The 72089-nt window shown below is 37.1% G+C and overlaps 3 protein-coding genes across 5 annotated transcripts in view; 1 reads left to right on the forward strand and 2 right to left on the reverse strand.

The window, feature by feature from the left end:
• Positions 1-8461: 8461 nt before the first annotated feature.
• Positions 8462-20499, reverse strand: LOC106154271 (short transient receptor potential channel 7). 3 transcript variants are annotated; one of them, XR_015331611.1, is made up of 14 exons: positions 20414-20499; positions 17381-18446; positions 16497-16981; positions 15588-15749; positions 15093-15284; positions 14417-14603; positions 13056-13259; positions 12585-12722; positions 11801-11945; positions 10830-11025; positions 10093-10251; positions 9512-9660; positions 9083-9181; positions 8462-8685 (listed from the first exon to the last, which is right to left on the reverse strand). XR_015331611.1 is itself a non-coding variant. In XM_086998509.1 (13 exons), the coding sequence occupies exons 2-12, from the start codon at positions 18435-18437 to the stop codon at positions 9544-9546; spliced, it is 3042 nt and encodes a 1013-aa protein (XP_086854635.1). In that variant the 5' UTR covers positions 18438-18446; positions 20414-20499; the 3' UTR covers positions 8462-8685; positions 9512-9543. The 3 variants fall into 3 exon arrangements, 2 of the variants coding, with proteins under 2 accessions (XP_086854635.1, XP_013384065.2); XM_086998509.1 differs by lacking the exon at positions 9083-9181; XM_013528611.2 differs by having other exon boundaries at positions 8462-9181.
• Positions 20500-29932: 9433 nt separating this feature from the next.
• LOC106154877 (uncharacterized) lies at positions 29933-42449 on the forward strand. The gene is made up of 4 exons (XM_086998668.1): positions 29933-30071; positions 37839-39170; positions 39626-39787; positions 41625-42449. The coding sequence occupies exons 2-4, from the start codon at positions 37839-37841 to the stop codon at positions 41820-41822; spliced, it is 1692 nt and encodes a 563-aa protein (XP_086854794.1). The 5' UTR covers positions 29933-30071; the 3' UTR covers positions 41823-42449.
• Positions 42450-59535: 17086 nt separating this feature from the next.
• LOC147759171 (short transient receptor potential channel 7-like) overlaps positions 59536-72089 on the reverse strand; it is a 15336-nt gene continuing 2782 nt past the window's right edge. The window contains exons 2-13 of the mRNA XM_086998451.1: positions 66820-67808; positions 65853-66337; positions 65248-65409; positions 64467-64658; positions 63787-63973; positions 63274-63477; positions 62913-63050; positions 62331-62475; positions 61776-61971; positions 61380-61538; positions 60712-60859; positions 59536-60067 (exon numbers count right to left, since the gene is read on the reverse strand). Coding sequence (XP_086854577.1) covers positions 60048-60067; positions 60712-60859; positions 61380-61538; positions 61776-61971; positions 62331-62475; positions 62913-63050; positions 63274-63477; positions 63787-63973; positions 64467-64658; positions 65248-65409; positions 65853-66337; positions 66820-67798 — 3015 coding nt within the window. The 5' untranslated portion in view covers positions 67799-67808 and the 3' untranslated portion in view covers positions 59536-60047. The remainder of the gene's footprint in view (positions 60068-60711; positions 60860-61379; positions 61539-61775; positions 61972-62330; positions 62476-62912; positions 63051-63273; positions 63478-63786; positions 63974-64466; positions 64659-65247; positions 65410-65852; positions 66338-66819; positions 67809-72089) is intronic.

The raw sequence follows: 72089 nt of genomic DNA on the forward strand, positions 1-72089 counted from the left end.
AGGTATCGAATATCGAAGGGCACCTGTGTGAGTCTGTTCCTCATGAAAGGCAAAGTATCAAGACGCTGAAGATTTTGCAATAATCCAGGTTCGACATCGCGTATCCAATTCATGTACAGAGCAAGGTGGGACAAATGGACCAATCCTCTCACCTGTGACGGAACGTTTTCGAGGAAAGTGCCGGACAATGAGAGCGATCTTAGGTCTTTCAAGTCAGCCAACGCTGTCGTATTTTCAAGTTTAACTCCGGACATATAAAGCATCAGGATAACACTTTTGTTAACAAATGTTGGAATTGTCCGTAGATCTTTGCAATTAGTCTGGTATCCCAGTATCCCATCTAGTTTGGCGCTGAGACAAGAACAGGGTGGCAGACAAGGATCTTGCACCAGGGTCACTGCTACCATCACATGGACGGCTAAACACAATACAGCACCCTTTAGAACGCCCTGTCCTGTGAGCAGCATGACGGAAACAGCCTATCGGGTGAACTTGTTGCTCAATTGTTTTTCAGATTAACGACTTAAATCCTGTCTGATTAAAGCGTTCATGTATGATAATGGATTATGGCGATCTACTCTTCTAAAGGACCAGTTTGTTTCGTTGATAAAGAACTGTCTGTTTCTAGCGATCTGCTATGTTTCTAACTGAAGCTGTTTGTCACAGATTCATGTGGTTCTACAGCATAAAGGAAATAAAAAATTAAATTCCAAATAAGAGCTCATTCCCACTAAAACTATAGTTCTTCATAGCTAGGTCCATTTCTGCAGGTTTTTCGTTGAATGCAATCACATTAACTGATTGACAGATTGACAAGACTCCACCTGATATTGAGTAGAATGATAAAAAAGCTGGTGATTACACAAGTAAATTGGGAACAAGAGGGGCGTGTTATAATCTCCAATCTGATTGTACAATTCGGCAAGAGTCCCCGCAATTTGGATCGATCTCCGTAAAACGGTGCTTTTAATGGGAAAATCCCTGCAAGGCCACATAAAGAATCTGTGTCCGTCAAATTACGAATATTTTTTGTATCCAAGAAAAATAAGAGAACATGCAAACTTAACCCCTGCTTAAAATTATGTTAAATCCACCCAAGATGTCACGTCGGCACTCAGTACATCCTATTGCAATGGTGCCTCTGTTACTGCTTGGAATATACCAGCTTTGGCAATCCGATCGGTAACACTTATGTTATTATTTAATGTAACACGAACAAGACGAATTACATGTAACAATGGCATTAATTATTTCACGGAAATCACGAATCGGATGCCATAAATAACAAAACGTTGTAGTGTTGGGTTGTGTTTGATATCGTCTGTCATTTCCTTCAAAAGACAGTCATAATGGCTTAACATTAGTGTTAATTGAAACTTTAAAAGCATTTCTTACATTTAGCACGGTGGGTAATGCCTCAATTGCATCTGAATCTTCTATAATAATTACCTGCCAAAAAAAGAATACACATTTCAAGGTATAACTGACAAATTTAGCAATGCTTTGATAAATGACATAAAAAATGTGGAATTATGCAAAGTCTTCTGAGCTTTTTTTATGGAATTTCAAAGACGTAAAAATATATATAAACGTATCAATATCTATTATTATTTTCGTTCAGTCTGATTTAGTCTAATCGTAGTTGTTCCGTGTTGTGCAGAGTATTGATTTTGGCATGCATGCCGAGCGAGGACGTGTTCTTCGGTCAAATATGTGCTAATGTTCAACGAATAAAGCCATCGGAATAGTAAAGTCTGGGTCGGGGAGAAGTAAGTTAATTATCTTATTTATAAATGACAGCCAATTAGAACCGTCGATATTTTAAAACTTAACGTATTAGTAAGACAAATTATAAATACTATATCTTTCATGCAACACAAAGGAATTACACAATATACAAAAAGATCGGGCATTATCGTATTACATAGAGCGTAGTGATATACCAAATGAAATAATGATAATTTTTTTATTCCTACTTTATGAAGTTGTCCATTTTGAATAGTTTTAAGTGTTTTCAAATGATAACAGGAACATCAGATATGATCCACCCAATAGTTTTGAAAAAAAAAGATCACTTCTTATCTTCATGAAATGTAATAGCCTTTTTCATTTTGCGGTGAAAAAAAAAAAAAAAAAAACACGGCGCAGCTACCGTGGTAAGATCAAAGTCTGGTTAAATTGGAGTTTCGCGTGTACTGGGATGACTGTACGCTCGTAAAGGTGTAGTACTAGTTCCTCAACCAACGTCGATCCACCAGCGAGTGAGTAAAACTTGTACAATTGTTCATATTGATTAAGTACCGAACACGGAAAAGCAGTTACAAGAAAAAAGATTAATAAAATGATGTAATCTGACAAACAAACATGGTAAAAAATTAACATCTTTTTATTCAGTTTAAAACAAAATATAAATATATGTACATGTTGTATAAAATATGTCGATATCCATCCGTACAAAGGGCAGAATTAAGTCTTTGAATCCACTGTGAGACCAGGATTGTGGTCGCTTAGAGATCAAATTGCTGTCCACTCCCACAAGTGTGACGGTAGCACTGCAATGGATACCTGATCAAAATCTAATTTAAGTTTCAAAATGTTCATCATGTAAAAATTTCTTCAAAAACCTAAATAACAGTTCCACATTCAATGGTTGTGATTTTGTTTTTTTTTGTTTTTTCATCTATATATGAAAAGCAGATATTTACTGGAACCAATGCTATGAATACACTAAAATACTGCAGCCAATAAAGTAAAACCATAAAAGCATGCTAACAATAGGAACGTGTGCTATCGACAAATAATATACAATGGTATCGCTACATAAACAACTAAAATTTCCACTCACGAAACGATAAAAATGAATTAAAATTACGTTATCTAAACCAAACTGAACGATAATCTACAAATAATAATCCACAGATTCGTGAGGAATCTCAACTATCACAACCTACAGATGTGTGAGGAATCTCACCTATCACAACCCACAGACATGTGAGGAATCTTACATATCACAACCCACAGATGTGTGAGGAATCTCACCTATAACAACCCACAGACATGTGAGGAATCTTACATATAACAACCCACAGATGTGTGAGGAATCTCACCTATAACAACCCACAGATGTGTGAGGAATTTCACCTATAACAACCCACAGATGTGTGAGGAATCTCACATATCACAACCCACAGATGTGTGAGGAATCTTACCTATCACAACCCACAGATGTGTGACGAATCTCACCTATCACAACCCACAGATGTGTGAGGAATCTCACATATCACAACCCTAAGATGTGTGAGGATCTCACCTATAACAACCCACAGATGTGTGAGGAATCTTACATATCACAACCCACAGATGTGTGAGGAATCTCACCTATAACAACCCACAGATGTGTGAGGAATCTTACATATCACAACCCACTGATGTGTTGGGAATCACACCTATCACAACCCACTGATGTATGAAGAATCTCACTATATATATATATATATATATATATATATATATATATATATATATATATATATATATATATATATATATATATTGTAATAGTAGTGCCTGTAACAATGTGATCTTCACAGATAAATACAGATTCCTACTTCACCCATATGATGGCTGTCTGCGAATGGGTCGCCTTACTGGAAAATAGAAGTTACAAGAAATTGATTGTACAAGAAACCGAGGTCGCTGGAGGCGGATCTGTTCATGTTTGGGGCGCTATTTGTTCCATCGGTTTCAGCCAAATGGTCACTGTATATGAAAATGTCAACGTCGTGGGGCACAGGGATATCTTTCAAAATAATTTTATCCAATATGCATGCGCGATATTGGCATGGCCTTAGCATGACAGTGCTGCCCGCCGCACTGTTGACTTGGTTAGGGTTTAATAAACAAAAACAACACCTGGTACTGTTACTGTTACTGTTAAAAAAGTACTCTTTTGGGGGTCATGAAAAGAAAAAAATAAATAGATTAACGCTTTTATCACATTTGCATTGTTTGTTTCTCCTTGACTTTACCAATCCTCCAGCTTCACATATTTAACGGTAAAATCAGTATTAATTTGATAATATCAACAATAATGAAAGAAACAGGGCGATATGCACCCCAAAATTTCCGTGCACCAACCATTTTGGGCAACAGTGTATTAGACGTCTCCACAAATCGTTAAGGTATGCTGATATGTCAAATTTACATCAATGTTCATTTTGAAATTCGACAGTAATTACACGTTTTCAGCCTCGATACTTCTCGGATCATGACACAGGACCTAATACAACACTAACCCTCTGCTAAGGCCATGGACTAATTATGTGAATTTTTCTTCGGTGCGAACAGCAGAGAATCGTGTCATAAATAAGCCAGTGTCTAAGATCTGTGAAAATCTAATAAAAAATCAATCTGCGACCCTGGTAAGGTAATGGCAGCTGAGAGGACTTGAACTTTTAAAAGGCAAATTTACATTTAGACAAGTCATTTAAATATAACGCCACGGGTCGTGGTTACATAAAGGTGCATGTACACAATCCCCCAACCCAACCCCATCCGTAGCTAACACCTTTGTTAGTATAGCTGTCCATAGATTTTGCTCGTCGCATTATAAGCACCACTGTCACGAATATTAGAATATGATACTCGCGTATAATTTGTAAATTTCACCAGACATGGACGCTTCGGGTATCAAAACTATGATTGATTCACAGTATAGATAAGATGCACATATTATATAACAAACAAGCACGATAAAAGACAATAATAAAGGATTTCTGTGCGCCTTTTCATTGTAAATAATTCCATCCATCAGTCGTACAGGTATACAGTAGCAATCAATTTGATAAGGCAGGGGCTTTTTCTGAAACAAATGTTCATTTTGCTTAGACAGATTTTTGATTGAGAGTGGACATTAGCCAGCCAAAAAGGGCAAATCTTACTAACCCCACCCTTACAACTCCAAACTACATGCAGTTGTTTAACTTGAGCAAATGAATACAAAGAATATAATATGTACAATGTACAGTATGTCTTTGTAGACTGCCGTTAATGAAATCATGAACAAAACAAAAAGACGGGTGATCTGAAAGGCTTACATACATGTAAATATTTTAGCTGCCCGACGAGTCTTGTATCGTTGACCCATGAAAACGAACAGGCAGCGTATGCATATCAAATGATGATAAGGATATACTATATTGTCAACACAAGCAGGACTCAAATAAAATCATCAATTGTACAATAAATGTCTTCTTCATTATCTCCGTCATCATATATTGTATCATATATTGTATCATAAGTGCCAGGATTATCGTCATTGATACTGGGAATCGGAGGTTGAATATCGTTTGCTTTACTGATACTGGGGACCGGGTGTGGAATACTGTTTGGTACCGTTGAAGATTTTTGAGATCGGTCCTGTCTTCTCTTGCAAACGAACAACAGCGTTACTCCCGCCACTACGGGGATCAACACAGCTAAAAACACCCCAACTACCACGACTGTTGGCATACCGTTTTCTCTGTCTGTTTTCTTGATAATATTATGGATGTTTCCACACGTTCCTTCCTCTTTATACGCCAAGTGTTTCAAAAATGACGCGTTGCAACGACAGTCCAAGTTATCACCGGGTCCAAAGTTTAGATACAATGTATTTTTAGAGTTAACACTGATCTGAAATAGTGGACATTTATCTAAAGATTCTGAATCCTGACGACTGAGATCTGACAAATCAAGCTGTGCTAACAGTGACATATCTGGCGGTATGCTTATCAATATGTTCCCAGACAAAAACAGCTTTTCAAGATTTTTTAGACTGCGGAAAAGAGAAAAGTTAAGAAGACGGATGAAGTTATTTCTTAAAAACAGATTTTGCAAGTCTCTTAAATACTTTATTCCAGGTGGAACCTCTGTAAGTAAGTTGTCATCCATATTAAGATCCCGTAAAACGGTGAGTTTCTGAAAGACTTGCGGATCTACTGCTTTGATCGAGTTGCCGGTCAAGTATAAACGCTGAAGACTAGTAAGGTATCGAATATCAAAGGGCACCTGTGTGAGTTTGTTCCTCATGAAAGACAAAGAATTAAGACGCTGAAGATTTTGCAATAATCCAGGTTCTACATCGCGTATCCAATTCATGGAGAGAGAAAGGTAGAAAATATGAACCAGTCCTCTCAACTGTGGCGGCACGTTTTCGAGGAAAGTGCCGTACAATGAGAGCGATCTTAAGTCTTTCAAGTCAGCCAACGCTGTCGTGTTTTCAAGTTTAACTCCGGACATAGAGAGCATCAGGATAACACTTTTGTTATCAAATATTGGGATTGTCTGTAGATTTTTGCAAACAGTCTGGATTCCCAGTATCCCATCTAGTTTGGTGCTATGGCAAGAACAGGGTGGCAAGCAAGGATCTTGAACCAAGGTCATTGCTACCATCACATGGACGGCTAAACACAATACAGCACCCTTTAGAACGCCCTGTCCTGTGAGCAGCATGACGGAAACAGCCTATCGGGTGAACTTGTTGCTCAATTGTTTTTCAGATTAACGACTTAAATCCTGTCTGATTAAAGCGTTCATGTATGATAATGGATTAGGGCGATCTACTCTTCTGAAGGACCGATTTGTTTCGTTGATAAAGAACTGTCTGTTTCTAGCGATCTGTTATGTTTCTAACTAAAGCTGTTAGTCACAGATTCATGCTACACTACAGCATTGAGGAAATGGTAGATTAAATTCCAAATAAGGGCTCATTGCCGATGAAACTATTGTTCTTCATAGCTAGATCCATTTCTGCAGGGTTTGCCGCTGAATGCAATCACATTAACTGATTGACAGATTGACAAGCCTCCACTGGCCTTGAGTAGAATGATAAAAAAGTTGGTGATTACACATGTAAATTAGGAACAAGAGGGGCGTGATATAATCTCCAATCTGATTGCGTAATTCAGCAAGAGTCCCCGAAATTTGAATCGATCTCCGTAAAACGGTGTTTTTAATGGGAATGAATCCTAAGACCACGAGCACATGTTGTGTCCATCAAATTAAGGTTATTTTTGTATCTAAAAAATACTTTAACAAACATAACTCCTGCATTAAAATTATGTTTAATCCACCCCCAATGTCATGTCGGCACGCAGTAGATTCTATTGCAATGGTGCTTCTGTTACTGCGTCCTACATACCAGCTTTGGCAATCTGATCGGTAATACTTATGTTATTATTTAATGTAACACGAACAAGATGAAGTACATTTAACATTGACATTAATTATTTCACGGAAATCACGAATCGGATGCCATAAATCACAACACGTTATAGTGTTGGGTTGCCTTTGATGTCTTCTGTCATTTCCTTCAAAAGACAGTCATAATGGCTCAGGGATTAACATTAGTGTTAATTGAGACTTTAAAAGCATTTCATACTTTCGGTAAGGTGTGTAATGCTTCAGTTGCACCTGAATCTTCTATAATAATCACCTGACGAAAAAGAATACACATTTCAAGGGCTAACTGAGAAATTTGGAAATGCTTTGATGAATGACATGCAATAATGTAAAATTATGCAAAGTCCTCTGAACTTTTTTATGGAATTTCAAAGACGTAAAAGATATATAGACGTATCAATATCCATTATTATCATCGTTCAGTCTGCTTTAGTCTAATCGATGTTCCGTGTTGTGCGTGTGTATTGATTTCGGCAGGCCTGCCTCGGAGGGGGGGGGGGTTCTTCGGTCAGGAATGTGCTAATGTTCAACGAATAGAACCATCGGGATTTGTATATATATGTAACATTTTTTTAAATTTGAGCCTTTTTTAAATAAACCTTCTGACCAAGAACCTACGATATACCGCCACTCACCCGTGCCAGATAAAGTGTGGGTCGGGGAAAAGTAAGTTAATTCTCTTATTTAGAAATGACATCCAATTAGAACTGTTCAGATTTTAAAACTTAACGTTTTTGTTGTAAGAGAGATTATAAATGCTATTGTTCGACATAAGAAATTGCCTATTGTAAATGTCTACCATGCAAAGGAATTACACAATATTTATATAAAAAATCTAATGATTTTTTTTTTCAATCTTACTTTGTAAAGCTGTTCATTTTGAATAGTTTTTAGTGTTTTCACATATCAGATATCATCTGCCCACTTGTTATTGAAACAGATGGCCACTTCTCATCTTTATGAAACGTAAAAGCCTTTTGCATTTTTCCCGTCAGAGATCTTTCACTATATTTCACTATTCCTTCAGTAAGCGCGTTCTAATGAGAACCATATGCGGTGAAAAAAGTGTTAGTTCCTCAACCAACGTTGATCCACCAGTGATTGAGTAAAATTGCACAACTGTTCATATTTTAATATTAAAATTAATTAATGTTCATATTTTTAATTAAAGTTAAGTACAGGAAAGGCAGTTACAGAATAAAACAGCAATAAAATGGTGTTTACTAACAAACAAACAGGGTAAAAAATTAACATTTTTTATTCAGTTTAAAACAAAATATAAATCAATGTATATGTTGTATAAAATTTGTCAATCCCCATCCGTACAACGGGCCGAATTATGTCATTTGAAGCCCTTGTGGGATTGTGGTCACTTAGAGATCAAATTGCTGTCCACTCCCACAAGTGTAACGGTATCACTGCGTTGGACACCTGATTAAAAGTAACATATGGTGCACCTGAAATCTAAAAAGTATAGGCATACAGTTTCAAAATGTTCATCATGTAGAAACTTTCTTCAAAAACTTAAAAAGCAGTTCAACATTCAGTTGTTGTGCTTTTGTATTTTTTCTCTTTTTTCATCTATATATGAGACGCAGATATTTACTCGAACCAATACTATGAATACACTAAAATACACCAGCCAATAAAGTAAAAGCATGAAAAACGCATGCTTACAATAGGAGCGAGTGTTATCGATGGATAATGTACAATGGTATCGCTGCATAAACAGCTAAAAAATCTTTCACAAGGAGCACATTCACAAAGAGTTAAACTTAAATTAAAATTACTTTATCTAATTCTAAACCAAACTGGACCATAATCCATAAATGATATAAACGCAATTCTTAAAAGCAATTACCATAATGTAAATACTACAAGTTGCTAAATATCAAGACTACAGAGCATAAACTTTGACCATAAAAGATGTAGAGTCTTCTTCAACCCGCTCTTCCATTGGCTGAAAGAAAAATGGGTAGAAATGGTAGAGGTCAGTTACACAAGATAATATATCCTTACTTTACGATAAATGGCTACACTGTACAGTAAGAATGAGTTTGAAACTATAAAACAAAACTTTCGACCAAAAAGTTGGAGTTGGCTTTCAGAACGAAATTCTAGTCCATTTTGAAAGAAAATTAAGTAACAGTAGTTTACATTATTGCAATACTGCGTATTGTGTATAACATGAAACGTGTAATATGCCAGAGAGCACCCGTACAATCAGGGACATGATGATTTTATGCAGAAAGAAACTCATTCCCAATTCGATATTTTCTTTCACGAGTACCTGTTGGTCCCTCCGTCTGTGTTGGTGTCAAATCATTTTTTTTTCTCTCCCTCTGCTGCTTTCTTGCTGTACCTTGCTATAAGCTTAGCCATGAGGGCCCGATATCTAATGTCGAAGTGGCGCCGTTTTTTATCCTTTCCATTAATTTCCTGAAGCAAAAAGATGTTAGAATGCCTTAAAATATAAACAATGGCCGCGGCTAATTGACAGTGAACCTAGAGAACACGCAGGCAAGTCCTGGAAGCCATATGCAGAAGACACGGGTCAGTCTCAACAGATATAATGGTTCCATTCTCCCCGATCTATGCCTGGCTTTCTTAAGACAGTACGTGAGGGGGGGATTAATAGTTGCTATTTGACTGGGTATAGCCTCCATGCCGATATTCTGAAGGAAATCGAAATATTGGGGGTAGTACTAGCCGTCAATATATTAGCCGTGAGTGAAGAAAAATTACTATATGTTAACCTTGATATGACAGTAAAAGCCATGTGTATGATTCGAGATAGAACATCGCCCCTTTCAAATAGCATTATCTTTATTTATTTTCAATCATTTTAAATTGATTAAAGTCATAAAGCACCTTTTCACTGGGTCCCTTGCATTTCTTTCTGATAAAAAGAAAAAACAACCATTTGGGGCTGGGGATTAAGTTAAAGGGGATGGGGAGAGTAGATCCTTCCCCTATATACTCTAACCATAACCTTGTCCTGGCAACCTTCCATTCGATGTCTGCGTCGTCCTGTAAAGATATAGAATTAAGGAATTACAGCATGTTTGGTGTAGGAAGCAGGAAGTTGGTGCTTTAATTACGGAGATAATGTATAATACTGTTCCTCTTGGTTAACTATTATTATTATTATTATTATTATTATTATTATTATTATTATTATGTAAATCTATCCAGCTCTTGGATGTTCTTTTGGGTCTTTTCTGTCAGCTACCCCTGCAATTTAGAAACACAGCACTTATCGCAATATGTGAACTGTTCCAAGTTATTATTATTATTATTATTATTATTATTATTATTATTATTATGTTTATTGGAATATTTTATCAGGCAAAATGCATTATATATAAATATTCTACTCAACATCCATAACTTACATTGATGGCTTCAATAGAGGCCGTTTTACCCAAAAAAATTGATAGTACTTCTTTTATCATAATTTTAGTTACAGGGATTATATACCGTATTTTACTGCTCCGTTTCATTTATTATTATTATTATTATTATTATTATTATTATTATTATTATTATTATTAAATCGAATCTATTAGACAATATCCATTTATCCATTTCAACATCTCATAACTTACATTAATAGCTTCAAAAGAGATTGTCATCATGGCAATGAGCATATTCATCAGCATTATAACGATGACAATATGGAATATAGCCACCATGATGAATCCCACGATCTCCACAAACTCGTGCTTCATGTGGATTTTTACGGAACTGGAGTCACCCAAGCCAAAAATGGACCACACCAGTGTGCGAAATGTGTTGAAGAACCTGGAAAAACACGCGTGGGGCTTTATGAACAAATAAACAGGTTTCAACAGTTATAAGCTTAGGCAACGCTCTGCAGGCAATATAACAATATAACAACAATATAACCTGTACAAGTGAATGGGAAGAACCTGGAAAAACACGCGCGGGGCTTTATGAACAAATAAACAGGTTTCAACAGTTATAAGCTTAGACAACGCTCTGCAGGCAATATAACAATATAACAACAATATAACCTGTACAAGTGAATGGGAAGAACATGGAAAAACACGCGTGGGGCTTTATGAACAAATAAGCAGGTTTCAACAGTTAAGCTTAGACAGCGCTCTGCAGGTAATATAACAATATAACAACAATAATAGGCACACACATTAATTCAACTGTTCTCAACATAAAATGGTACCTTGAAAATTTTTTTAAACTCAAATGTTAAAATGAAATAATAATAGCAGCTGGTGTAACGCAACTGAGGGTCCGTGTAACAGAAAGTCCGCCCTCTATATGGTTATAATATTTAGGGTTATAGTCTCACCCAAGTGGGTCAAAATTTAAGGCGAGGCTCACCTGTACAAGTGAATGGGAAGCAGACTTCCTATCATAGGGTCTCTGTCACGTTACACCAGTATCATGAAATTTTAAGATTCTACAAATATACTAAGCATATGCCTAAGAGAATAATAATAATAAAGGAAATTCATGAGCCAATATACGGAGAGCGCTTTGTCCATAAGTACTAGGGGGAACCTATTTAGAAAGCATAGTGATTGTAAATAGTTACCCGTAAAATGCAGAATTAGTCTCCGACCCATCTGGGAGTGTTTGGCCCGCATAGAAGTGGTAGTGGTTGTGCAGTCCAACGGTGAAGGCTATGAACACAATTAGCAGCAAAGCAGCAAAGCGAAAGACATCTGTGATCATCTTGCCTAAAAGTTGTCAAGCCACGTTTTATTTAGAGCACTAATCAGTTACGCTACAATGAGAAAAAAGATTGACAGACACAAGGCGAATCTGATTTCAAAATTTCGCAACATTATAAGCAACTGTCGAGAGTTAAAGATGCATACAGAATCAATTTTTTGTCACAAAAACCAACCAAATGCCAGCATATAGTTTCAAGTATTATAAGTAAGAGAATTATCAAATGCATTGTTTAATTTTACCCGAAAATGATGTTTAAACGGATTTTTCTGCTAGCATTCTATGCTGTATGTCAATGGGGCAGAAATGTAGGTCACGGAAGTAGGTTAAATTTCCGACCAAAATTTGAAAAAAAAAAGAGCAGTCTAAAGCTCTTTTGTGGCTGATCGAGTGATTTATTCCCTTGGCATGTCAAATTTATTTGATTCGTATAAGAAACTAGTAGACGCGGGCTACATGCGTTACTGGGAATCCAAGCTCCACCGATGCTCAGTTTGTATGTACCTTTAAAGAAAAAAGCATACGATTTTATCAAACCGTGACCTCATTTGCCCTATTGCTTATCGTACACATGTTTATGCATGTACAGGTAGGTTCATTTGTAACAAACTCATTATTGCTTAAATCATTGCATGTGCACTTACCCAAAACAACTAGAAGTGGACCGACAGACTCAAAAGTCGGTAAAATGTACACCAGTCTTGAGAAACTAATGATGTTCGCTAACGCAAACAGAGCATCTGATATTATTTCTGGGTCATTTGGCTCCCATTCGAACCGGCCTGAAAAAGCAAAGGCTAAAATGATACACATATACACTATTTTATATAATTATGGATAGAATGTTAGAAGCAAGTAACATAGATTAAAAAAAAGAAAAAAAAAATCAGAGACTGACACTATTAAATGTGATACAAGATAGATCAGTTTAAAAACTACTACTACTACTACTACTATACTACTACTACTACTACTACTACTGGAAAATAAGAGCATCGACTAGAGATCGATCTTAACTATCACTTAAAAGTGTCTTGGGTGGACGAAGCTGAAACGTACTGCGCAGATAACACAATTAGAGCCATGCATAATGGAATAAATTCAGCCCAACCAACCTTTCTTGTAATAATATGTGTACGCTTTTGTTGTTTTTCGGTCACCACCAAGTGCAGCTTGCCTTGTCTTGACAATTGAAAATATATGGCAGACGAACGAGGCAAAATAGAAGAAAATCAAGAGGATATCCAGAATGTTGAAGGCGCTGTGGAAGTAACGCATCCCCTGGCGACGCAACTGCTTCATCTCAGCCCCAAAATAACCTATAAAATAAAATATTTTATTACGATACTTGTATTAAAGAAATGCAATGGGCACAAGTGTGTAGGTTAGGATCGCTTAAAAGAAATATGAGGTTTTTATTCAGAGGTTACTCATGACATAATGTATATAGCAAGAAAGCATTAGTAATTTTAAACATACTTAAATTGTTGAAATTTTAGCACCACTTTGATAGACTAATACAATCATGTATGTATTTTAAGGAAATTGTCACCCTTCACCCAAAATTCCCTATTTACTGTCTTACATTATTTTGGGTAATAGATATATCTTCAGCGTCCATTGACGAAATTAATTAACATTACACATGTCATCTTACAGGCGACGTCATAATTGCGATTTTGGGATAAAAACTCTTTTTCATATTTCTCTTTTACCTGGGCACCCTCGATCACCGTTGCAACGCTGATTTAATGACACCAGCGCTTTTTCTTAAAAGTCTTAATTTAGGGCGCATTCCCATAGATTTTAGATCGATCTATCCCCGTGGGGAGTCTAACTAGATTATTATCAGATAATCCGGCTTAAATGTCCGTCCCTCATACTACAAGCTGTAAGGGGGTAATTTACTTTCGTGCCCGCTCGGCTGACAGCTATTTAGCGTGAACCCCCAGGGAGTTAGGTCGATCTAGATGGATCGATCTAATCTCTGGGAATGGGGTCTTAGATTTTATTGTTGATAAAGCAAAATTATGACTTTGTTTAATGTAAATCCGTAATTTGGGGCTCATAACTTTGTAACAAAAACATTTAAACCAATATGATGGGTCGAGATTGTAGCCCATACACTCACGGTCAATTCCGTTACATTTCTTGATAAAATCATGTTCAGGGGTGAAATTACGCCTCTACCGATTGCTATCTCACATCAAAATATAATTTTGCTCAATTGACAATTAATGCTTCGAGTTTCCTATGCTTATTCATTTCACAGAAAAAATATAAATTTTTCAAATCATCACAGAGATAGATGTATTATTGAATAATTAGATTCAGGGAAAAAAAAAACATTTTCGATATCTGGATGATAATGAAGGGTTACAATACCCTTAATTTTGTATAGAAAAAAGTTGGTACATATTGATATATTGACACCTTGCCAATTGTTGGAATAACTTTCAATGCATTTGTACCTTACCTATTACGTAGATATATATTGCATACTCGGACCATCGGAAATCTGTGGAATGGGCGACGTTCGTTTTATCATGAGGAAAAAAGTACATGGTCAGGATCAGAAGAAATGTGAAATAGAAGAGACTTCCAGTGTAGAACTTGACACAAGGGGTCTTCAAGAACATGTTGTTCCACTTGATAAGTTTACTCTACAAAAAGAAAGAATTAAGCTGCAATCAGAACAGATAATCCGCAGACTATAGAACGCATTCAGAACAGCGGACTAACTTATCTGCGGAACAAATATGACCGACCCACTTGAATGCTTGTTGCGTAATCCCCGCCGGGTACCTATTTAGTCTCTAGTTTTTGAATGGGTCGCCTTATTTGATCCGCCGATGAGTTAATCCGCTGTTCTCAATGTGCTTTAACAACATGTAGTTAGCTTCCATGTCAAATATGGCTGACCCCACTTTGAAGCAAGGCCGTACGACCCCTAATGACCTCCAGGCCTACCACACGTGCCATCCCTACACGGGGCTGGCAATTAAATTTCGGAGCCTTTTTAAGTTAGCTTTTATTGCTACTGTTACGGTAGATAATATATGCCTTGAGTACACTGTTCGATGTTAAAGATCAAAAGGAATTATTAAAGCATTTCTCGACCAAATATATGAAAATCAATCAGTCAAACATACCTTTTTCTCCAATGTGTCAAAGGCCCCGAACAGAATGTAAATCAGGAACAGCATAATCCAAATTGGCAACGCCAGCACGATTAAGATCGTCTTCAGAAAATTGTGTGTGGTCCGCATTCGGCGGTTTATATTCGGATCCATGCCATAAAACTGCATACTTAAGTGCCTTTGGACGTATGGGTGGGCTACAATCTGAAATACGGTTTTAAAGAAGTGACTTTGTACTCAACTGCCTTTACAGTTGCTAGCTTGTTTATTCTCATAAATAAGCGAAAAAGTTCATAAGCTCAGAAGTTGGATCATGTATGACAGTTATTTAACACAAAACGAAAAGAAGTTTAGCTTGCGGCCAACCTGAACGTAAGCCAGTACGCCTTCTTCAGACTGACTCGAGTTACTACTATGATAGACAATGCAACGCATTATGCAAGTGGCAATTTATTTTTTGGTGGGGGAAAAGCTATAATCGTGACTATAGCTCATCCTACATTGTACCTTCTTGGGTCCTTCATCCATAACTTCCCGCACTAACGCTAATTCTGAACACCCATTGGCTGATTTATCCAGGAGCAAGGACAGCTCATCTCGCCCTCGGACCAGGTCCAGCATCTCCCAGGCAAACATCTCGCATTTCTTGGTCAGTTCAAGGTATTCTGACTGTGTGAAAGGGAAAAATTTGCATAATCATAGTGACACAGAATAAGTTATGGTCACGACTGCCAAACACAAACTCCGTTTCTGTGTGTAAGACGGAAGGAGGCGTGAGTGCATGTGCGCGTGATCACATTTTACCAATTTGAAGTTCACCTACTTATCTTTATCATTTAAAGATTAGCGCTTTGAAACCTCAGAAAGCCCTCCGATTCCCGCATGACACATAATTTTGATACCCACATACAGCAATGCATATCATGCGAGCGTGGATTTCCAGTACTCATTTACATGTATTGGTAACCCATTTTCACTAGTTTCCTACAAGACTCAAATATGATTGTCAAGACAAAGGATGAACCGAGTTAATCACTCAACCAGCCATAGAAGAGCTTTAAAACCGCACTTTTTTTTCAAATGTTTTGTCGTAAACTGACAAATATATCCGAGTCTTACGTGCTTCTATACAGCAAGTAAGCAGATGCTATCCGTTCAAATCTCATTTTAATGGTCAAATGAAAGGATGCCACTTGGTATTTCTACAAGTTATACAACAAGCATTTGAAACTACCCCCGGTATATCGTGGTATTTGGTCGGTATTTGAAACAAATACTACAAATTATCTTTAAACTAGCAAACGGTTCCATGTATCTTTACTATCCGCCATTATTAAATAATTTCACAAATCCACATTCCTCTCCTTTAATATGCATTTTAATCATTCATTCTTAACCATTTATTTCACAAAGTACCTTGAATTCTTTATCCTGTTCCGCCATGGTGAAAAGCTTTTTCCTCAGCTCCAGAGCCGTCTTTACAGGGTTTTCCTGCGTGAGAAGATAGGCAGATGACGTCATAGCCCTATACGCGTTCACACGATAAAGCGCGTGATTCAGCGTGTCGCTTCGGTCGAGATAACAGTTGCAGAAATAATCGTGAGGGTCGGCGATTTTCAACTGCGCCTCCTCCTTCAGTAATAGGCAAACTTGGAAGTCGTTTTTTATCGCTGCCTGTAGCATTGGGTTGTAGTTAACATCCTTCTCTGAGAAAGATAACCACTGCTTTAGTGCTCGCTTGATCTCGTCCATGTTCGTCCCGTCGACTATCGCCCTCCGAAGGGTTTCTCTACTGATCATTGCCGCCAACGATTTGCCCGCTACAGGCTGGTGGAAAGGTTGCAGCGATCCTTCACCATCAGAACTTGAGGACGAAGCACAGCCACAACAGAGGGCAAATCCTGAAATGAATGTTGTTGTTTTTAGCTTTGGAGAGTCGTTTGTGCAGCAAACGAGGACGCATATAAAATTAAGTTACAGAGGGATGCTTGGTATTTGGTATATGGTGTTCAATTTAGTGTATTTGGTGTTCACTTATTCTACATCAAAGCGGGCTTTTCTTTGCAACCCGAGTCACCTGACTGGAATTTAGGCCGATTAAAGCACAAAATGCACACAAAGTGAAAATGCCTTATGAAGACCCGTTTGGACTTAAACGAAGGGACAATATATTAATTTGACAGAGAGCAAGAGAGAGAAAGAGAGAAAGAGTTTTTGAATTGCACGTGTACCTGTAGATGGTTATCGAAAACTGAAATAAAACGAAACTTGACCATCATATTGGTAATAACCTTACTTACTCTCTTCCTTTATCTCTCTGGGATAGTGATGTCCTGGTTCTATATTGCCGTACGTCCCCCCGTTGCTAAGAGTGGCGGATATGTCCTTGGGTAACCTACTCTGAGGAGCGGTGTTGGTGAGTGGGATATAGTCTGGCTCGTCCACGTTCTCTTCCGCCGAGGGCTGGTCTGAGGGCTTCGACGTTGCAGTCTGGTTGTTTGAACTCTGTAACCGGCCTTGGCTAGATGGTGGTGGCGGCGGCGGCGGTGGCGGTGGTGGTGGTGGTGACGGTGATGGAGGGGCATGGTTAAGAGCAGAAGTTGGTTTTGAAGTCGAGGCAGGGGTGGTTCCGTTGGCCATTTTTGCTGTGTCATCACGAGGAGAGGAAGGGTGTGGCGTACCGTCTGCGTCTCCCCGTCCGCTTCCTATACTACTGCTGCTGAGGCTGGCATTGTTAGATGGTGACAGAAGAGAGGCACTGGCGTTTTCATGTCCTGGAGACTGCAAAGGGGAATCTGACGGGTCATTCCCTATGTCAAAGTTGGGCAAATTCGACGATTTCGCGGTTGGAATGTGACCGTTGACTCTCGGTTTTGGAGCGTCGGTGTCTGCAAAGTAAATATTATGGAAATTGCTTATAGCAGCGTTTTCGTTTGGTGGCTGGTTAGTCCCCTGTCCCTCTGCAACGATAGGGCAGCTGATTTTGTTCTCACTGTCCTGTGTGACTTTAACATCTCGTGATGGAGCCAGTCTCGCCTTATATCTGGTTTGCACACGTGTCAGCCTCATTTCTCCCAGTTCCACCGCCTCGACATCTTTATTTCTTTTTCTCTTTTTGGGCTCTTTTTTTAACTTAAAAGGCCATTTTTTCCACTGGCCGACCTCCTTTCTATCCGAGTCGCCGTTGCTGGAAGAGTTGGACGAAGTCGATGTGCTCTCTTTGTTTCTGTCGCATTCCTCTTCTGACTCTGAGCTCTGCTGCAACGTGTCCGTGTTTTCCCGGATGGAACAATCGATTTCCGACAGCACCAGGTCTAAATTTTGTGCAAAGCCACTGGGGCGCTTTCTATTCGCCATGTAAAATATCTGAAAAATGTATCCTAGATTTATTTGATTATCAAGTGTTAAAAAACCTCGCGTGTTGTGTCTTAGTCTAGGTACATGTACATGTATGTCCTAAGAAAGACTTACGGTAGTCTAGAGATCTCATCACTGTGAGAGAAAACATTATTCAAATATACTTGTGTAAGCATGTTCAAATATCATTTTTTGGAAATAATGAAATGAAAGCATGTGGTATTTTCGGGTTGTCTTGCTTGTAGAGTTTAACGGCAATAATTCAGGCACTCGCTTAATATGCATTTTAATAACCCGGTGTCAACTGCCTCAATCTTAAGCATATTTCAATCCTTTTCTAACCAATCAAGGTGACAGCCCAGTGTGATTACAGTGACCTACTCAGACAGGTACCCGCACAGTTTAATGTGTATATTTCAGTACTGGACACAAATTACACGTATTGAATACCACCGAAGAGTACTCTATTTAAAAGGTATGAACAATGAAACGTAGCCCTAGCTGCACTTAGGCCACACTTTTTTATTTTTATGGATGACATCCTCTGGGGACCCCAAAATCGGTGCGAGAGGGCGAAAAAAAAAAAAAAACAGTAAAAAAAAAAAAAAATGCCTAAGAAAAGTTATGTTTTCAGTACACAGCTGGAAACACTAATTTACCACAGAAACACGTATCAAACTAACAACATGTCTTTATCCATGCTCTCAAAATATTAAAGCATTGTGATTGGGCCTACTTCGTAGAAAGGTAAAAAGTCATGAATATATATGCTGCATTACCAAATCTATGTAAGGTTATTTCATGCATTCTGTTGGTATAGCAATCAATAAAACAAATATCAAATAAACAGCGTGTCTTTATTTGTACTCTCAGAAAATTAAAGCATTGTAATCACTTCACAGAATTGTTAAAAAAAATGAAGCAAAGATAGGCCTATGCTTCCTACTAGCAAATCTAAAAAAGGTAATTTCGGTCGATGCCATTTTGTCTACTTCGACTCACACGTAGCAGCCAACTATCGGGTGGCCTGTCCGACCTTCAGTCCACCAAATACCACGACGCTCTTGTCGACCCTTTTTTCGCTACAAAAAAAAAAAAAAAAAACCCTGGTATATGTGCTGCTTTGGACAGAATGTCACTGAAATTTTCCGGGCGATGATCGCTGGCCGCGGCCAGCCTTTCGTATAATTGTAAAAGGGTGATATCTCCATGTCCAATATCAATGGCAAACCAATCCAAAACGACGGCCCCCGTTCTATTTATGACTTTAATTGTCGTGTATTTTGAAATTAATGCTAGAGATGAATTTGACGGCAAAGCGACCATATTTCCACGTGGTGATAATGCGCATGCGCAAAAAGCTCATTTTCCGCACTCGGAGTTACTCGGATGTCTCCGCAGTCGACAATGACAGTATGGAACTTGCGGAATTAGCCGAGGATTGCCGATTGCATTTTCCGACGATGTTTGCGACAACCGATTTCTTGGGGGGGGGGATTTTTTTTTTTTTTTTTTTGAGAACGGACGAAAATCGGTGCGCGCGCAGGATGTCATCCATAAAATTAAAAAAGTGTGGCCTAAATACATATAGCATTGAGAGTACATGCGGAGTTGTTGTTTCGTTACTATCTAGCCGTCAATAAATATACTTGAAAACACTGCATTTCTAAAACACTGCACGTCTAAAAAAAACTTATTTTGCCCAGGCCTGTCCGAGCACAGTCTGACCACCGTTATATTTAGGTTGCCTCAGGTTTCGGCCTTACCAGAACAAGGTAAGGTTGAAAACTGAGGCAAATATTCAGACCACATAGGCTTACTGCCAATACTTTATCATGGGCAACTTTCTACACCAATGTCCAGCTGGGTATTGACGTCAGTTCTCTGCAGAAATTCTCGCTAATTCAGTGACGCGGTCGTGGGCAAAAGCATCGAAATACTTTACGCAATGACTGTGAATATCTCTAAGCACTCACCGGATAGTTTTCTGTCAGAATGGAAAAGAGAACGATTCATTTTATGTAACCCTCTTATATACAGGTTCAGCTATGTTCACGTGGGCCAATCAGAGTGAGTTATACAGTGAACAGTTTTACCTGCAAGTTACCAATCAGAAAAGATCGTGCAAATACTATTTGGTAATACATGTCTTATATAGTTTATACCGAGAAATGGCACGAATAAATAGATATAGAGGTACATTAGTATTAAATAAATAATAAACGTTTGCTTTATTTAAAAAAACACAGGGCCGTAGCCTCCGGGGGGGGAGGGGGGGCAGCTGCCCCCCCCCTGGGATTTGAGGTCAAAAAAAAAAAAAAAAAACAATTGCAGAGGTAAAAAAAAAATTGCAAAGTTGGTATCAATTCTGTTAGAAAATGCACTCATGGCCACTAGACAATCATTCAACAATCTGTTTACAAAGGTGTACTGTTTTTAGCCAACTCAGTTCATGCCAGAAAGCTCACCCTCCCTTAGGGAGCTATCCCCCAAGCTGTTATCAGGTTATTGTTTATTTCCCTGCACTTCGTAGGATCTTTACAATCTTCCTTGCAACACCAGTGGGCAGTGTTGCATGCGAGAGATCATTTTCAGCCCTCCGTCGTCTGAAACTGTGGACACGCACTTGTAGCATGGCAGAGGCACACCTTAGCGGATTGGCTCTCTTGCTTGTCCACAGAGGAAGAAACGTTATTCCTAATCCTGAGACAATCTACGAAATGAAGTCCAATGGGCGTGTTGTGTTGAAAAAATGACTGTACTTATGGCAAAATGAACCCACAATTTCTTACTTCTGATTGAGCAATAAATAACAGTTAAAATGCACCAGAATGCAGTATTATACATACAGTTTTTAAAAATTTTCCACACCGTGGGAGGGGGAAACCCCCTACCACACCCTCCCCCCTTGGGGGCTTCGCCCCCTCGTGTCCGCTTACTGCCCCCCCTCGGATTTTGCTCAGGCTACGGCCCTGAAACAACAAAGGCTTTCATAGTTTTTCTTCATTTATTGTACTATGAGTATTTTTCTTCTATAAATCACACAATTTTACATGTGTTAAGGCATCCTTTTGGCGTACTCCCCCCAAGTCCACAATATGTATGAGTCTGTTTTGCCCGATATTTTTAACAATATAAGGTAACACCCAAGCCATCTCTTCTTTTCCTCCTTTGCGATTTTTTTTTTATTTCACGTCCTATTCTACTGTTCTCTTATGCATTTTTTTAACCTTATACCTTAGGGAAAAATCGCTTTATGCGAAACGCGGAATCTGCGTTCTTAGCTTAATTTACACCGTATGGTACGGTACGGTTTACACTGGCAGAAATTGAAAATAACATCGAACTCGATGGGAATTTGCTGTTAAATAGTATGGACTGAGGATATAAGACAAATCAATGCTATTGTGGGTCTTTGACGCTTAAAAACAACAAAAACTACTTGTAAGTGTAATGATCACGGAATTTTGAACACATATTAGACATTAAAGAAACAACACACATTTTGCTACAAGTAATGTGAAAGGTGGATGGGGGGGGGGGGGGGTAAGGTCATGTCAAAGGTAGGTCTCGAACCCAATGGTGTTACAGATAGATTAACAAATATCGTACGGGGTTGCACGCTAACCACTTCACAGACGAGCTGAAGATGCAACCTGTTTGTTTTTTTTGTCTTACACATATCTCACCGGAAAGAAATCCATATACAAGCGTATCATTTAACAGTATTATTGCATAAGGATAAGACTCTCAAATGACCGGACTAACATTACTGTCATACCGGAACAGCAGTGCGCATGACATTGGTAGGACTATACAGGGACGACGGCCTCTCCGTGATGAAATCATGCAGTGGAACCGCAGCTGACAGCATTAGAAAGGATCTAGTCAAGCTCTTCCAAAAGTATGGGCTTACTATCACTGCATCTACCAACAATAGAGCAGTTCACTTCCTTGATGTAAATCTAGCGTTAGAATCCGGGACACACAAGTCGTTCGTCAAGCCGAACGCCCAGCCGATTTATGTTCACAAAACCTCGAATCTCCCCATGCAATCATAGGAAACACACCTAAGGTCACCGGTGAAAGATTGCAGTCTCCTTCATCTAGCCGGGTAATAGCAGAAGAATCTGCAAACGTGTACAGAACGGCGCTTGAAACGGCGGGGTACACTGGAAGGTCGGCGAGCAATGTCTTTAAACCATGCGATTCTCGCTCCATTGAAAAGAAAAGTCGCTACAGAGGAGTGATATGGTATAACCCACCTTACTCAAAAATCGTTAGAACGGAAACTGGTCATATCTTCCTCCGGTTGCTAGACAACCATTTCCCCGGTGGAAGCAGAATCAAACGAATATTCAGCAGACCCACAGTAAAATATATTACAGTTGTATGAAGAGCATGCAGCAGATTATTCAGGGTCATAATAACAAAATACTCAAAGTTATGCCAGTAAGTACTCAATATAAAAAAATGCAATTGTCGATTTCCTAAACAAGTGTCCTACAAAAAAAAAAAAAAAAAAAAAAAAAAAAAAAAAAAAAAAAAAGTATGAAGTATAAGCCTTTGCGGTGGGTACAGTGCCGCCGGAATGTCCCCTTACCAAATGGCCGTATGGTTTCTCAACCCTGCCCCATATGGTCGAACAATAGAGGCCGTATGATAATTACAGGGTAGGGGAATCCCCAAGCAATCCTTATCGGACACCCAAATTAGTCGGTTCAACGAACACGGTCTGCCCCTTCTTAATTGCCTCACTTAAGGTTTCTATTATAGCTGATGCAAAGAGACTGCTATCGACACGAGCAAACAATACCGGGTTATGTATCAACTGCAACAGAAGACTCGAGTAAAGGCAAGTCGAATATTAGAACAAAACTCTGAAGAACAAATCAGGCTTAGTTTTAAAACACGTATAACAATTTTATTTGATGATAGTAAGTCACGATCAACAAAAGCGTAGTTAAAATGGAAAATTATAAATAGCTAATACATCAAATAAATATCAATGTCTCATTACCTTTATTACATGTGTTGCTAGTTTAGTAGCCTGATGCACGACCTTCTCTTCGTCGTATTTCTTTAACACATAGTAAATGGCTTGTCGCGACACTTTATGGTCTTCATTTTCCATTTGTGCGGTTATGTTTTTAATTCGCACCCCTTGTTCTCGGAGGGCGATGATACGCAGACGCACGTAATCGCTAAGAGGCATCTTGGAATTGTGGAAAACCTGAGTGTCGATTTATACCGTTCACTTGGCAGGTGGCAGGTGACACGATGGCACAGAAATCAGTGACATAAACATGTCATATTATACAAAATATTTATTGGCCATTTAGGAAGACCAGATACACAAACAATCCTGTTGACACGTGTGAGTTGATTTAGAATTATGTGCAATTGATTAGTTTGGATTGAAGAGCGTCATCGCAATGTTAACATTAATTTTAGACGACGCGTGTCACACAGTAGTGATTATGTAATAGTCAGGGCTTAATCACTGTGTTTACCCAGCATGAATAAAGCTAACCTGAACTGATTGTTAATTAATGTGAAATGACACGTGCCAACCAGTGAAGTTAGCCCGAGAGATTGTAATCCAGCTTTATAAATTAATTTCTTTCGATGCTTTTTGTCCTACAGAATCAAGGAATCAGTCTTTCGGCCGGCCACCCGTCGCCTAGTCAAATAAAGAAATATTCGAAATTCGACAACGGGCCAGTTCCCCAGGCAACTTTTGCGTTCAGTTGATGGGAAGGTTGTTTACGATTGATGAACGAATACGAAAGGACAGAAATGTTACGGGTGTAGATGGGAGAGATCCTATATGCAAATATAGACAGAACTATATTAAAGATATGGCTAACAAAATATTTATCACTGAAACAACTGACAAGTCTTTTTGGAAAAAATGCATTTCGTCTATGAACAAAGCTAATAGAAATATAAGGACATACTATAAAAATAAATTTCAATCTTGTTAATAATATATATATATATATAGCAAAGACAGTTTGAAGCCTAATAAATCAGTGTATTACATGTTCAAGTACGAGTAGTGTTTTATTAGAACTTTAATAAATTCATAAATTCATTTATTAAACTCATCAATTCATAGCTACAATGTACACGAAAATTGCTGTCACCACCGAATCTTTTTGGTAAAGCAACTTTTAAAAATCACTGTTGGCAAGTTCTTATACTTAAAATCTCCGTATCAGAGTAGAGTGATCAAAGTAGAGTGAAGCCACCGCGCAGTAAAGGTCAATTAACGCTTGGACGAACACTTAATTGCGACCACGCTCACCTTCGATCTTTATCTCAGCGAGCTAGGGTTAGGCTCTTTTGTTAGCAGAAAGTTTGTCACGATAATTGCACGACGGGCAGGGTATGGAACTATTGCTAACAGAAACCAAACAGCGTATGGATGACAATGTTATTTCCATAGTTACCGAGCCAGGCCGTCCGTACAACCCGCAGCGACCCGGAGGGTAAGTAAGGGGACATTCCGGCGGCACTGTAATACAATTTAAGATATAACAACCACACTAACTCATTTAGGGACAAAACGTATGTAGAAACTGAGTTATTTAAATATATTGGGAAAAAACAGCTATGCAACTTTTTCCTGGACGAAAAACTGCTAATTATGATAACACCAGATAAAGAACTGAACTTTTTACCATGTGTCGTCACAAGGTGACGTAGTTGCCACGGGGTGCGACGTAATCGTCGTCACGCCGAGTAAATAAACGGTTAATACATCACTATATAACCCAAGAGAATAACTACAAGGTTTTATGTCTATTTATAATGCCTAATTGCAATGCCTTTAAATGTCAATGTCGCCTGAATGTTGTACAATGTGTTAGGTGTGCACCAGTCAGAATCATTGTCTTTGCACTCAGTCCGTTTTTTAACTTCATGCAGAATGCATTTCTCAATTAGTCATGATAATATAAAGGCATCTGAGATAACGTCCGATGTGTTAAATAAGCATTGGACATGTTTCGTTATTTATACGGGATACCTGAATATGAAAAACATACATACTACATACCGGTACATGTGTCAGGTATATTTACAGTGTGTATTTTAATCCCCACTCCTCTGTAGCTGTCCTATGAACCTACTACTATAATCGTATTCTTGATAACGATAGACATGTAGGCCTATTACGTTGATATGTTTACCTGTACATAGGTATAACGAATATCTAATATTCAACACACCTTATTCAGTCCTTTATATTACAGCTATCGCTGTATAAGGCAATAGCCGACAGTGAGTTGTCATAAAGAAAAAGAACATTTTTAAATAAAATAATTTTATAAAAGCAAAGCCTTTGTTAAGCCTCTTTTCTGGTCCTCAAATCAAATTCGGTCCCTTGGTTCTTAGCTCTTTACAAGAGGCTCTCTTCTGGTCCTACACCTGCAAATGTCCATCATTACGTGTACAAACGTGTTCCCCAAACGTGTCCTTAGCTGGCATTCTTTTGGGCCCCAAACTTTTTCTGTGGTATAGTCTTCATTTGCAAACCTGCCAGTATGATGTTCAGGGGAGGGGGGGGGAGGGTAATTGCAGTTTAAATTTGTAGTTTACCAACCCAATTAACGCTCATTTGGTTGCTTCGCAAGATCAACAGGCTAATTGGGTGATATTTCACAGCATAAATTGAAGGAGATGAATTGCAGAGTAACCTTGTGTCCCAAGGATACTGCTTATAATTATTTTTCATTTCATGCTTCCACCCCACCCGAGCACTTGTAATTGATACTCTGTTTCTTGATTAATGTGAGAGATCCGAAAGATGAAAAGAGCGCGCAGACTTGCTTTTGGCATCTCAGGCCACAAAAAATATGGCTTCACAGGGCAGTGAGTTGAACACGAGAAATATCCCTCTCTGTCAAAACTCGGAGCATACATGCTCACCCTGCTTCTTTTATGTCCTTATAACAATTTTGTATTCAAACATCTAAAAAAATGATATTTGAAAAAAAAAAATATTGTAGGGTTTTACAAGTATCACTACTTTGCACAATTGCTATTATATGGCGCAGAGTACAGGTTCTAAACAAGTATACTTGCAAACAGTAAAGATTGTTTGGTATTAATAAAAATATAAATGTTTTAACATCATTAATCATAAATCACTCTGCCGATTAACTGGCTACCGGTTATTGCCAAGATGTGTTTAGTTTATAACACTCTCCTCTAGTTCGGGATATTTACAGAAATGTGTGAACATGTTATTAATTCGAGAAAGGGTATTTTATAGTGTTTGTGAATGTTAAAAAAGAAATTACCAAAAATATATAGATTTCCATATTGAAAAGACATGTTCCACTCTTCTCCCCCTCTCCTGATTTCCTGGCTCGAGGGGCTATATGTTTGTCCTAAGCTCTTGAATGAGCTTGACATAAACCAGATGTGCAGATAGTGAGATTTTATTGCCCGAGCCAGACTACCGACATGCCAATCTTTTAGGTTGAAATAAGTGTGGGCGGGGTGGGGGTGGGGGCTGGAGTTATGTATCTTCTTAACCGACCAAGCTAGATAATCACGAAACACGATAAAGTATATCAAAAGAAAAGCTTAACTTGAAATATTTTTTTCATTTCAGATCGTTATTTCAAAACATAATGGTTGCATAAGAGATAAAAGGCGCAAAATAGACTATACGGTTTGGTAAAAAGCCTTCGAACAATTAAATTAGATGTTCACGTTGAATAATTTTGTTTTGCCTTGGATTGGCTCTATGGCCCACCAGCAATATTAAAAAATCTTTATCTACGTGTATGTGATATATATGTAAACATTCGCTGTTAATCAGTTCTGCATTCGGTTAGCTGTGTCATATTGTAGGACTTTGTCTGTTTACATTGAACCTACAGTTTTAATAGTCCGATACGTGCCATTGGCTGTCTCTCTTTTGGTCTCTAAATTATTTTCTTTGGTATATAGTTTTTATTCGGTAACATGCTGATATGGCGTTCAGCGGGGTGGGGTGTGGATTATTAAAACCCTTTTTTTGTTGGTTTAAACGGCCATGTGAAATATCCGCGAGATCGACGGGTAAGGTGATACTTGTCGGCATGAACTGAAAAAAATAAATTGATATTGCAGGGTATTCCCTAGTATACTGCTTATAATTCGCTATTCTCTTATGCTCCCCCTCCCACCCTGACCTCTTGTAATAAATACTCATTTCTTTAATATGAAAGATATGAGAGCGTAAATTAACTTATCTCAGCTGTACTCCAGGGAATCATTCCTTAAGAAAGTGAACGTTTGAGTCACGTTACCGACGCTCACGTTTTACATAACGTCTTTATTAGTGTTTCATATCACTTTTAATAACTGTTGGCTGCTTTCCCGGTTAGAGGTTTCATGTACAATAGCATAAACCAGAGAAAATAATGGAACATGCCATATATTTATGCCGATATTAAAGTAAATATGTGTGGCTCACATTTTCACTTTTTTTTAAAGTTTTTTAACATTGAACATAATATTTTGGGTTAGAGTATCTATATCTAGCTGTAGCGGTGTTTTAAAGGTTCATAAAGTTAACAGGTTTGAGAAGCACCATCATGACAGTGAGTGAGGACACCCCCCCCCCCCCCCCCAACAGACACACAATCACCCACGAATTATAATATCCTGACGCAGAGCACGACATATAAAGATTATAGTAGTAGTACATGTATTAAGCATCCTAAAGGAAGTCACGCAGCAAAACTATCGTGTTCTTTATAAAATGTGAGAATACATTATAGCCATACAATACAAATTTAAATAATTGAAATGCATTTCTTTCTAACATTTAGCTTACATACGTTTTTTGGTAGCCTCTGAAAGTTTTAAAACTGAAAAATTGGAGAACATAACAGAGTCAGCTAAGGACACGTTTGTGGAACACGTTTGAACACGTCATGATGGACATTTACAGGTGTAAGACCAGAACAGAACTTCTTGTAAACAGTTTAGAACCAAGGGACCGAATTTGATTTGAGGACCAGAAGAGAGGCTTTACAAACGTTCTCATATTAACATCTTTGGTCAAAACGATTTATTTTCAATAATTATCATAAAGCTAGGGAAAGATAAGAATAAAATCTTATATCACTGTGGAGAGATAAGAATAAAATACTATAAAGTGCTTTTGAATACAATGAATTTTGGTCTTGATGACTAGAATTGACTTTGAGTCATTTGAGAGTATATAACTTGTTAACAAGGCGAGCAACTCGCAAATCGGTTTTATCCAAATACAAGAAATCAGCAATGCTATCCCTCCTCATTTGAGTGCCTATTAACGACACGCCGTTGCATACTTTCGATTTGGTTTTTCTGTGAAGGTTTAATCAGTTCGTTGAAAAACGTTGCTTAATTTGGAGTATGATAAAATATCGGCGTACGTGTGTGGGAGCATGTCATTATATACAGGGTATCCCGAAATGTACTCACTATTTGACCGCCCATTATTCATGCATTTTAGTTTTGATATAGCCGTCGTTCATATTCAAACACCAAACAGTCTGGATCGATCCAACTCTGTACGTGTTTCTCCTTAAAGTGCATTCAGTGTAATCAGCTTATTTGTCTGACACACCTCCCTGAGTAGATAGTTAATGAGATACCCAGCAGGCACAGTTGCGTTGGATCAACGTTGAAAACATGTTGATACGTTGAATTGCCGTTGATCTACCTAAATTTAAAGTTAAATCAACGTTGATCCAGCCACGTCGAAACACCGTCATAATGTGACGTTGACACAACGTTGTATTTTGGTCAATGAAACAACCTTGCAGTTATGGATTGCAATTTAAAATATTAATTATTGAAAACGTTTATAAATACTGTAACTAAATCTATCAATATAATAACAAAAGGGTTTTAAAAGTCAAAATGACAGTTGTTTTGTGTCTTTAGTTAACTAGTGGATTTTCTTAACTTGTTATTCAGGAATACATTCCAATAAACTAAAATACTTGCAACGTCAGCTTACATTAGGTTACATTAGGTGACTTTGTTATATATATATATATATATATATATATATATATATATATATATATATATATATATATATATATATATTCTAGCTTGAAAGTTAACAATCAGCTTACATGGTAACTGAACTCACTATAAAATGTACCAATCCCAGTATTTTAATAGGTTAAACATCAGAAATGGATTCTACAACCCCTAAAACATAGGAAAAGACATATGACGCACTATAGTACCTTTAATTGTTGTTGATGAAACTCAAGGTAGGTCGTTTTGGCTGCCATTTTGAAAATTGTAATTTTACCGACCTAAATGATTGTTGTAGAAATAAATAATTGTCATATTTGTGTTCAGCATCGAATGTCGCTTCAGAAAGCAACTGTTATGAATTTTTTTGAGATTTACTCTACCCTAGTTATAGGGACTTGTTAAATGCTTACTGATACCGAAATAGGTCAAGTAGGTTGTAACCTGTGGGTAAAAGACGAAAAGAGAAAGCAGGCGTCAGCTTCAGGGATACACGTCTTTACGAACACTGTGAAGAGACACGTTTTTTGCACTTAAAGCACGACAAGGTTCACTTGACTCGCCTCACTCATTTGTAGTATAGCACGAAGGGTAAGTCATTTTCAGCGCATTATCTCCAGATTTCAATGCTTACGTCTCTGACATTTTTTTTCTTTTTAACCACAGCGAGGCCGGGCTTGATAACAGGATAATTTTTTGTATGAGCCTTCCATACCAAATAGTTTGCAAGAAACTGTTTGCAGGTTGTTGCAAGAAAATCCACAGTTAATTGTTGCAAATTTGCAGGAAGATTAAAAACCTTCAAGTAGTTTGCACGAAAGCTACCAATTTCTGGCGAATTTACAGCCAATTTTCAAGAAAACCTTCTTTTTCATTTACACATGTTTGCAGGAAGTTTGCAAGAAACTTCTCATCAATATAAAATTTTGCGAGAAGATTGCAAGAAGACTATACATCGTTGCAAATTTACATGAAGGTTTGCTGAAAGTTTGCAAGAAACTTTTATTTATGAACATAGTTAATTTACAAAGTTTTTTGTCACATTTGCAGCAAAATTTGTAAATTAATTTTCGCATAAATGTTGGCTTGATATTTGCAAGAAAGTCCATACCTTTTGCCACTTTACAGCTGGTATTACCATGTTTGCACTTACTTTTGATGTTTAGGAAGTCCCGTTATATATACAAAATATTTTTATTAAGTTAATATGAAATCTCTCTTGTGAGTTTGGGAAAGAATAATTTTCATTTTTGGTAAAATTGAATTAATTTGTAAAGAATTACAGTATACATACACTGTGACTATATATCGCATATTAACACCATAAAAGTACTTATGGCTCGGTGTGTAGTTTTGCTAAAAAGGACCCAGTCCAAGGAGGTGGGGTCCCCTTAACTTATTACACAGCATTTTGGTTTGCCACTTACATCATGAGTGCTGTTCTTCAAAATGATGTATCTCATTTAACTTTTTTTCATGAATCCCATAACCAGAATTACAAAACATTTTAACACGCGCCACTCTCTTCCTTTCTATTTCTACCTCATGCAATCTCTAGCGGCCTTCTCCCCGTTTACATTATGAGCAGTTGTCTAAATATCATAAGAACATGTCAATCAACTAAAGTTACTCAACCAAACACTCCCAGCTCCTTATGTACTCATGTCTTTATTTACTCATGTCTTTACATTATCTCCCGGGGACGATATGCCTGTCCCTTGGCATATTAAAACTAATGGCGCATGTAGTGACATTTACATCAATTAATTATTCAATAAATGATTTCGAATATCTTATTGTCTATAGTTACTTATTATTATTTTTTATTTATTTTAATAGCCCCCGTGTTTTATTCATTTACTTATTCATGTTTGTAATTAATTAATATAGAATTACAAACAAACGTGCGTCCGGTTGTGACCGAGGCTTAAGGTTCGATTTTCATTATTACAGAGGAAACGTAAAGTGAATATCATTAAAAAAAAAAAAAAAAAAAAAAACTTACAAGAGATTGAAAGCTGTGTTTTTGTCTCTTGGTGTTCATTAATTAGCGAAGTCTAGATTATAGGAAGCTCAACGTGTTTTTTTTCTGAAAGCACCCCTTGCAGAGTAAGGGCTACTTGAAGATCAGTAATGGATAGAGATGTAGGCGTCTCGCCTACATACTGTACCATGCAGTTTATCGTTATCTCTGCAATAAGGACATCATTTGGTGCCCTGAAAAGGTCATTTAATGATAAATGGATTGACGTTTCTCGAATGTCAGTAGAGTCTGTTAATCAGTTTTAAACGGGCGTGCTTTGTTTTTTTAAAAATGCCTCTTAATATATTTTTTCTTTTCCTTCACCCTTATGTTATTCGCTTTAAAGTCGCCTCGTTTAGTTTTTAATTGGATCCCTATAATTCCAACTTTAAGGAAATCCATTTCGACTAAATAAGACACTGTGCTTCAACGTTTTATCTGACGCGACCTTGTCAGGAATATTCTACTTCAAATAATTCACCTGTGGCCTGGGACAAATTCGCTCGCCATCCAGTCTCATTTTCTCGTTTTTCTTCAATTTTCTATTTTTTTACTCTCTTTGTTTATGGGCAAAGTTAGCAACGAAGCCCTAAAATTATTTTGAGGACATTCCTTGTCAAACATTCAAAACAAGAACGAACATACATCTGTAAACTGGCCTTTTCAAAAATAAATTTTTATATAAAAGCAAACAAAATATAATATAACAGTTAATTTAAGGGTGCTTTCCCAGAGATTAAGATCGATCTAAAGATTAAGTTTTAGATCGACCTAACTCCCTGGGGGTTCAGGTTAAATTGCAGTCAGCCGAGCGGACACCATAGTTAATTACCCCCTATTAGAGCTTTTAGTAGGCGGGACAGACGCTTAAGCCGGCCAAGCTGACAGTAATCTAGTGAGACTCCCCACAGGGATAGATCGATCTAAAAATCTATGGAAATGGGGTGTTAGCCTATGAATCACACACACACACACACACCTCAGTATAAATATTGCAATCACAGTAGTGCAGATAAGGATAGAAAGATAGTTGTTCAACCTTACAGTAAAAATACCAAGGAGTATATTTTTTAATGAGTGCTCATCAATTTAATTGTAATGTATGATTAATATTTTCTAATTTCCTTTTAACATGTTTTCTGTATACAGATATAAAGTTATAAACAAATAGTTCTGTAGTATGTAACGTATCAACTATATATTTCCATCCCATGTTAGGATTTCTGTTCTCATTTTACATATGCTAATAGATTTCTTAATTATTAAGATAGGTACCAGTATTTTTATATCGTATGATTGAATAAGTCCAAACATAAGAATATCCGTGATCTCTCAACCGTGACCACACCTTAATTATCTTTTACGGAGCACCCCCCCCCAAAAAAAAAATAAATAAATAAATAAATAAAAAGTTTCCCTAGCAGTGTTGCAAAATTCGTTTTTGATAAAGTAAAACCCAAGATAAAACCACTGGGATTAAACGTAAAATACGAACAGAGTACCGGAGTTAATAAATTCCCACAATTCCATTGGTAATGCTGAGGTAACATGATTTAGCTTGTGACTAAGTGTACAAATGCTTTCAGTTTTCACTTATATTATAGACGGAAATACCACATGTAATATATATATATATATATATATATATATATATATATATATATATATATATATATATATATATATATATATATGTATATATATATATATATATATATATATATATAAACATTACATAGCTTTGGGATAGATGAAAAAGAATGTAAAAATACTTTGGAAAAGTAAAAGAATGCAAAAGTTATAGGTAGGGGAATATTAAAAAAGTGTGGTGCTCTAGCAATTCCCATCCAGATGTTCCCCTGTTGCTTTACTATATGTCTACCTCGGTCGTCTTGCCTGTAGTTGTTTGTGAATTTCTGTCTCATGACATTTTGTATTATTTCACTGTGATGTCACAATAAAACACTGAAAATCTATAATGGAGTTTTTACTGTTAATTGCGTGTGTGCTGTTGATGCATGACATCATTATCGGGATGTTTTTCTGTCTGTGTGTTCTCCTCGCTGTACTATATTGCATACGCATATTAATAATAAAATCCAACTATTACAACTCGTAGTTTTTTATAAAGCATACATTAAAAGGATTAAATATGAAATAAAGCAACGCACTAATTGATGCAAAATTAATCAGTTAAATATTTTTTGTCAGTTTGCGGCAAATTTGCAAGAAAGATTCTTGACAGTTTGCTGCAAATTTGCAAGAACAGTTCTGAAAAATTTGCTGCAAATTTGTAAGAAACCTGTGGTAGATTCCCTGTTGTCATGCTAATAAATGTTGCGGAGAGTTTGCAGCAAATTTGCAAGAGACCTAATTTACATGGTAAATTTCCACTTGCAATTTGCTGCAAATTTCAAGCAACTGTTTGCAAGAAGCCTAAAATAAATATTCAATCAGCAAGCAAGGCCCTGTGTTAACCACTACCAGGGCAGCCGATTAATTTAGATAGTTTATTTCACTGTAACATATGCATCCACTTGTGTGGATGAAAATGGCAACATGAATACAATTTTTGTGAATATGTTATTAAACAATCACAATGAGTAAGAATATTTACTTATTTACTAAAAAAAAAAAAAAAAAAAAAAAAAAAAACTACTATTACTACTATTACTCAATTGCCGATGGGTGCAGCACTGTCTTGTAGATCCCTCCTAGCAAAAGCGGAGGAGAGAAACTTAGCTAGTGCAATAATGGTTTCTTTTTCTTGACATTTCATAATTATAGTAAATTTTTCATCAGTTCTTTTTAGGCCAAAATGCGTATCGTGTTTTGTAAATACCTTATATAATATTGTGCGCAGGTCGTTGTATAGGGGGCATGTTGTGAGAAAGTGTTTTTCGTCTTCAATTTTGTCTTTAGAACAGTAATGGCATATTTTGTCGGTACGAGGAGTGTTATTATATCTGCCCGTTTCAATGTGAAGTTTATGCCCACTGGAGCGAAAACGGCTTAGGTTTTTTCTTTTATCAGTATCGTGAAGGTAGTCTAGATATTTTTCTTTTTTGAATGTATTTTTGAATTGGCAATATACTCTGGATTTGGAATTGTGCTCAAGCTCACTGTGCCAGTTTTGTACGTACCCACTAATGATTCGTTCTCTGAACATACTTAGGAAATTTATGTCGGGATTCTGCTTTAGCCATACATCTCCAAATCCGTTTTCAAACAAGAGTTTCATAATACCTTCACTCCATGACAGGTTATCTTCATTCAGATTTGGCAGGCTTTTTGTTGTGAGTAAATTGTAATAATGTAATTCGTCTAGGTATGCTTGTTTGAGTAGGTTGTTTTCGTCTGTGCGTAATATTTTGAGCCAAAATTTTATTAATTGTATGTTAATTTTTATGTAAACAGGAATCCTTCCTGTCTCTCCTCTTACTGTGTGGTTTGAAGTTTTTGGGTGAACACCTAAAATTTGTTTACAAAAACTGAGATTTAGCTTTTCCGATGGAGATCTGTCTGTAAGAGGGGTATATCCCCAGACCTCTGATCCGTACGTTGCAATTGGCATTATGATTGTATCAAAAAGTTTTTCCTTGAGGGATGATTTAATAGGGCTGGTTAGAGGAAAGTAACTTTTTAGTGCAAAAAATGCTTTTTGTGCTTTTTCTTTTAATCTTGTTTGAGCTGCAGTGAATTTGCCAGATCTAGTGAAAAGAATTCCTAGGTAGTTGTAGCTAGACGAGATAGTGAGTAGTTTACCGCCAATGTTAAATTTGTGTTTGCTTTGAGTGGTGCTGTCCGTGATTTTTCCCTTGCTGTTGAAAATGACAACTTGGGTTTTTTTAATGTTTATCGAAAGTCTCCATAGTTTACAATACGTTTTTAGACAATCCAGGCTATATTGGAGACCAAATGGGCTTTTCGAAAAGAGAACTAGGTCGTCAGCATAGAATAGCCAAGACACCGGTTTGTTAATGATCAGAGGAGGGTCACTTTTTGAATTGTCTATACCTCTTAGTAAATCATCTACAAATAGGTTAAACAAGAATGGGCTTAGAGTATCCCCTTGCTTAACACCTTTATATGTGGAGAATGAATCGGTGATGCCAGAAGGGGTTTTAACACAAGCCGTTGCATGGCTATACATGGTTTTGATATTTCTGTAGAATTTCCCACCAACCCCAAGCTTTAACAGTTTATACAGGAGACCCTCTCTCCAAACACAGTCAAACGCCTTACTGAAGTCTATAAAACACGTGTACAGCTTTCTTTTAGACCTAGCGAATTTTGTTACAAGTGACTTGAGAATAAATGTGTTGTTTGCAGTACTGTGATTTTCCCTAAATCCTGCTTGATGGGGGAGTGGGACGCCCTTCTTTTTGCATTCGCTTTTAAGCCTGGTTAGCAGGAGTGAGTTATATAATTTTCCAACACAACTGGTTATGGAAATTCCACGATAGTTGTCTGCTTTGCTGGAGTCGCCTGATTTGAATATAGGTATAATAAAACTTTTATTCCAAATATCTGGATATTCTGCTCTGTGGAAGAAGGCATTAAATAGTTTGTGAAGAATTGGTGCTATTATTGTTTTACTGGATTTATTGTTTCCTAGGGAGTAGATTCCCTTAGTAATTTCCTCTGTGGTTATCTCATGATCTAAGAGACTGATATTGTCATTATGTGCATTTTTCACCGGAGAATTGTGCCACGAATTAGCCAGAGGCATATCTTTGAGCATCTAGTGAGAAACCAATCTGGGTCACTGCTGAAGGGTTACCCGTGGTCCTGTATAGAGTGCTTGTGCAGAAGTTCTGACTTGAACCTGAGCTATTTAATATATGGCGACTTATACTGTTTGAACGGACGCCTTCTAACACAACAGGAATATTTCGGCCTACAAGGCTTGGATGGACGTTATGCCTAATAAATGCGCTCTTAAACACAGAAGATATATGGCGGCCAATAAATGTGCTCTTGAACACAGCAGATATATGGTGGGCAATAAATGCACTCTTGAACACATCAGATATATGGCGGCCAATAAATGTTAAAACGCAAGCTATAAGCGTCAAATATACCTGTGTTTACCTGTATCTCCTTATAATGTATGTTATTTAACAATGAGTTTTTATTTATAGTAGTAAAATTTAATGTGCTCAAACATATTATTATTATTATTATTATTAAGCACAGCGCCAGGTGGCGGAAACTACAGGTACCTGTAGGTAATGTTTGTCGAGATCAATAGCGCTTTTCTCACATACTCAGATAAAAACGTATCATTCAAGTGATATATTTAAACATGCCTTCAACCTTTTTTATCAGTCTCAAAGTGACACAGGTGACACCGGTTGTTACAAGTGTTATAATAAGAATGATGATAACAGTCTGGAATTTTCGAACGTTTATTCTCCGACTCTCTTTTTTCATAGAATCTACAAATATTTATACTCTATTTTCCCAAAGAATTTTCCATTCTCATATTACAAAACGCTGTTCAATATTTCCAAATTTAGTAATTTTAGTGAAACTTGTTTTTAATTTAAAACATTTAAAATATTTCCCAATTACTCATGCTTGGACCTTGTCCATCTCGAGTATGCATGAGTTTTACACGTGTTAGAAAGGTGCAAATCTATAGGAAAATTAACCAATCAGATTCAACTATATGTGACTTTGAAATGTTTCATCATTACTTACTTCGAGAACAGTCTATACACTTGTTGACACTTTAAGATTTTTAACTTGCACTCAACAACTTCCTATACATTTGATTCTGTTTAATTGTTTTGTAATTATCGAAAGTGTATGTCATTTGCTTTGCAACACAAGTGCATATTGAGCGAGTGCCTTATTTATTTAAACTCTTCCATATACCACCATTTTGTTTCGAGCGGGATACCCAAAGAAATACCACTGGACTTCGTTACATTATTTCGGAATGTTTGGCTGGGTTCCCATGCCTACATCGATCCATCTGGATCTGTCTAACTCCCTGCAGAGTCTCACTAAATTGCTATCCGAATCAGCTAGGGGGTTAAGATAATTGCCCCTAACAGCTTTAATAGGCAACAGACAGTTAAGCCGGTTAAGTTGATAGCATTTTAGTGAGACTCCAAAGTGAGATAGATCGGTCCAAATTTCTGTGGGAATGGTCCCTTTTTAGCAGTTTTTTTTCTCTCACAGCGTCAAGGTCTCTAAACTGTGTCTTTCTTAGTATCACACTCCAATATTTTTAAACAGAATTAAAATTCGGAGAGGCAACCTGATGCGATCACGTTATACTTGATATAGCTTCAGGAAAAAAGAAATTTTTCGGATAATTTCAGATGGCGAATAGAAGGCATCTCGGCAGTAACTTTGCACGGAATTTAGACGTGGTTCTATTGGGGAACGAAGTTTGTTCCCATGAAGACGCGGTCACTTCGCGATGTCCCTCAGAGCCAAAGGAAGACAGCGACTGTTTCACCCATAGTGAGAAACCATCGACTTCATCCAGCAACGACGAATCAGACAGAGAGGGAGCCAGTCGGTGGAAAAAATGGTTCAAAAGAAATCCCAAAAACAGAAAACCACAGGAAGATGTCGAGGCGGTGGAATTGAGAGATCCGCAGGATGGTAAAGGAAATGACGCTGAGAATGCTGTTTTGTCAAGCGTGGCTGACGGGCAGGGGTTGAACCCGTTACCAAACGAAAACACTTCTACAGGCAGTTTTGATAATATTGACATGGGAGATTCTTATCCCCAAAACACTTACCCGTCAGATTACTCTATGCAGTCCCCGGGACTTGACGACTCCAACGCCCCTCTTCTGTCACGATCTACCAGAGACAGTTCCAGTAGGAGTATAGGCCGCAGGCTGGGAGATGCAGGTGGCGCGCCGCATCCTTCCTCCCTTCAAAATGACACGGTAGAATTGGCCAACGAAACCCTCCTCGGCTCAACTATAAAGCCTCCTGCTGCTGCTACTCAATATGACCTTTCGCTGCCGTCACCACCACAATCACCACCACCCCCTAGCAAAGACCGGTTTCAGATTTCAAACAACCAGACTGCAACGCCGAAGCCAGCAGACCAACTCTCGCCGGAAGAGCCTTGTGCGCCTGTTGAGAACCTGGACGAGGTTGACTTTGCCTCCCCCACTGGTGCCGCCCCTCACAGTAGGTTACCCACGCATATTGCCGACACTCTTAGTGATGGAGGAAAGTATGGCAATATAGAACCCGTATCTCACAATTCCAGAACGAAAGGAACAAAGAGCAAACCATTGGGACCAACGGTCAGTAGAGATATGCTGCAAAGGACAATAGACGACGGGGCAGACATGGACGGGATCAAGCGAGCACTAAAGAAGTGGACGTCGTTACCAAAGAAAGATGATCACTATAATCCGATGATACAGGCGGCATTGAAGAACGACATCCAGGTTTGCCAACTACTGAAAGACGAGGAGAATTTAAAAATCGCCGACCCTCACGGTTATTTCTGCGACTGTAAACTCGACCAAAGCGACACGCTGAATCATGCGCTTTATCGTGTGAACGCGTATAGGGCTATGACGTCACCGGCCTATCTTCTCACGAGGAAAGATCCAGTAATGGCGGCTCTGGAGACGAGACAAAAACTGTTCATAATGGCGAAACAGGATGAAGAGTTCAAGGTATTTTGTGAAAAAAATTGTAAACATTTTGAAAAAAAAATTAAAAAAAGAATATTAAGATACAATCGGTAAGAATGTTTTGAGTTTGTCTAATAATTTTGACAGAAAGAAACGCTGAATTGTTTGTAAATTTATTTAAGATATTTTTACGGGATATGGCTGGGGGATTTCTGACATTTTCAATGAAATTTGAATAAGAAGGTGGAGTTCGGATTTGTAAAAAGTGAAAGAAAGTGCAACCACGCACATGTACGCACGCATTCACGCACACGCACACCAACACGCACAGTCTGTATTTGACAGTTACAACCACCCAGAAAACACATAACTTTACGATAAAAAAAAGTGTATCAAATTCTAATCAATAGATACCAATAATTGCAATGTGAAGTAAATTATCAAAACTATGAATAAATATGCGACTTGAATAATATGCAGCTTTCCCTCCCACGCAGTCAGAATATCTTCAACTGACCGATAAATGCGAGACGTTTGCCTGGGAGATGTTAGACCTGGTACGAGGGCGAGAGGAGCTGTCTTTGATCCTGGATAAATCAGCCAGTGGCTTTTCAGAATTAGGGCTAGTGCGAAGAGTTATGGACGAAGGAGCCAAGAAGGTAGGATGTACTGAAGATATTTTCATTTTTCGACAAACACATTTTTATCTCTTGAATGAGGCATTTTATTGGGGCCATTCAGAATGAAAAGAGACGAGTGCTAGCTGGGCCACTACCTAAATATGTCGGGCCTACATGAAAGGAAGACCATTAAAATGGTCTTTTAGACCGCTTAATGGTCGCTTAATGGTCTCTTCGCCTCTTTCGCGGCTCCCCACGCGTCGTCCCCAGACCGGTTGAATTAAGCCGAGATTTGATTACTGTGCCCCTGCATGCTGCTCCACTGTGAAGCGGGCTTCAACAATGACTCTGAAGAACAGCGAAAGTGTACGATTTCCGTCAATCAAAAAGAACTGCTCCGCAGAGAATCTGCAGTTGAATGTCATTAGACCAAAATGAAACGTAAAACAGATTTAATTCTGCTTTATTTATAATTTCATTAACTGTACCGTATTAAGATGTAAAGTGAAAAACAAATAATATGTTTTTAAAAGAAAAAAATATATCCAATGTTTTTGTGTTTTTGCTTATCAAAGAACATTTTCTCCTGAATATTTAATCACAATACACGTGTTTGCCGTGTGCCTTAAGCTACACTGTATGCCCTATACCAATATAAGGGCTGCGCAATGGTTAGACCAAAATCAGTTTTTAAAGCAGAATGTTGCTTGTGTTGTGGAACTGACCTTCGACTGCAAGACATTCTTAGTTTAAACTTCAAACTTCGCGTCAGCCACTTTATTACTTGTCTCGTCTGCACGAGATAACGTCAGCGCAAGGCGGGAAAGGCAGCTCCAGGCGGAACAGAGCTGTGACGTACAAAACTTGTGACTTCCAAATAAGGAAGCTCCAGGCGGACACAGCTGTGACGTATGAGACTTGTGACTTCCAAATATGGAAGCGCCCCAGGCAGAATTTTGCCGAAGAAGGAACGCCTCCAAGTTGACGGTATTCGCTAGAGTCAGTTTTGCTGATACGGGTTATATATGAAATCAAGATCGAGCCGGCAAAACTGAAATCTAGAACCCAGGGTACTGCAGGCACAACGCGTGGAAAAGCATGTGAGAGGCGGAGAAACATTGCAGGATTAAGCGGTCTTCCTTCCATGTAGGTCCGCCAAATTTAGGTCGGGGCCTAGCTAGCACTGGTCCCTTCTCGTTCTGAATGGCCTTAGTGTCTCCCGGAAACCTTCATCCGTCCACATTTTGATTCTGTTTCATTTTGATATAGATTTAGTGTTGAAAGAATATTGAAACATCTCAAAAAGTAAACGGTTGTGTTTGTGGTGCGACCCAAAACACAACCGTTTACTCCTTGATAAAATGGTCCCCATAACAAATTGCATGACTTCTGCATGTTTTAGGAAGGCGTGTGTTAGTTGAGATTCTGCTGCAGATCTTTATATTTAGTCACTTCAAAAGGTACATGTAGAAACCTGGTATTACCTATGCTTTTTTCGATCATTGGAGTGTATATTTATCATACTAATAACAAGAAATGACTATGCCATTGGAAACAAACACTTATAAGACGGCAACAGCCTCATCACAGAGAAGCCTCACGTACCCCCATCCCCATCCTGTCGTTGCTTTAGAGGAAGTGGAGGACACTTTGTAACGTTTTAACACGGTAGAAGTACTATAATACCTAATTTTTATGCCGATGTGTGACGGACATTGAAAAACCGGAAAGGTAAATCCAACAATTACTATCATTTTGACTGATGTTTAATGAATATTCCATGCAGCATTAAATCAAACACACAGAAAAAAGATTGATACACTCATAGTCCCTCGACTGATGGCTGCAAAGTCACTTATTTAAAACCGTATTTCAGTTTGTTGCCCACCCATACGTCCAGCGACACTTGAATATGGTGTTTTATGGCCGCGATCATAATATAAGGCGACGAATGCTGACCACAAACAATTTTCTAAAGACGATCTTCATCGTGCTGGCGTTGCCAATTTGGATTCTGCTGTTCTTGACTTACATTCTGTTCGGAGCCTTTGAAACGTTGGAGAAGGTATGTTGAACAGGTGCAATTGTTCACCTGGTTTATTACCACATGTTAAACATTTCCTGAAGCCCTTTTAAGATTTGCACAGGAACACTTTTAAAAATTGGCATGTGTTTATTTTTATTGGCCATGTTAAACGCGTAAGCTGCGTTAGGGTAATTCTCTTATGTAAAAACCAGTTCCCATTCTCTCAAAGTGCATCGATACAGACGAAGGTGCTTAAGTATGCAATTCGAGGTCCAAAGGGCATAAGAAAGTTTTTTTTTTGTTTTGTTTTGAATAGTTTGATTGAACGTTCCTAATTTTCGTTATATTCAATTTCTTATACCATTCAATGAATTCAGTGAATCTACTTATACCATTATCTATACCAACTTAAACAATCCTCTTTTGCACTGTGAAAGCACACATGCATACTACTGTAATTTCTAACTTAAATTCATGTCCTTCACACTATCTAAGTAAAACATGTAAATCTCATATACCTTGTACACTTAGGTGTTCTGCAAAACAACAGTCAACACCCACTGACTTAAACTGACATCTCTACGAGGCACAATTTTCTAGCATCTCTGCGCAGCTAACCCTCTTTAACATCACTTGTCGAAAATGACCAAACCTGTCTGGAAAAACCTGCTGAACCTTGGGCCAGCAACCACGCGGTGCTATTTAATTATGAGTACTAAATCACCAACTTGCAGATTCCTTTTTGGACGCAGCCACTTCTGTCTCCCCTGCATTGTAGGTAGGTACTCCTTAAGCCAGCGATCCCAGAACTGATTTGCTAGCTGCTGTGCTCTTATTTTTTTCACTTCAGTGAGTACTGCCATCAGAGTCTCATCATCTACTAGTCGATTTCCTAGGATAAAACGCAATATATTCCTGATTGATCTAATAATTCCCAAACACCACCTGTATGAATAGCAGATGGAGCATTTAAGGATCACTGAATATCATTCTGACGAAGATTATCTTCAATTCTGACACAGTCCCACTGCTGCATGAGATAGAAAGTACTAAGTCTTGTTGAAAACGTCGTTTTAGCAGATTAATCTGCTTCTTGGTCCTTGACAAATTATTGGACAAACATGGCTGGTCATATTTTCAAGGCAAACCAATCTAGTAGTAGCCATCAATAAACACCACAGATCTGTCCATGATATATCTTGCAGGTCTATCTTCCATGGAGAAACTATCTTTAACATCTGCTATGTTATCACTAAGTTCAATCATCCAATTTTGTTCGAGATTTGCAGACACAGATTCCATGCACTCTATTGGGGTGCTGCAATTCACTGTTTGATCTAAGTGGATTAAATTGGCAGAAACTGTCTTGGTTTTAGTCCCGTTTTCACAGACGGGCCCCATAATGGTCTGACCTAAGATCGTATTAATGCCAACTGGCTGTTGTCTCTTTCCACGGCGCTCATCAGTTAACCATTGCACTTCTGGGACATCACAGCCGATGAGTAATATCTCAACCTTCTTATCTTCTAACTCTTGCATGTTGATATCTTTCAAGTGTGGCCATCATTAATTTGAGCTTAGCTTTTTAAGTTCAAGTTGCTCTTTCCTTCCATATATGGTCTTCGCAGCATTAACTGTGGTCAACTTGTAATCAACTGGCTCCCCCCCTCAATTCCCAAACTTTCAGGTAGGCTCGTTAAACACATACTAGTGTCCGAGACACTATCGAGAAATGCGTATGTGCTGATTTCCTGTCCAGAATATTGAATACACACTCTCATGGAAAGATTGGAAGAACAGTTATACGTTGTTGGTGGCATTTCCCGAGGTTTACTGATGACTTCACGGCACCTGCATGTGTTGACATCTTTGGAATGAGAGTGCACATCTGAAAGACTCTGAGTTGCACTTGGACTCCGATGCATTGCTGTGTAGTGTCGTCAGCCACAACCTCAACTATACACATTCTTTTGCAAAGTGCGGTGGGTTTGCAGACAGAGATTACATACCGTGTAGTTTGTGCTTACGTGTGGATTCCCCCCTCTCTTCATGGGGAATTTTTGAGAATCAGAAACAGCGTGTGAGATTATGATTGTTTCTACCACAAAATAAACAACCTTTGGTATCCTGTTTTGACTGTGTTGTTGTTGTGGCTAATGATGTAACATTTTATGCAATAGCTGGTGATGCCTTTTGTCTGGCGTTGCTAGGTTTCTCTGGTCTGGCTCCAATTAACATCCCATAACTTGAAACAACATAGGTTTGATTATGATAAACAGTTACTGTTGGCAACAATGGGACACTAACATTGTTTGAATCAAATTTATTTGCATGATGTCATTCTAAAATTTTATTCCACTTTCCACCTTCTTCCTCCCACAGCCTTGCCTCCAATTGGACAATCAACTTTTTTTTTTTGCTTTAAGTAGGTTACATTGACTTTCACTCTCTTGTCTTTTGTGTTTGAATTCTTGTTCACCCTCATGTCTTTTGCGCACTTGTTCCTGTTCATAGATCATTTGTTTATGCTTCATGTACTCTTCTATAAAGAGTTGTATGAGTTTTAGCCTGGCAACCCAGGCTTTCAACTTTGACTCTTTCATCTTCTCGCTGACTCGACTACTGGCTTTAGACAACCTTGAGCTGGAGCTGCCTGTGTGTGAGCGGTCTGTTAAATGACGCTGTCTATGACGATATTCACGCCATTCCAAAAGTATTTGGTCAAATTCAAGTTTCATTTTTTTTAATATTCAACGCCATTTATTAAGCATACAAAGGAATTGTACAAAATATTGTCAATAATATCAGTAATATCAATCATCATACAGCATTTCGTAAACATATATAAAATATATACAGTGGGAAATAAACACAATGCGAGGAGGTCACTGAAACACATTACCCAACAAATTCCATCGTTCAGTATATTCTACATATTTTCCATTACTTATATACACGTATTTTTCCATTTCGAAATATTTTTTTAGTTTATTTTGTAGACATTGAAAATCTAATCTTTTTTCATTCATTCTTTTTCCATATATATATATATATAATACTTCGTAACCAGTATGAGTATATTAATGGCTGCACATTTTGTATCGTTTTTCAAAAACAATATATCTGCTAAAGAAAAATTGATATTCAAGAGTGATTTCTCATTTATCAAGTTTTTTAAATCTTCCCATAGCGGTTGAATCAAATCATAATAAAAGAACAAATGTTCAATGCTTTCATTTTCCTTTTCACAGAAAAAACACAATGAGCTATCTTTAACCTTAATTCTTTTAAGAAATTCATTTGTTGCAATAATTCTATGTACTATTCTATATTGAAACCATCTTAAAGTCGTATCTTTCGTAAAGTAGAAATTTTTTTTTTATTTATCATAGTCCAGTTTAAATTTTAATCAATATTTATGTTCATCTCCCATTTAGCCTCAGATGCCGGTTTACAATACGCATAATTAATCAATATATCATATATTGATCGCGATCCCTTAGATTCTTTACAGATTATTTCTATAAATTTAGGTCTGTAGGGTAGCGCCAATTTGACATTTTCTTCCCTTAGCTGTGGCCACCGTTGTGTAATTGCAGTCTTAACTCCGAGAAATAATGTAAACGGACATTTAATGTCATACTAGGAACTAAATGTTTCGAAAGAATGCGGTTTTCCACTATTTCCAAACAGGTCATTTACTATATTTACGCCCCTGTCATTCTTAGACTTAAAATAAATATCATTATTATCCACCCTCACCTCTGAACTATTCCATATAGGCTTTTCAAAATATCTTTCAAAGTATCTGAACTTGAGATATCTCTTTTAAAATCTGCATATTAAAAAACGATTTCTTTCCAAAAACAATTGGTCGTGTTTTTCGCACACCTAACCAAGTATAAGTCTCCCCGATCAATAAGTCGATTTATATTAATATTTTGTGTATCTATCATAAGTCTAACCCAATCTGTGTCATTTTTTGTCATTAGTTTCCTTATCTAAATTAATTTTAAGCTTTTTATAAACGTTTCTATGTCAATCATTCGACAGCCTCCACATTCTATTGGTTGAATAAGCACCTTCCTAGCTATCCTATCCCTTTTATTGTTCCAAATAAATTTAAAAAGCGCGTTTTCCAATCTCTTTATCGTTTCATCTTTTGGTTTAGGTATGGAGATAAATAAGTGAGTAAATTTGGATAAAAGAAGGGTTTTCACTACTGTAATTTTTCCCAAAGGGGCTAAATTTCTCCTATTCCAACACGTTATTTCCTTTTCAACTTCCAATAATCTATCCGAGTAATTTAAGTCTTCAATATTTTCCAAATTTGCATTAAGTGTTATACCTAAGGCCACAAAATTGCTATTTGTCCACTGCAAATTATATTCGGGGCAAAGAACCACGTCTGAACCGCGTTTAGGCCCGACCCAGATTGCTTTTTTTTCTATGTTAGGTTTTAAGCCTGAAAATTTGAAATATTGTTCTTATAGATCGAGAGTGCTTTTCAAGCTATTTTCCATGCCATCAAGATATATCATCGTGTCATCTGCTTACTGAGACAGGAGATATTCTTTTTCTCTGATACGAATTCCTTTAATATTTGTATTATTTCTTAACAAAATGGCCATAATTTCTGCACATAGATTAAATAAATAAGGTGAGACGGGATCTCCTTGCCTGCATCCGCGCCCTATCTTAGAAGGTAGAAAAAATGCCGTTCTGAATAACGCAAAGGTTAACATTTTGGTTCATTGTTTTTTTACCCATCGTATGAGATCATGGCCAAAATTGAAGTACTTTAGAACTTGATAAATAAACCTCCATGAAATCGAATCGAATGCTTATTCAAAATCAATGAGAAGAATCATTCCAGGTATATTATAATTTTTACAGGCCTCAATTATGTCGTAAGTTATTCTTGTATTCTCCCCGATAAATCTACCTGACAAAATCCTTTTTGGTTCTCATGCAATATTTCTGAGAGGATCGGTTTTATTCTATTTGCTATATAACTGGAGGTGATCTTATAGGTTCAATTTAGTAGCGTGATTGGTCTCCAGTTTTTTAGATAATCTCGTGGTTTGTTTGCTTTAGGAAGTATATTTACAATTCCCTGTCTTTGTGTAATAGAGAATTCGCCTCTATGAAATCCATATTTAATAGATCGTACAAAATAAACTCCTAAATTTGTCCAGAAGAATTTGAAAAACTCATTCGTGAATCCATCTGGACCGGGAGTTTTATCATTTTTCATAGCCCGAAGGACAGCACTAGCTTCATTATATGTAATCTCTCCCTCCAGTCTTTGTGAAATAGTTTTGTTGATTTTATTGACTTTCAAGTCTTTTAAAGTAACTTCAAGATCTACCTTTCCGAGAATATCACCTTTAGATGCATGTAGCTGTTTATAGTAATTTTGAATTTCAGAAAGAATCTCTGTCTGGTCTGTTACTATTTTATTTTCGTTATTCCGCACCTTTGTTACTGTTTTATTAATATAGTTCCTTTTTTCCAAGGCACAAAAGTGTTTACTAGGTTTTTCGCCATATTCGACCCACTTAACGCGGGAGCGTACTATATTTCCCTTTAGTTTTTATTTTCTAAGTTCCTCTAAGTCTCTTTTATATTGCGCTAATTCATCAATATTTTCATTATTTTAATTTTCCAGTTTACTCATTTTTTCTATTAAATCATCCTCAGCCTTCTCCCTCTCTCTTTTCTTTGCCGATGCACAGGATATAGAATGCCCCTTATATTTAAAAGAAGTTGCTCAAAAAACCGCTGGTCGTTAATAATAAACGATAGTATCTCATCGTCAATATTTGGCACAGCTTCTCTTAAAAAGGGAGTGGCCGCATATTGCATTTTCGTTTCATTAATTACTTTACATACTAGATCTCTATACTCTTTATCTTTAAGAAGCAGATTATTATGTTTCCAAAAGCCTTTACCGCGTTTAAAAGAAGTGAATTTTACAGTCATTTCTACTATAGCATGGTCTGTTCTATATCCTGGCTTGATTGTAATGTTTTCAATCATATTGAGTAATTCAGATGGAATTAAAAAGAAATCGAGTCTAGCTTTTTTAACTGGATTGCTAGCCCTCCATGTATACCTTTTCGCTTCACCATGTTTTAATCTCCAGGGATCATTTAAGTTGTGTTTAGCTTTTATCCCAAGTACCTTCTCTCTGGCTCTAGGATTATTCACAAACCTATAATTATAACAATCTACTTCTGGCTCCTGTACAAGGTTCCAATCACCTGTAATCAGCAAAAAATCATAATCTGAGTTAATTATACACTGATCAATATACTCATAAAATTCTGGCGTGTCCTTGTTTGGACCATATGTATTAATTAGCAGCAAATTAAATTTCTCAAACGGTAAAATTTCTAAAATAAGAATATTTCCAATAGCATCACATTTACTTGTTAACACTTTATACTCAAAAGTATTACTAAACAATATCGCCACGCCTCGAGCATTTGATCTGATTCAAGTTTAATTTGAACTACACTACCCTGAGTGTCAGGGCACAGTAAAGCTATTCATATAGCTTTACTGGCCCTGAGGAACAGAGACAATGTTCGGTAACCGTCATCCAAAAAGAACTGCTCCGCAGTGAATCTGCAGTTGAATGTCATTAGTCCAAAATGAAACATAAAACAGATTTAATTTTGCTTTATTTAATTTTATTTACTGTGTTTAAGATGTAAATTGAAAAATAAATAATGAAATTTAAAAGAAAAAGATGTATCCCATTTTTTTTTTTTTTTTTTTTTGCTTAGCAAAAGCATTTGCAATTTCAATTTTAGTGTCTCTGCCCTTTCACTCAGCAATGTCGATGGCGAGTCAATTCACCGTTGATATAACGGGAATGTTGACAGGTTGAAGTGTTCTTAAGTCTTGCTTTCAAACATCCAACCAACCGTGAAATATAGACTCCATTAAGATCTCCTGCCAAGGTCCTGCATGTCTCTAACTTCCAACACGTGATCCTGCCTGTCTCTTACATTCAAAATGTCTGCCCAACCCAGCATGGTAAAAGGTAGCAGGCCACGTGACAATATCTTACCTATGCTAATCATGTGTGGATGGACTAATATTGTGCTAGTTGCTCTGCTAGCGCACTTTTTGCACCTACACGTTGAGTGTTGAATGATGTATGCTATTAGATGATCACAATTTTTTCGTGAGTGAAAACTGAAAATGTTTTAATCGCTGGTTTCATTATTAGCAATTGTACAAAAGTGAAGTGTATAATTACTTTCTTTTTGTAGAGTAAATTCATCAAGTGGAACAACATGTTCTTGAGGACTCCTTGTGTCAAATTTTACACTCATAGCTTATCGTATTTCACGTTTCTTCTGATCCTGACGATGTACTTTTTGCCCGATGATAAAGCTAACGTCACTCATGCCACAGATTTCCGATGGTCCGAGTATGCAATATTTATCTACGTGATAGGTAAGACACAACTACATTGAAAGTAATGCCAACTCCATGCTATTAATATGACAGTACGCACCAGATTTATCTGCGATACAATTAAATAGGTACAGTTTCTCGGAGGCAAATTTTTGATCAACAAATTCCTGTGATTACACTGTGAACTAAAGTATCAATGCTTTTCAACTGTAATCTATGTATTTTATCGTGAGTAACCGTTAAATAGAAATTTATATTTTATATTTAGCAGTGCTCGCTTACTAGACCGATGTCTATATTGGAGTGCTTTATTGCTAATATATATATATATATATGTTTTATTTAATCTTATAGGTTATTTTTGGGCTGAGGTTAAGCAGTTGTGTCGACAGGGAACGCGCTACTTCCAGAACGCCTTCAACATTCTGGATATCCTTTTGGTTATATTTTATTGTGCCTCGTTTGTCAGTCGTATAGTCTCGATTGTCAAGACAAGACAAGCTGCATTGGGAGTAAACCAAAATACAACAGAGGCGTACACGTATTATTACCAGATGGGTTGGTGTAGATTGTTTAATTGAACTATGCATAATTAAAATTGTGTAATTTATGACAAATGTTTTAGTTTTCCTAATAGTGTTAGTATGTGTTTTTTATCCTCTTTTTTAAAAACTTAGTTGATTGTCCATTAGATCTTAATTACGTTTTTGATAAACGATTGTCTGTGTGTACCATTCTTGCTCTTTTTGCATTTTAGGTCGATTTGAATGGGACCGAAATGATCCAGAAACTATATCAGATGCCCTGTTTGCGTTGGCGAACATCATTAGTTTTTCTAGACTGGTGTATATTTTACCGACTTTCGAGTCTGTCGGTCCACTTCTAGTTGTTTTGGGTAAGCGCGCATACCATGATTAAGGCAATTATGCCTTTGTCACGAATAAACCTACATGCATTAATATGGATTCATTAGTCAGTAAGGTTAATTTAGTCAAGGTTTTGACAAAATAGTATGTCACTCTTTCCTTTATCTAGCGACAGTACTGTAGTTTCGATGTCAATCTTAAAATGGGAGATGTCTTTTGTTTGTATTATTCTTTCTCATTGGTAAGTAATTGACTCATGTTTTTTTTTTAATTACACGTGTATTGTCAACTTTTAGGCAAGATGATCACAGATGTCTTTCGCTTTGCTGCCTTGCTGCTGATTGTGTTCATAGCCTTCACGGTTGGTTTGCACAATCACTACCATTTCTATGAGGGTGAAACACTCCCAGATGGGTCGGAGACTAATTCTGCATTCCACGGGTAACTATTTATAGTCACCATGCTATGAAAACAGGTTCTAGTATGTTTATTGTAAAAATTGGGATTTTAAATTTACCTTCATTATTCTATTTTAAAGGGATAATAATTCTTCGTTTCGGCATAAAAATGAATTATTTCCCTGGAGTAAACAACAATTTTCACATACGTTCCAATAGTTAATGAATCCATTTTTACATTCAAAGTTAATCCCTGTTTTTTTCTAAGAAAGTTTATTTTGTTAAAATCTCTTAAGATGATTTAACAGAGAATAGCCATCAATGGAGGTCACGTGGTCTAAAGACAATCTCAGATATCAGAATAATAGCTACAAGTTTTTGTTGTAAAGCAGAATTTATCATATTTCTATGAGTTATTAACAATGTTTTTATTGTGAAATATAGATCTCATACTAAGAGTTATTATCCCTTTAATGACTTAATGAACCATTTGAAGTCGAGCACGTCTGTGTACATTTATTTCGTATTTTTGTATTTAGCGAAACGTCCTATTGTGTTTGCTTATATGCAAGCATAATGTCCCGCACATTCGTATTTTTGCAGGTTTTTCAACACATTTCGCACACTGATGTGGTCCATCTTTGGCTTGGGGGACCCCAGTTCCGTAGAAATCCACATGAAGCACGCGTTTGTTGAGATCGTTGGATTCATCATGGTGGCTACATTCCATATTGTCATCGTTATAATGTTGATCAATATGCTCATTGCTATGATGACAATCTCTTTTGAAGCTATTCATGTAAGTATGAGATGTTGAATAGAATCATTAATGTTGAATGTATTTTGTCTAATAGCTTTTAAAATAATAATAATAATAATAATAATAATAATAATAATAATAATAATAATAAAGGAAACGGAGCAGTATTATACATGCACAGTATATAATATATGTGATTAAAATTACGGCCAAAGAAGCACGACCAATTATTTTTGTACAACAGCTTCATGCACCAAACATGCTGTAATTCCTTAATTCAAAATATTTACAGAACGACGCAGACATCGAATGGAAGGCTGCCAGGACAAGGTTATGGTTAGGGTATATAGGGGAAGAATCTGCACTCCCCATACCCTTTAACTTAATCCCTAGCCCCAAATGGTTGTTTTATCTCTTCACCTGCAAGAAATGCGAGGCACCCAGTGAAAAGGTGTGTCACGTCTTTAATGATAAAAAATAAATAATTAAATTGATAAATTGTTATAAGAAATAAAATGAGAAATAATAATTTTTTCCAAATAAAATTTGGAAGTGGATTTTACTGTCGTATCAAGGTAATATTGAAAAATGTCTGTAGGTAACATTAAACCCCAGCGCATAGAATTTTATTGTGCTTTCAATAAGGATAAATTGTAGCTTAAATAGTATAGCTTATATAGTTTAAATAGAATAGCAAACTGTGGGGGTTTGGGGAAAATAAACTGAAATTGTAATCAATGAACTGTGACTGTTGAAAGTGTTATTTATCTTCAACATTTCGATTCTACAGAAGTGCATAACTTAATATACTATTATGAAATGGAATGTATTATTCCAACCTTAATCATCAGTGACAGGCCTTTTCTAAATTATATAAAAGCTATATTTAAACTTACTTAAAACAACATGGAACGACATCTTGACGGTGGATGGATTTGATAGATGAGCCAATTTTCGAATTTTAAGTAATCCAGCCTTTTCTGGCTTCAGAAAGAAATAGAGAAAAGCAACGAGGATTATGAAGGCATCATGGAAACTCTTAAAGAAAGGTTCAAAAAGAAAGCTGAAGAGGAGAAGAAAAAAACATGGCTTGACATCCACCCGGACGGCGGGACCTACAGGTACTTGTAAAAAATTTAATATAAAAAAGGTCTCTATCTGCATGACATCAGCAGTTGAGACGTCCATATGACTGCGTGTACGTGTGCTCCCTACTCCCCCCTTCTCTCTCCTCCTCTGTGCGTTTGTGAGATAGAAAGGGAGAAACAGGGAGAAAGTGCGTGAAACATGAGATGAGACACGTTTGTTTGCCAGTCAACATGCGTGTTTGAGCCGGATGGAATATATAGGCAGTGAGAATCGAAGTACATGTAGTAGAAGTTCCTGCATAAACGCACCCTTCAAGGAATTTTTTATAAAAGAACTACAATACTAAATTGGTGCTTTTGATCCGTTGATTTTTCTTCCAGCCAAAGGGACAGCGGGATGATGAAGACATCAGCAAATGGAACGTTGGGATGGTGAAGACATGAGCCAGTGAAACAGCGGTTGATGACTGCATCACATTCTTTATTGCCATTGCTTAAGCGCGTTTACGTATTATTCGTACATAACGATCCATTTTAGTTTACATACAATTAATTTGTTTCTACCGGTATAAATGTGGTCCCTCTAAAAGATAATTATAACTGTAGTGATATAATCCTGCATTGTTCGTATTAACACGCATTCGTCGTGCATTTACTTCATTCCCTGGTTTATACCTTAGTGTATATAATGAGTATAGAGTTGTCACAGTATTAGCATTAGAACATATCTGCTTTTTATATAAAAGTAAAAAAAAGAAAAAAAAAAAAGCTCAGTCACTGAAAGTAAAGCTTTTATATGCGGAATTTTCCTAACCGGTTTTTAATTACACTTGTTAATATAGTGAACATGTATAGCTACTTTCTATACAACCGTTTCGTCTCATTTTTTTCAATGTTTTTAGCGGGTGAACATGTGTAGGGTGTGTATGTTTTGATTGAGATGTTAAGGGGTTCAAAGTGTTTAGCTGCCTAACATGTTTTGCACCGGGGGCTCTGCATGGATCCGTGGGAAATATGAAAAAAAGTAACTACATCAAGTCTGCAATATATATATATATATATATATATATATATATATATATATATATATATATATATATATATATATATATACAGACTTGACATTTAATATGGAATATTTCAGTTTTAAAGGTATACCTAGGTAAATATGCGTTCTTTATTTAAAAAACTCAGATCTCACATAAGATATCTGACTGGAGAAGTGTGATGTCAGGTGTGTCGCTACCAATTAACTGATTACCAAGTCTGTTGCACCGCTGCATTGTGTAATATGCAGTGATTTAATTGGGTAGTGCTCCTTTGGGCTGGTCAAAGCTTGGCTTTGGCGAAGCATGGTTCTGTCAAAAAAGTATCCATATGTCGGCAACTACTGCATAGAAGAATTTGAAATTTTGCATGCAAGTGGTCGGTTTTGTAGTGCGTAAAATGAGTTAAGCAGTGTTTTACAAAATTGTAAAGCTGTGCCAGAATGGCGCGAAAAAGACAGATATTGCCCGACAGATTATTGCGCAAAACGGAACGGTCCGCATTGTTTCATAGAGTAATGCCAAGACTTATGCACCCAAACAGAGACCACGCCCAACGTATCGATATCTTACCACCTGGGTAAAGGACTCAATGTCCTTCAGGATATGCTGCTGCAATTAAATCAAAACCACCCAGTCCGTTTTTGATGAGGGGCAAATTGTCACCAAAACGCGTTTTTCGAGGCCCTTAGCGAACACCAAACTGGTTTCAGCAGGTTAGGAAAACAGGCCACCTCTGAGGGAGCCAGTGTAAACAGCAAAACAGCGTAGTTTGTTTCTCTAATGAATTGGGGACCATGACCGTTTCTTGGTAGAACATTGAAACCGCGTGTTTTTCTTTATTGAGGTCAGATATCACCTGTACCACTAAATTGGTCAAAACAGAGTTTACAGACATCCAGAAGAGGTCTACGACATGGCGTGTGCCGCTTCTGAAGTGACTAGGGTCATTGACAGCGTCAATATTTGGAGTGGATGCCACATTGGTGCCAAAACACCAATGGAAATCATCGATGAAAACTTGAACCAGATCAAACAAAGGAATAATCTGGGAACCACTTGACTATCATTTGATAGGGGCACCTTAGGAACAGTTTAGGTTGCACGATGAGATTGACGGTTCACACAGAGCACTTTTAATAGCAGATAACTTATAGAACCAAGGGAATGAGCAGCTACCTTGGTCATCAAAATCGCCATATTTGCACCACATAGACAATATGTGGGTAGGTCATTAGTCGCAGAATCAACGGCCTGCTTGCCCTACAACAAAACTGAACCAAATTGGACAAGTTTTAACCGTTGCCTGAAATTTTATTCCAGATTAAATTCTAAAAACCTATCCTAAGGAATGCCTAGCCGCTTGAAAACTTTGGTACCAGGAAGATCAGGTCAGGCATAACAGCGACTGTTGCTGTGACTAGACACTGACATGAGGGGCCTTTGTGGGGCGTGTAACTCTTTTAGATATGATAATTTGGAAAATATGGAGATCCAAAATATCGCTTTCAATGGTTGTCGTATGACTTGAAATAGTCAATGCATTTTTCTTTGCTTCACTGGCGAATTCAATTAATGAACTGATGCCACAATGACATCTAACAGATTATCAGAAGTTATTAAAACACGATTTTAATCCTTATTTTCATTTATCAGTCTGCAAAATAGGAAAAAAACTGATGAATTATGATTTGGAAAAAATATTCCATATTAAATGTCAAGTCTGTATATATATATATATATATATATATATATATATATATATATATATATATATATATATATATATATTGTGGTAGGAAAGATAAAACTCTTTTTAAATCGGCTGGCTTTTAGTTTTTTTTTATTGAACTTAGGTAATGTTAATTACAGTATATAATACTTCTTTTTTACCCCACGCTTACTTCTCTCTCTCACACACACACATACAAACACACATAACTACTACTGATGGCTCATCATTTTCATTAATAAATAAGATATTGAAAAGCACAGCATTTTTTCTAACACAAATAGCATTCGATGTCCCTAAAGGACAGATGTCCCCCATTTTTTGATTTACTGTAAATGTAATATTTTACCTGTGAAATTAATAAATTCAATTTCTCATCATTATTTCCAAGAATAATATCCGATGCAGAAATTTGAATATTGGCTCCCTTTTCTTCCCTAAACCAGTTTTCGATTTGCTTCCACAATTTTTTTGCAAGATTACAATCTATGAATAGATGTTCAATTGTTTCCATCCTTGGCTTTTAGTTTTCATTTAATTTAAAATTGATGTAATGTTTGCATGTAGTCCATTCGCCAATAAGCCTAATATATATATAAAATGTAAAACTATAATATTCAAAATTTTATAAAATTAAAGCAAACTTAAACACGTACACATTTTTGTAGTCTATAAAGCCATAGCAGGAGAGACATGCCCCCCCCCTCCTTTCAGAGTCAAGAAGCAGTGTGATGTGCAGTAGGTGTTGACTCATGTCCAATAAAGTGAACAGTTTTCAGTTTCATGTACTAATATATACATGTATATAAATAACAAGAATAGATGACAGCGAATTATCATACATATATATTCAGCATTAGCTAGATTTAATCATTATTGTGTTAGGTAACCATGGTAACAAGTTAATTAGAATGTATTTCTGAAAATACAGTTGAAGCAATTCACAAATAATGTTTACATCAACATCTCTAAGCGTCCTAATAAAGAAAAAAATGTGGCAGGCCGAGGTTTGGTGGGAAAACCAACATACAAAAATGGACAAGAAAACGTTTAACAGAGGTCACGAGGACAGCAATGGATAGAAAGAAGTAGAGGGGCCTGGTCCATGGAGTGTGCCGACAATCTTCGATAATCGGAGGATCGGGACGATGATGATGATGATGATGAATTCACTATAGTTATTTATAGACATACAACTATCACCTTAATTTAAAACAACTTCTAATTTTCTTCTTTTGAATAATTTTTCAAAGTTCGTTCCATAATTGATGGCTATATAAACTTTCCCAGAAGTAATGAACATTAGAACATCAGGACCATGGTGGGTTACTCTGTATTATTATTTTTTTTTTATTTAAGCTTCCATCATAGGTCGGTTATTTTGTTTTGTACCGATATATAGTCTGAAGATTGTACAATTCACACCTCTATAACTGCCGACTAACCCCAAACACAATTTGGTATTATCTGTTAGTTATATGGATGTAGTTCAAACAGTGTATAATGTTATTTGGTAGTTATGAAAACTTTTTAAAAATATTTTTATTATGTTTTCCAGGACATTATAAAACGCTTAAAGATATCCACAATATAAAGGTATTATAATCTTATTTTTTCGGACCTTAGCATATCGTTAACGAAAATAGCATGACCATAACGTTATCCTGTCATTCTCTACCATTACCAGAATATTATCATCTGATAACGTTATGTAAGACGCTATATGTTAGCTATAGCCAATATGTTGAACGTTGGAATAAACTTGTTATTCACTGTTACAACAGTGTTTAGCTCCTAAACACATTTCTAAGAACCTGATTTGTTTCTTTTTCAACGGGTTAAGCTGATAAACACGTTTAGTTCCCAAGCATGCCAAAACATATAATTGATACAATAAATAAATAAATAAATAAATAAATAAATAAATAAATAGATAAGGGATAGTTCAGTTCTTATTTACTGCACTACTGCTGCGTCTCAGGGCAGTTTACGGACGCCTATTTGTATTTATTTTTATTTTTTTATTTTTATTTTATTTTATTTTGTTACCCTGGCTGTTGGTGCTACTGTCTTCCTTGGTTGGTTATAGCCCAGTATGCCGTATGAAGTGCTGAAAGCTAACAAACGAAAATATATTTCTCTGTCAGACCAGGAACTTTATCCCTGCTTCAACCCCTTAGTCCTGGGTGCCAAGCAAAGCAGATATCGTTTATAAAATGATACTCTTTATAAGCTCTAACACACCAAACAAATACATAAGTAGCATGTCCACTTTATTTGAATCAAATAAGAAACTAGTTGAAGTGGTTAATATGTGTTACTGAGGATCCACGCTCCATCGAGGCTCGGTTCATGTGTACCTTTAATAAGGAATCAGAATAAAATGCACTTTTATACCTTAAGTAGACCGAAAACATGGCCTAGGCCTAGGCTTGTACGGAGGTTTTAGGCATTGCTTCCCTCAATTACAGGATTTTGGTCACTACTGTATTTTGGGGTATATTTGGAAAATAACCCTCGTATAACATTCAAAATATTGGAAAAGTTAGAAAAACGAAAAGGCCTCCCATATGTATTTTATGGTACATTTGAAAGATAACCTCCACATACCGTTCAAAATTCCAATAATTAAGTAAAACGATGTGAAAGTAATGCAACATATACCTTGTAAAATATGTTTATTTTGCTGACATATTTCACGTCATATTGGACCAAAATGTAAGGGCACTCTTACCTAATCATTCATTTTGTAAGATATGATGCATATATACACCTCCACTTATCTTTTATTTTACAAAAAAAAAAAAAATAATAATAATAATAAATAAATAAATAAATAAATAAATAGAAAATAAATAGGGAGCACTGTTTTATACAATGCGAAGAGAAAGGTATTTTTAATCAATCCCAATATTCTTCTCATCGTCTAAACTACATTCGGATATTTTGTTTGTTAACTTACATTCAGTTACACTCATGTTGAACTACACTGTAAAAGCGCCTGTTTTGTCTCATTTTTTCAACGCGTTTAGCCCCTAAAGGCCCAGTCACAAATCAGTTGCGATGCGTCGGGGATGGGTAAAACCCGGGAAATTTGAACAAAATCTTGAGATAGATCTCACGATTTTGCACCCGTCGGAGGCGCTCTCCGGACGCCTGCGGGTTGTCGCAGATTTTTTAGACATCTCCACACCCGTCGCGGTCCCCAACTTTCAACTTAAAATTTTAAGATTGCTCGCAAGATTTTTCACCCATTTTGGGCATCCCAGACACAATCTCCGATGACCTACGATGCCTTCCGATTAATCGGAGGCGTCCTCCGAATAATCTGAGACTAGTCGCAAGATTCTGTGTGGGATTGGAAAATCAGGTTGAGATTCAATGTCTGCGAGTAGTCTCCGGCGCCCTCCGACTGAATCGTACGCTTTATGTGATCGTCTTCGACGAATCGTACGGTGGAATCGTAGTAAATCGCCGTGTATATAAGGGCGCCTCCAACCGGATCGCTAAAAGTTTGAGACGCTCTTGCTGCAGGAGGCTGTGACAGAAGATTTTGAAGATGCAATCGGAGGCGATCGGAGGCTAATCCCACGATTTTTCGACAAAACCGGGTCAAAATCCTTGAAAAAATCTCAGACAATGTGACTGCTCCACTTTTATTAGGATTATTGCTAGGACTGTTCAAGGATTCTTTATTTTCTACGACGACCCCCGGCCAAAACTAATCCCCGACAGATCGCCGACATTGTGACTGGGCCATAAGCACATTTAGCTCTTTAGCATGTTACACGCTTTTAGCCTGAATGTAGTATGACCCGATTGACGGCTAAATTTACGTAGGGTGTAGGTAGTAGAGTTTAAACATGACAAAAAACATAAGAATCATACAAAAGTTAAAAACGCAACTTCAGGATTATAGGGTTTCGAACTCCCATGAAATTACTTTGAGATAGTACATGTTCTGGATTCATATCGTTCTACTGCCTAACCACTACGTCAGAGAGACGAACCGACAATTCGACGATTTTACGGCGTAATTATATATATGCTCACTAAAGCATAGGCCCCTACTATTCATGTTATTGGCCTTAACCTAGTAGTTATATAAAGGGACGGACATAAAAAAAGGGCGACCCTCCATTTGGCTGACTGATGTAAACGGAATGCAGGTCCGCCAGGAATATAAGTCCTATCCAAATTTATGACAGGAATACAAGTCCCATTAGGGCTACTAATCCTAAGGTACAGTGGTCCGTAGTAACTGAGGTCCATTCTTTTGTATTAGAGATAAAACCTTCACTTTTCAGTGACTACATTTATCATTATTTACACACGTCATTTTATGGTGACGCCAGAAGTGCAAATTCGGGGGAAAATAAAAATAAATCGGTTTTTCGAATATCTCCTTTAATTTCATGGGCAGCCACGAACATTGTTTCAACGCCAATTCCATGACATCATATAGTGCTCCAAAACCCTGCCAGCGGCTATGGTTAAAAGAATGAGTTCAGATTTAACTACTGACAAAATAATAACGCCTTTGTTTAATAAAAAAAATCTTGGATTAGGAGCTCGTAACGCCGAAAAAAAATGAAGCTCATTCATTTGTGGACAACTTTGCCTATTCTCGTAATAATAATAATAATGATAATAATAATAATAATAAAAACAAATCAGGGACGTTATTGTACGCACCATACCAGTGTTATCTCACCTCAAATTAGAAAGTTGTTATCTTGACGATAATATACAAAGCAATGGCAATAAAGAATGCAAAGTCTTGTACGTAAACCAAACTGTATCATAATGTACAAATAATATAAACGCACTTCTTAAAACCAATTATCTAAATGTAAATACAATGGCAATAAAGAATGTGAGGTTTTCATCATCCCGCCGTTCCATTAGCTAATGTCTTCATCATCCCGCCGTTCCAATAGCTGTTTTCATCATCCTGCTGTTCCATTGACTGGAAGAAAGATGGATTAAAAAGGTAGTGGTTTCTTAATGGCCGTACGTCTGTTACATTGCCCGGTTGACAGTGATGTCAGTCAACGGATCAAAAACACAAGTAAACCCACCTTTGGTTTACAGTAAAAAAAATAACAGTGTGAACTATGAAGAGTCCTACATTGGTTGCAGATAAATAAGGTTTACTCAGCTTATAGGCCTGAATTTTAGCCTTTTTGATCCAAAATGATTCAGTATTAGTTATTTTTTTTAATTAACATTGCAATATTGTGTATTGTGTATATCACGAAACAAGAGTACAACACGACCGACAGATGTTTACCATTTTGAAGTTTTTTCTAGTTTAAAACTGCTGACAGACCCATTTAGTACTATTATTCTTTAAAATAATTTCTCCTCGAGATGTGCGTTTATTACTACTACTACTACACACATGCCTATATACCTGTACACTCTGACACAAACAGGCACGTTGACAGGCAAACAAAACGTATCCTACTTCGCTGTTTCTGTCTCTTTCTTTCTCACAAACGCACACACAGATAGAGATAGAGCACCCGAACACGCAGTCAAATGCACATACCAATTGCTGATGTCATGCAGATAGAGACCTTTTTTACATTAATTTTATTTTACAAGTACCTGTAGGCCCCGCCGGCCGGGTGGATGTCAAGCCATCTTTTTTCCGTTCCTCTTCAGCTTTCTTTTTGAACCTTTCTTTAAGAGTTTTCATGATGTCTCGATATTTCTTATCAAATATGCGCTGTTTTTTGTCCTTCTTTTCTCTCTTCTGAAGCGAAAAAAAAGGCTGTATTGCTTAAAGTTCGAAAAAAGGCTCGTCTATCTATCAACAGTCAAGTTATTTCAAATAAGTTTAGCTTTTAAATAATTTTGAAATGTCTTGTAATTTATAATAATGGAATAATACATCTGATTTAATGATAATATAATAATATATGCACTACTAAAATATCGAAATTCTTAATGTAAATAACATGTTAACAGTAGCATTTTATTGATTACACTTTCAGATTATTTCCTCAACAACCCCCTAGTTTTCTATTCTATTTAAGATATTTCAGCTATATTTTTAAGCAATTTTATCTTTATTGAAAGCTCAATAAAAGGTCGACAAGAACGTGCTGGGGTTTAATGTTACCGACAAAAATATTTTAATATCACATCGATACGACAGTAAAAACCACTTCTCAAATTTATTTGAAAAAAAATTTTTTCGTTTTAATATTTATATTGAGTTATCAATTTGCTTAGTTTTGTCATCATTCAAGATCATTAAAGCCAGGACACACCTTTTTACTGGGTGCCTCGCATTTCTTGCAGGTGAGGATGTAAAACAACCATTTGGGACTAGGTATTAAGTTAAAGGGTATGGGGAGAGTAGATTCTTCCCCTATATATTCTAACCATAGTCTTGTCCTAGCAGCTTTCCATTCGATGTCTGCGTCGTTCTGTAAATATTTCGAATTAAGGAATTACGGCATTTCTGGTGAATGGAGAGGCTGTGCAAAAATAATTGATCGTGCTTCTTTGATCGTACTTTTAATCATTGAGATTATTTTCTGTATAATACTGCTCCGTTTCCGTTATTATTATTAGTATAATTATTATTATTATTATTATTATTATGAAACTATAAGACAAAATGCATTATACATTATCGATTGTTTTCAACATCTCATACTTACATGAATGGCTTCAAAAGAGATTGTCATCATAGCAATAAGCATATTGATCAACATAATAACGATGACAATATGGAATATAGCCACCATGATGAATCCCACGATCTCCACAAATGCGTGTTTCATGTGGATTTCTACAGAACTGGAGTCCCCCAAGCCAAAGATGGACCACATGAGGGTGCTAAATGTGTTGAAGAATCTGCAGAAACACGAATGTGCGGGACTTAATGGTCGAATCCAAACAGATATGCAAAAGAACCTTAAACAATGCTTTGCTGAATACAAAATAAAAAAAATAATAATAATAAATAAATAAATAAATAAATAAATAACAATAATAATAATAATAATAATAATAATAATAATAATAATAAAATAAATAAATAGATAAATAAGTGTACACAGAGGTGTTCACCTTTGAATGACATATGGTCAAACTGAACAATACTATTTGTTGTTGTCGTTAAGAAAATAATGAAAAATTAATTTAAAAATACCAATTTTTACAATAAACATACTAGAACCTGTTTTCATAGGGCGTTGGCTACAAATAGTTACCCGTGGAATGCAGAATTAGTCTCCGACCCATCAGGGAGTGTTTGGCCCGCATAGAAGTGGTAGTGGTTGTGCAGTCCAACAGTGAAGGCAATGAACACAATAAGCAGCAAGGCAGCAAAGCGAAAGACATCGTTGATCATCTTGCCTAAAAGTTGACAAGCCACGATTTATTCAAAGAGCATGAGTCACACAAGTCACAATGAGAAAGAATCCGACAAATAAAAAAACTCTCGTTTCAAGATTGACAATACTGTCGCTAGGAGGAAAGAGTGATATAGACCCCTTCCCCACATATTTTAGATCGATCTATCCCTGTGGGGATTCTCACTAGATTATCGGCTAAAGTGTCTGCCCCGCCTACTAAAAACTGTAAGGGTGTAATTAACTACCGTGCACGCTCGGCTGACAGCAATTTAGCTTGAACCCCCAGGGAGTTAGGTCGATCTAGAGTAAATCTATGGGAATGCATTCATACTCTTTTGTCAACTTAATTAACCTTATTGACTAAAGGACACTTATTTATACATGTACGTGTATTATTACCAAAGGCATAATTGCTTTAATCACTGTATACACGCTTACCCAAAACAACTAGAAGTGGTCCGACAGACTCAAAAGTAGGTAAAATGTACACTAGTCTAGAGAAACTAATGATGTTCGCCAACGCAAACAGGGCGTCTGATATTATTTCTGGATCATTTAGTTCCCATTCGAACCGACCTGAAATGCAAGAGTAAAAAAGATACACTTAGAAAATTGTTTATCAAAAACTTTAATAAGTTTATCAAAAACTCTAATAAGATACATGTATAATGGACAATCAACTAAGTTTTTGAATAGAGGATAGGAAACACATACTTACACTATTGAACACAATTAAAATATTTGGAATGAATTACATACTTTGAACCATGCATAGTTCAATTAATTCAGCTACACCAACCTATCTGGTAATAGTATGTGTACGCCTCTGTTGTAGTTTGGTTAACTTCCAATGCGGCTTGTCTTGTTTTGACAATCGAGACTATACGACTGACAAAGGAGGCAAGATAAAACATAACCAAGAGGATATCCAGAATGTTGAAGGCGTTCTGGAAGTAGCGCATTCCCTGCCGACACAACTGCTTTACCTCAGCTAAAAGATAGCCTATAAGATGAAATGCAATATTTAGTGTTTTAAATTTCAATTTAAATTAAACATTAAAATACTCCAGTCAGGGGCAATATACTCAGAGGTTACTCATTATAAAATATATACAGATGAAAATAATTGATAATTTAGTTTACATTGTAGTAACCGGATTTTGTTGATTATAAATTTGATAGACTAATACTATGACAACCATGTCTCCGAGAAATTGTACCTATTTAATGCTACTGCAGAAAAATCAGATAGATACTGGAATATTAATAATGTTATGGTGTTGGCATTACTTTCAATGTATTTGTGTCTTACCTATCACGTAGAAAAATATTGCATACTCGGACCATCGGAAATCCTTGGCATGAGCGACATTAGCTTTATCATCGGGCAAAAAGTAAATCGTCAGGATCAGAAGAAACGTAAAGTAGGAGAAGCTATGCGTGTAAAATTTGATACAAGGAGTCCTCAAGAACATGTTGTTCCACTTGATGAATTTACTCTACAAAAAGAAAGAAATAATACGCTACACCTTTGTACTAGTGCCAACAATAAAATCAGCGACTGAGACATTTTCAGTTTTCATTCACGAAGAAATTGCGATCATCTAATAGCTTACGTCTACCAACATTCAACAATTAGGCCTACCGTGAAAAAAGTTTTTTACAGACCAGTTTAACATGGGTGTTGTGAGTCACCATATGCGACTGCTACAACAAAATATGGTTCGTTCAATCAAACTAAACAAAAAGCTTTCTCTTATGCCTTTTGGACCTTCATTTGTGTATACATAAGCGCCCGAGTCTGTATCGATGCACTTTGAGAGAATGGCAACTGGATTTTACATAAGATAATTACCCTAACGTACGCAGCTTACGCGCTTAACACTGTCAATTATATAAACACCTGCCTATCTCTATAAGTGTACCGGTACTAAATGTAAAAAGGGGTTCAGGAAATGTTTTAACATATGGCAATAAACCTGTTCAACATACCTTCTTCTCCAACGTTTCAAAGGATCCGAACAGAATGTAAGCCAGGAACAGCAGAATCCAAACTGGCAACGCCAGCACGATGAAGATTGTCTTCAGAAAGTTGTTTGTGGTCAGCATTCGACGCCTTATATTAGGATCGACGCCATAAAACACCATCCTTAAGTGCCTCTGGACGTATGGGTGGGCTACAAACTGAAATACGGTTTTAAAGAAGTGGCTTTAATTGCAGCTATCTGCCGAGTAACTATGTGTCTATTCATCTCGGTTTGTCTGTGATTTAATGCCACATGGAATATTCCTCAAACATCAGCCAAAATAATAGTTTCTTGTTACCTCTCTGATCCCTCAATGTTCACAACATACCGCATCTGGAAAAATATGTCATAGCACCTTCATATGGTAGTGCACTAAATCCCCCCTCTAAATAACTTCTGAAGAAACGACTTGAGTGTGGCTTCAGCTTTTCGTTTAGATGAAGCTGTTGCTGACTTATATTTATTTATTTTCAATGGCGTAGTAATGTCTTATTATTTGTGTGATAAAACATATTTCAATGACCAAAAAAGCATAGGTAACACAAGGTTTTACAAGTATTTTTAAGCTACAAAATATAGGGATCTGCAGAAGAGTCTCAACTAATACACCTCTTCTTAAAACATGCAGTAGTTAATTGTTATGAGGACCATTGTCTTTTACGTTGTACCACAAACACAACCGTTTACTCTCTTGGGATGTTTCTATATCCTTTCAACACTATATCTATATCAAAGGTGCATCCTACCTTCTTGGCTCCTTCGTCCATAACTCTTCGCACTCGCGCTAATTCTGAACACCCATTGGCTGATTTATCCAGGATCAAGGACAGCTCATCTCGACCCCGGACCAGGTCCAGCATCTCCCAGGCAAACGTCTCACATTTCTGGGTCAGTTTAAGATATTCGGACTGTGTGGAATGGAAAAAATAGGATATTACTTAAGTTGCATATTAATAGTTTTGATAATTTAGTTAACATTGTAATAATAGGTATTTGTTGATTACTTTTTTGATAGACATTTATAATTTTACCACAACTTTTTTTTTGTTATCATAACTTTCTGCTGGGTGGCTGTAACTTTCAAATGCAAACTGTGTGTGTTGATGTGAGTGCTTGCGTGCTTGTGCATGCTTGCGTCTACTTTCACTTTTGGCAAAGCCAAAGTCCACCTACTTATCCAATTCCCATTGGAAATGTCAGAAATCCCCCCAAAATCCCGTAAAAATATCTTAAAGAAATTAACAAACAATTCAGCGTCTCTTTCTGTCAGAAATTATAAGGCAAACATTCTGATTGTATCTTATTATTGTTTTTTTTTTCCAAAATGTTAACAATTTTTTTCACAAAGTACCTTGAACTCTTCATCCTGTTTCGCCATTGTGAACAGTTTTTGTCTAAACTTCAAAGCACTATTTACAGGATCTTTCTGTGTGAGAAGATATGACGATGACGTCATAGCTCTATACGCGTTCACACGATAAAGCGCGTGATTCAGCGTGTCGTTTCGGTCGAGATAACAATCGCAGAAATAATCGTGAGGATCGGTGATTTTCAAGTGCTCCTCATCCTTCAGTAGTTGGCAAACCTCGATGTCGTTCTTCATCGCCGCCTGTAGCATAGGGTTATAGCTTGTATCCTTCACTGATAACGACAACCATTGCTTCAGTGCCAGCTTGATCTCGTCTAGGTTCGCCCCGTCATCTATTGCCTTCCGAAGATTATCTCTACTGTGCATTGGACCTGATGTTTTGCCCGCAGTGGGCTTGTCGGGAGGGTGCTGCGGTCCTTCATCTTCGGAACTTGAGGTAAAACCACAGTCATAGCAAAGGATAAATTCTGAAATATGGGATATGTTTTGCAGCTTTGAATAGCAGTTCGTGCAGCAAAAGAAGACAAATACCCCCCCCCCCCCCTAAGAAATGGATTGCTTCATGTTATCTTGTGCTCGGTCTTCTACATCAACATAAGCTTCTTTCGCTGTGCACAATGTATGTTCAAATTGCCCTCAGCTGATACATTCAACTTGAGAAACTCGACAAGAAGGCTTAAAAGAAACACTACAAGAGAAAATACCACCTAAAGCCCTTTGGGTTTACACAAACGATTGAACAATGATGCGGTATTTATTCACGTTTTAGCACCGCTCTTGAGAGAGAGAGAGAGAGAGAGAGAGAGATTGTATGTGGACAATGTTGTGTGGATGGGGAGGACGTGTGTGTGTGTGTGTGTGTGTGTGTGTGTGTGTGTGTAAAAGTGAAAGAGAGAGAGAGAGAAAGAATTAGAAATGCACGAGTACCTAAAATAATAACAACACTTACTCCTTTTTTTAAGCTTTGCTCTATATACGGGTTCTATATTGCCGTACGTCCCTCCATCTCCTAGAGTGGCAGTGATATCCGTGGGTAACCTACTGTGAGGGGCGGCACCAATGGGGGAGGCATAGTCCCCCTCGTCCACGTTCTCAACAGGCGCACGGGGCTCCTCCGGTGAGGGCTGGTCTGAGGGCTTCGACGTTGCAGTCTGGTTGTTTGAAATTTGTGACCGGTCTTTGCTTGGGGGTGGTGGTGGTGGTGACGGTAGAGGGGGGACATGTTGAGGAGAAGCAGCAGGAGGAGGTTTTGAAATCGAGCCGAGGAGGGTTTCGTTAGCCACATCTACTTTGTCACCTGCGCCTCCCCGTCTGCCGCCTATACTTTTACTGGAACTGGAACTGTTTCTGGTAGATGGTGACAGAAGAGGGGGACTGGAGTCGTCAAGTCCCGGGGTTTGCTTAGAGAAATCGGACGGGTTAGTGGTCCTGGCATTAGAATCCCCCATGTCAAAAGTGGGAGGAATTTGTCCTCTCGGCCCCGGAGCTTCAGTGTCTATAAAACCACGATTATCGAAACTGCTTGTAGCAGTGTGTTCATTTGGTAACTGCTTCACCCCCTTCCGATCAACGCCCGACAAACTGGCGTTCTCAGCGTCATTCCCCTGACTGTCCTGTTGACCTCGCAATGGATCTTCTGCCAGCCCGATTTCCCCTAATTCCACTGCCTCGTCATTTTTCTGTGTTTTTCTATTTGGGAGTTTTCTTTTTAACCATTTTTTTAATCGGGTGACTTTCTCTCCATCCGGGACGTCCTTGCTGGGGATGTTGGATGAAGTCGATGATTTCTCACTACTGTCGCTGTCGTCCTCTGTTTCTGAGATATGTTGTAAAATGTCCGCATCGTCGTGCGAAGAAAAATCGTTTCCCAAGAGAACCACGTCTAAATTCCGTGCAAAGTCACTGCCGAGAGGCCTTTTATTCGCCATCTGGAATTATCTGAAAAAAAAAGTTTTTTTTTTCTGAAGTTATATCAAGTGTAACGTGACCGCATCAGTTTGTCTCTCAGAATTAAACAGTGAAGTATGATGCTAAGCAAGACACAGTTTAGAAACTTTGACACTGTAAGAGAGAGAAAAAAATAATTATCTGCTTTCGGAAGTAATGTAATGAAACAAAAATTTTAACAATAATAATAAGACTACAATTTGACAGTAAAGCGTATAAGTCAATCATATTGAAATTTTACTTTAACTTAAAATGGCAAAATAAGTAATGAGAATACTTTTTATAAGCTTAATCTGAACTTGTATAAATTCAAAAATGAGATTGTCAAGGAAAATAGTAAATATCATACTCAAATTATGAACTTAATTGCATATGATTTAGGTGGAGATGTGGAAAATCTTATCGGACACATATACTACAAGTAGAAAAAGTTGTTTCTCAGCATCAAATTGATATAGTAAGAATTGATTATGAACACCCTAAAAGATCAGCTGAAAATACTTAAATGGAAACTCTGGAATCTTCAGATATTGTCACCCTTTTAACATCTAGTAATCTGTTTGAAGCATATCAACAGCATTCTGATACCAATCAGATTGAATCAGATCTAGAAAGTCACTCTGATATTGAGTAAGATCTTAACATGACGGTCCTCTCAAGTGATTCCATATCAAATGGTGAGAGTAAGACAGCAACACCATCTATCTGAAAGAGTTTTCGTGAATGGGCAGTAAAAATTCAAATTCCACAAATAGCTACCGGGGTATGGAAGCCGATTTTGAGACCAGTTATGCCAGAATAACCAAAAGATTATCGCATCGTAACGAAAACACAGCAGTACTATGATGTGTTTTATCAATATGTTTTAACTATGTGTTTAAAATATATATATGGAGATGGTAACATCTATTTTGGAATATTCAAGGGAGTTCAAAGCTTCAGAATTATTTTCAGTTTGGATTACAAATCCACGTGGATGGACTGTCTTTATATAAAAGCACAGGCCATCAGCCTTGACCAATTCTACGAAGTGTGCGAAGTTTCAGATACGTCATAGACGAATATAACGCATTACATCACAATGGGCTTGAATTGGACGGAAAACTTCAGTCAGTGATTTGTGATGCACCTGCTCATGTTTTCGTGAAAAAATGTGAAAACTTACACTGGCAATCATGGCTGTGACAAATGTGAATAACCAGGAAGGTAGTTAGCTAATAAGATTGGACATTCAGAATTAAATTCTACTTTCCGGACAGATTATTATTTTAGAAATCAAACAGACATAAAACACCACAAAGTTCTTCACAACTATTGGATGCACAGGCTGAAACGGTGAACCATTTTCCTCTAGATTATATGCACTTGGTTTGCCTTGGGTTCCCCCCAAAAAATGAAAAAAAGGCTCAGTAGAATTCCGTATTGGACCAAGGGCAGGGACTGAAACACATGTATCTTTAGCATTGTCAAATGAAGGTGAATTTGAAAAACAAACAAACAAACAAAAAAAAAATGTCAGAAATTGATATGTGGAAAGCTACAGAATTCAGGCAATTTCTTTTAAATACAGACTCGGACTTTCTCAAAAATATTATCCTTGTCAATTTGTATAAATTTTTTCTGCTGTTATCCATTGGTATGCATTTCCTTTTAAGTGAAACGCTGAATGCTACTAACGATAACTATGCAAAAGAACTACTTGAAATATTTGTGAAACATTACTGTGGAATTTATGGCTGCAAACGAGCAGTTTACAGTGTGCTGGGCATGGCCTTATTCACCTCTCACTCGACGCTCTAAATTATGGTAGTCTGGAAAACGTGAGTTTTTCCATATGGAAACTTTCTCTATCAGACTAGTAAGAAAATTAAAATTTTCGCTCCGACATATGAAGTAATGAAAATACTATCAGAAACAAGACAGCAAAGCTGTCAAATGTACAGACAACAAGAAAGAAAAATAATTCGATCAAGCTGAAAATAAAAGTGTTAACTACTTACTGTTATTCATCATTGCCAGTAAGAAAAACACTTAGCCCTTACACTATGCCTCAATTAATTACCATCAACCTTTTGATGTACCTTCGTCCACAGATCAGGGCCCACTCAAAGTATTTTATACCTAATAGGTGTATTAGAAGGATATTTCGTTATATCTTGTTGTACTATCCATATGTCAAGGCCCACTCAAAGTGTATTTATGGCTGACAGGCATGCCTAACTGACCTCCGATAGGTATTTGAGTTTATTTAAAATGAGTTTATTTCCATTTGCAACACCTTATTACACAAAACACAAGCACAGATTTACAATTTATTGTAATCAACTAACAAGACTGTTAAGATGCTGAACATGGCAAAATGGCACTTAAACATATCTAAATAATTCAATACTGAGATTGTTATCATGCCTAAATGAATCAGAAAAAAAAAACACTTTTAAACAAAAAACAGCATAATTTTTTGGAAAATTGGGTCTTTCAAGCTTATTTTCGAACTTTATCTGTAATCCATGAATATTTATCAGTTCTGTAAGATTGAAGGCAAAAGGTAAAACAGTTTTAAAAACAGCATCACTTTTTGAAAATGGTCCGATCAGGTTGGTTTTCGAACTTGACCTGTATTTCATAAATACTCATTAGTTCTGTAAGTTTGAAGACAAAATAAAAACCCAATTTTTATTTTATTTGTATAACGGAGGATCAGATGGGCTAAAAAAGCAAAAATAGCATAACTTTTGAAAAAAAAAAAAAAAAAAAAAACGGTCCATGACACACGTATTTCGCAAAAATAACTACAAGGTATGTGACTTAGTGTACCTGGCTGAGTCCAAAGCTAAAACGTTATAAATGAAAATCACCTTTTGTTATTGTCAAAAAAAAAAAAAAAAAAAAAAAAAAAAAAAAAAAAAAAAAAAAACAAATGCTGCTTTCAGTGAAAGGCAAAACGCAGTGTAAATGAAGGTACCAAGGCCGGCTTAAGCCATTTTAAATGACCATGCAAGTTCCAGCTTGGGTGCCCAATTTGCAGAAATGTGTACGCAGTCCCCTGGGAAGTAAAGGAAGTGTCAGTAAAACAGGAAGAAGTTGGGTGGCCAACCCAAACAAGTGCACATATCCAAGGACCAAACCTGACAAAAATACATGTATGAATAAAGAGGGTAGACCTCTATAACACGGTAGTGTTACAAATTTTAGTAAGAACTTAATTTAAGTTTTAAAAACATTTAAAATTCATTAGTTACAATAAGATTGCAAAAACAACATAAGTCTCATTAGACGTTCAAGCACTGACCAAACATAATAACCTTCCGATCTCAGGCCAGCGAATGAGTGCCGTAATTAATCACCTCTAGTGGTCGGCAAACGCGTCAATTAAATTGCAAGCAGAGGACAGAGCAACAGCAGATATATATAGAAAGATTTAATTGATTATCTCTTGGTGTCATGTATTAGTATTTAATAAGCACTTCGCTAGTTCAGGAAAATGACCAGTTCCGGTTCGGTCAAAATTAAATATTAAGAATCAAAGAACCGGGCAAATCATACTATTTAAATCGAAGGTCTAGAATCAGTATTTCTAATAATTAGGTAAATGTTGAATCAAAAATGTCCATCCTTGACGTGAGATGTGAACCACCTGTCGCCCTAATTTTGTTATAAAAATGCAGCATTTTGCCGCATTCGGCAAGTGTTCGGCAAGTGTTCGGTAAATGTTCTGCGAGTCGGGAAAGTAGTAGCATAGGAAGGAGTAACTGAGGGAGAGACGTTGTGGTCACATCTTCAACTTGATGTAGTCCTTGTGCGCAGAATAAAATTCCTTTTAGAGGAAAAAGAGAGTTGTTCATAACTTTACAGTGACGCGCTTTTATCACACGTAAAAGCCCCCGTCACAGTTTGGTGGAGGAATCAGCTCGATCCAGCTACGCGCACGCCAAGCAACGCTCCACGTATGTCAGCCCGACCCGAAAATTATTGGTCAGCGCCATCTGCGAACACCAGGAACAAGAAAACAGGTGAGACGCACTCTAAAACTGTAAAAGAACCTACATCTCCCCTCTCCGGCGAAACGTCACCTATATCGTCACGTTCATCCTCACCTGCTCTATCTCAAATTAACGAATCCGCTGAATCATTTGCGCCGCCGCAACCGTTAGACGCTATTTCTGATTCTCAGTCGCTAACTTCTGATATTTCCACCTCTACGCCACCGTCAACCCCACCGCCTGCCCCAGTTTATGCAATGTCAGCAGAAACAAGTCTGTTACCTGAAAA

The sequence above is a fragment of the Lingula anatina genome, unplaced genomic scaffold, assembly GCF_051362555.1.
Source record: "Lingula anatina isolate TDL-2025a unplaced genomic scaffold, LinAna3.0 unanchor82, whole genome shotgun sequence".
Classification (NCBI taxonomy): Eukaryota; Metazoa; Brachiopoda; class Lingulata; order Lingulida; family Lingulidae; genus Lingula; species Lingula anatina.

What these genes read in the sequence shown, in the direction of transcription:
- LOC106154877 (XM_086998668.1), top strand. Translation starts at nt 37,839, where the DNA reads ATGGCGAATAGAAGGCATCTCGGCAGTAACTTTGCACGGAATTTAGAC. An exon ending in AACAGGATGAAGAGTTCAAG is followed by an intron (nt 39,171 to 39,625) that starts GTATTTTGTGAA and finishes CCTCCCACGCAG; the next exon opens with TCAGAATATCTTCAACTGAC. An exon ending in TGGACGAAGGAGCCAAGAAG is followed by an intron (nt 39,788 to 41,624) that starts GTAGGATGTACT and finishes ACCGTATTTCAG; the next exon opens with TTTGTTGCCCACCCATACGT.
- LOC106154271 (XM_086998509.1), bottom strand. Translation starts at nt 18,437, where the DNA reads ATGGCGAATAGAAAGCGCCCCAGTGGCTTTGCACAAAATTTAGACCTG. An exon ending in TCCACTTCTAGTTGTTTTGG is followed by an intron (nt 11,946 to 12,584) that starts GTAAGTGCACAT and finishes GACAACTTTTAG; the next exon opens with GCAAGATGATCACAGATGTC. An exon ending in GCAAGGGACCCAGTGAAAAG is followed by an intron (nt 9,661 to 10,092) that starts GTGCTTTATGAC and finishes TTTTTGCTTCAG; the next exon opens with GAAATTAATGGAAAGGATAA.